This window comes from Phyllobates terribilis, unplaced genomic scaffold, assembly GCF_046119375.1.
Source record: "Phyllobates terribilis strain yellow unplaced genomic scaffold, ASM4611937v1 Scaffold_12__6_contigs__length_324123572, whole genome shotgun sequence".
Taxonomy (NCBI): Eukaryota; Metazoa; Chordata; class Amphibia; order Anura; family Dendrobatidae; genus Phyllobates; species Phyllobates terribilis.
In genome coordinates, this window is record NW_027362772.1 from 116,275,095 (window position 1) to 116,347,183 (window position 72,089).

Genomic DNA, 72,089 nt, shown 5'->3' on the forward strand with positions numbered 1-72,089 from the left:
TCCAGCCTGTCATCTCGATGTAGCAGAGCTGAAGCTGTCGTGGGAACCATGGAAAGGTAAGGATGAGGTTGCTTTATTATTTTTCTTTTATTGCAGGAGATCGTTGGCTTCAGCTGGAATGGGCGTGACGGTAAGTATGGTTTAATTTAGAACAATAAAGGATTGTGTCTTTATTTCAATTAAAGGACTTTATTCTGGGTGTTTGTGTTTTTTTTAACTTTGACTATGGGGTTAGTAATGGGGGTGTCTTATAGACGCCTCTCCATTACTAACCTGGGCTTGATGTCAGCTGGCATTATAAGCTGACATCAACCCCAACCCTATTACCCCCTGCCACCGCACCAGGGCAGCGTGGAAGAGCGAGGCTAAGTGCCAGAATTGGCGCATCCTATGAATGCGACATTTCTGGGGCGGCTCACGGCTGGTGTTTCTAGCCTGGGAGGGGGCCAATATTCATGGCTCCCTTCCTGGGCTATTAATATCAGCCCCCAGCTGTCTGCCTAGCCTTTGCTAGCTATTAAATTAGGGGGGACCCCACGTCATTTTTTTGGGGGGGGGTCCCCCATTTTAATAGCTAGTAAAGGCTATGTATTCAGCTGGGGGCTGATATTAGTAGCCTGGGAAGCTCCGTGGGTATTACCCCCTTCCCAGGCTTCAAACATCTGCCCCAGCCGTCTGCTTAACCTCCGCTAGAGCCTAAAATTAAGGGGAACCCCACGCCAATTTTTTTAATAATAAATCCTTTGTTTTAATACTAAATGACAAGTACAGTAACCAACACTATCACTGTACTTCATATATATGTGACTGACATGTTTCTATCTATCTAATCTATGTGTGAAGCTCTATTCTGTCTGTTATAAATTGTCGGGTACAGATGCTGAATTGCCGGCCGGCTTTTTTAAAGAGACGGTGCATGAAAACACTATTATTTTTTTTGATAAATCCTTTACGCTAAATGACAAGTACAGTAAGCAGCACTGTCACTGTACTTCATATATATGTGACTGACATGTTTCTATCTATCTAATCTATGTGTGATTCTCTATTCTTTCTATTCTAAATTGTCGGGTACCGCTGCTGAATTGCCGGCCGGCTTTTTTAAAGAGACGGTGCATGAAAACACTATTATTTTTTTTGATAAATCCTTTACACTAAATGACAAGTACAGTAAGCAGCACTTTCACTGTACTTCGTATATATGTGGCTGACATGTTTATATCTATCTAATCTATGTGTGAAGCTCTATTCTTTCGGTTCTAAATTGTCGGGTACAGGTGTATGCCGCTGCTGAATTGCCGGCTTTTCATGTTTCACTGTTGGCACTGTTCCCATCGATTTGGGCAATCACTGTAATGCCACAACCACCATGGCTGTGGCATTACAGTGAGTGGCAGACAATCCCTGCATGATTGGTGCTCTAAATAGCGCCAGACATGCAGGACACGCTTTTGGTGCACGAACAGTTATCGAACATAACCTCGAACAGCCGAATTTTTTGCAAATCGTTCGGGTTCGTCGAACAACTCGAACACCGCCCAAAACAGCTCGAATTTGAGATTGGCGAACAGTTCTAGTCAAATACCGCTCATCTCTAGCCACAACCAACAGCCACATCTTCTCTGTCCCAGTTCTTGACCGAATTACTTACCGAAGCACACAACAACACCACTATTCCGAACTGATCAGTGTGAACAGGTTATTAATTGGATAGCATATAATACTTCCTGTCACCTGGGCACCACCACCTCCAGTCTGTCTTGCACACGGTCAAGTCTTAGTAGCCGTGAGTCTCGACCGTATACTCCTCCTCACCCTGATGCACCTTCCTCCCACCATGCCGAGTGTCGTCAGACAGCAACTGATCCCACAGTTGGACACTCTGAAGAGCTGTTCACTGGTCCATTTCCATATATGGGCCCCTCGCCTGCTCTGCTTGAAGTGGTGGAAGAGGAGATCCCATGTAGCGATGGCCAAATATTTGAACAGCCACGGCCACAGGAAGGCGACGCTGTCAATTTGTCACAAGAAGTGGTCGATGACGAGACACAATTGCCACGAAGTGAGGAGGAGGACCGTGGTGCGGAAGTGGAAGAGGAGTAGGTGGTGGATGATCTAGTAACTGACCCAACGTGGCAGGAGGAAGCGCAGAGCAAAGCCAGCAGCACACAGGGGGAGGGAGGCAGAGTAGCCCAACAGGCAGGAAGAAGCAGTGTGGTGGCCGCAGACAGAAGGCGGGCAACCGTTCCCCGTAACACCAACACGAGGGACGTTGCCAGTACAACCGGTAGGTCTTCCAGAGTCTGGAATTTTTTAAAGACTCTGTTGATAACCCCAAAAATGCCATTTGTACCACCTGCCAGGCCAGCATCAGCAGGGGTGCCAAAATTACCAGCCTGACCACCACCAGCATGATCAGGCACATGTCAGTAAAGCACCTGACTTTGGGGGTCGAACCCCAGGGTCCACGACCAGTGTCAGCGGGTGTCACCACTGCTTCTTCCGCAGTTGTGCGTGTAAGAGAACCCCCTGTTGTGCGTGCAAGGCAATCCCCTGTCCATACTGCATGCAAAGATGCCCCTTCCTCTCAGTCTTCACTTGTTATGGCAGTTTCTCAAGAAACAGCATCAACGTCCACGTCCACATCCCACCGCAGCGGTCAATTGTCCACATCCCAGACCTTTGAACGAAAGCGCAAATTCGCAGCCAATGCCCCACAGGACACAGTCCTAAATTCGCACATTTCACGACTGCTTGCGTTGGAAATGCTGCCTTTTAGGCTGATGGAGACGGAATCCTGCCGCAACCTTATGGCGGTGGCCATCCCTCGGTACTCGGTCCCCAGCCGATACTATTTTGCCCAGTGTGCCATCCCCGCATTACACAGGCATGTGTCACAAAACATCTGCCGTGCCCTCAACAACGCAGTTACTGGGAGAGTCCACCTGACAACGGACACGTGGACAAGTGCTTGTGGCCAGGGTTGGTACATCTCCCTGATGGCACACTGGGTAAACATAGTGGAAGCCAGGACCCAGTCGGACCTTGAGACGGAACACATCCTCCCCACAATGAGGATTGCGGGCCCTAAGTCAGTCAGAGTTGCCCCCACAGTGTTTGCAGCTTCCGGCACACCGACTGGTGTGTGATGTCCCCGCACGTTGGAACTCTATCCTCCACATGTTGCAAAGGATTTGTGAGCAGAAGAGAGCAGTTGTGGAGTACCAGCATCAACAAGGCCGTCAGTATTCAGTTCAGACTCCACACATAAGACCTCAGGAGTGGACCTGGATGTCTGACATATGTACCATCCTGACAAACTTTGAGGAGTCCACTAAGATGGTGAATGGCGATGACGCCATCATTATCGTCAGCATCCCACTTGCCTGTCTTTTGCAATGCTCTCTGCAGAGAATTAAAGAGGAGGCATTGCAGCCTCATCTCATCCCAACGTGTATTGGGGGACAATGAGGGAGAGGAGGAGGAGGAGGAAGAACAGGAGCTGGTATCATGCGCTGTAGACGGTCGTACCTATACAACTGTCATACCGTTGGTTCAGCGTGGGTGGCCTGAGGACAGGGGGGAGGAGGAGGAGGAGAGCACGGTCAGTTGTCATCTTGGTGAGGACATGGAAGTCTTGCCCGTTACCAGTCTGGCACGCATGGCTGACTTTTTGTTATGCTGCCTTAACCGTGACCCTCGCGTTGTCAAAATGTTGGATGACAGTTATTACTGGTTGGTGACATGTTTAGACCCCCGCTACAAGGAGAACATTCACTCTCTTATTCCTGAGGTGGAGAGGTCTACAAAAATGGGGCAGTACCAGAAGGCCCTTGCTGCTGAATTGTTAAAAAAATTCCCATCTGAACACGCTAGCGGCAGAGGTCACAGTTTGTTGCCCAACCAAGGCGTACAGGCGAGAGAGACGCAACTACAATCCTGAAGAGGCAGGGGAACACTATCAACGTTCAGGGACAGTTTTCTGAGACCCGCCCAGCTTACAAGCCCTGAGGCGCGGAGTACTCTCACAAGGAGTGGAAAGTTTGAAAAGATGGTGAGGGAGCACCTTGCCATCCGTACCAGCGTCCTCCGTGATTCCTCTGTGCCTTTTAATTATTGGGTATCCAAGCTGGACGCTTGGAATGAACTCGCTCTGTACTCCTTGGAGGTCCTGGCCTGCCCTGCCGCTAGCGTGTTATCGGAGCGTGTTTTTAGTGCTGCTGGGGGAATTATAACTGATAAGAGCACTCGCCTGTCAACTGACAATGCTGACAAGCTGACACTTATCAAAATGAACAAGGGCTGGATTGGGCCAGACTTCTCATCACCACCAAATGACAGCAGAGAAACATAAAGTCAAATCCACTGTGTTATTTCGGGAGGTGTATTCCCATGCACCGCTTCACACCCACACATGGGTATATGCTTCCTCATTTTGGCTGTTTTTTGCTCTTCTCCTTATCCTCAGCCTCCACCATCACTATACCACCAGGGTGACCGTGGTCCGTGTTGCCAGCATTGCAAGTTCCTCCGCCCTAATTTTTTGGCAGCTTTTGCTCGGAAGGCATAGGCTTTCTGCATTGCTAGAATGTCCAGGGGGTGTGCTCTAGCTGACCATTTACCTCCCCCTCAGGTGACTGATCACGTGACTGTGACATCATCACAGGTCCTGTGTGCACAAAAGGATATATAAACCCTGGTAGTTTTGAAACAGGTAGAGAAAGAGTGGCCTGGTGAGGCCTAGAAAAAGAGGCCTGGTGAAGCCAGGAAGGCAGAGGTTGGATCTCCCTGTGTTTAGTATACCAGTAGCCTTGGAGTGCGAGAGGCCTGGTTCCTGTGTGGGACTCCACTAGCCTGGAAGGCAGAAGCTGGATCCCCCTGTGTGTGATATACCAGTAGCCTTTGAAGGTACATGGCACGGAGGCCCCATCTGGGAAGCCACAGCTGTGGAAGAACCGAGCTGACTGATGCAGCTATGACCCGGCAAAGGTAAAAACGCTGCTTGATGTGGACATTGATATTGTTACCTTGCTGAAGGCTGTGTCTGGAGCCAAGTGGGCATATCTGTCACTGGAAAGGCTCTTGGATGTTATATGTGTAGCATGTCGGCGAGCCACTGAGTTGGACTATGTTATGTGCGGTTTATGAGGTGTAATAAACTGCTGGACTTCATATTACCGGAAAACGTTGCATGTGTGCTTTATTTGAAACGGTGAAGCGAGTGCCCCCAGCGTGATGAATAGCGCTGCCTTACATGTGGTTTGAGAATGCGGGCAACTGCAGCCTGTTTGCAAGGGGCAACTGCTCAGGACAACGATTGTGGATGCAAGCTTCTTGCTGTGGCTCGGCAGGGTCACGAAGATTAAAGCATCTGGCTGTAACTCGGCGGGATTACGAAAATTGTCGTCGTACCCAAACCTGGTTTGCTGTGGCTCGAAGTAGTCACGAAGATTAAAAGTATCTTGCTGTAACTCGGCGGGCTAACAAAAATTGTCGTCGCACCCAAACCTGGTTTGTTGTGGCTCGGCGGGGCCACGAAAATTTTCCGGGGAGAGTGGTGTGAAGTGTCTAGTGTGAACAGTGTATCACGATGGCTATGAATGGAGCAGTATCCCCAGACAGAATGGAGAAGTGGTTAGATTACCGGCTGCAAACGCTCTTCTGCAAAATGGAGTTTTCTGAAGAAATGCAGGAGCAGATAAAGATGGCAGTGAAGGCAGCAGCAGATGAGACTGAAGCTGCTAAGCAGTTAAGGTACCTGTTAAAATTGCAGCAATAGGACATGGTGCAGGAATGGCAGGAGCTGTTGGCACTGTATAGAATGGCGGCAGTGGACCATTCTGTGAGTTCTCCGGGTGAGCCAGTATTGTCCCAGAGTGCATGGGGAGGTAGTAGGAGATGTTGTGAACTGGGTCCTAAGACTATCGCGTGTGTCTTTTTTAAAAACCCCTCTACAGGTGTGGATGTCCAAAAGGGGGCGGAGTCTCAAAAGGGGACGGATTTTTAAAAGAGCGTGGAGTATAGGAAATCAAAATTGGTTACTGGTTGTGGGTTGGTACTGCCTAAAAATGACAATTTGACCATTGGTAATGGGGTAGCTCCAGTAGAAGAGGTTGACGTCAAAGTGGTAGGTGACTTGTTGGTCCACAACACCATGGGGAGTGAGACAGACCCCATAGCTAATGGTGACACTACAAAAGTAGACAGAGAGTTCTACCCCTCTCGTCGTCGACAACGCAAGGGCCACAAAAAAGCTGCTCCTGCAGCCTTTGCTGAAAGCGCAAATAAAGAAAATGTAATGCTGTGTGCTTTTATTCCGAGTGTGGATCCTCCTTTAAAAGCAGAAGAGGAGGTGATGTTGCCAGTAGCAACCTCCAGTACAGTACTGAGACAGAAAGATCAGGATCCGAAAGCCCTGAAAGAGGAGGCGGCCAGTCATGACCAAGAGCTGGAGCCTATCAGGCAGCAGTATAAGAGTGACGTGCAACAACAAAGGAAAAACCTAGAGAACATGTCCTCAAACCAGCTGAGCCTGGAGTCTGAACGGCAGAAAATAAACCAGGTTGTGAGGAACTTACGAGAACTGGAGGAAAGCAACAATTGGAAGGAAAAGTTCCAGAAAAGAAAAGAGGAGGTTTTTCAGTTGGAGCTTGACAAAGCGGAGTTTGAAGATGAGTTGTACGAGTTGAAAGATCAGTTCTCCCTGGCACACTTAGAGCTGATGCAGGTGAAGCAAAAGCTGGATGAGGGACTACACCAGAGGGATAGGGAGCTGTCTGCCTTAAAAGAGGCGCTACAGGATGAAGTTTCTGGATGTGACCAAAACCTAGAACGACTGCGCAAACAGTTCAACCGGGAGCTGTGTGACTCCAAGAAGGAGTATGGTGAACTCATGAGGGAGCTGCAGCAATTACAGGACCAAGTAAAGCCTCTAATGCAGGAGAAGGAGTGGCTGGTGGACTCTCTATACCAGCAAGACCGGGTGCTATCCGCCCTGAAAGAGTCAATAAAAGATGAAGTGTCTGGTTACGACCGTGAGGCAGAAAAGAGGCATGAAAAGTTCAATAGGGTACTGCAACAAATCAAGAGAGACTATGAGGATCTCCTCAAGGTTAAGGAAAAACTAGAGGATGATAAAACTGAGTCAGAGCACATGCGCCAAGTGATTGAGACTACTCTACAGGACACCCATGCTGAGAATGATGATCTCTGTAGAAAGATCCCAGGTCTGGAAGCTCAGGTGAAGGAGCTGCAGATGTTCTGTGTTGATCTCCAGAGGGCAGAGACATGCCTTAAGGATAGAATCTGCAGTATGGAGGAGTCCATCGAAGAAGGGAGGTATGAAGCAAATGCCTCTTCGGATAATGCGAGCTTGGGTGATTCGGTGGATGTGAGAGGCGAGATCAAGGAACTCAAGGAGTCGCTACAAGCATATTGGAAGCAAGAGAAGCTTGAGAGACTGGCTGTCGAGAGCCGAGTGGGCGCATTGGAGACAGAGAGCTCTGAGAAAATTCTGCTGATAAAGGACCAGTTGAAGCCGGAAGAGCTTCAGAGATGGGCTGCTGAGAGGCGAATAGCTTAGCTAGAGAAAGAAGCTGTCGAGCTCAAATGTCGCCTGGCAAAGTATCAATCAGTGAACAAGGCCTCCTTGGAGAAGGAGAAAGGCAAACAAGTTGCGCTCAGTCCTTTGGGCCATGAAAGGATGGACCTGAGGAGAGCTGAGAAAGTGTTGAAAGAAAATAAGTATGAAATGGGGGTGGTCAAAACGAGAATTCTTGAGTTCATACCTGTGAGTCAACTCAGGGGAAGCATACACGGTGAAGAAGCTGAAAGTCAGTTGTCCCTGAAACCTGAGCCAGATGATCATTTGGAGACCACTGGTGAGACAGAAACGTCTCGGTACAAGTGTCTCATAGATGTACCCGAAGATTTGAGAGAAGAATGCACCAGAGAGTCAGTGCATGAAGAGTTCAAGAAGGCCGTGGGAGCCTGTAAGGTGTACTCAACCTCATAAGCTAAACAGCTGGTGGTCCTGTCCACAACCGAAGTCACAGTGAAGAGAGTGGCTATCCTAAGTGACATGCACTGGCGATGTATTCGCACGAAGCGGTTTGTCCGATTGAAGATGGAACAAGCCATTAGACAACTGGAGCTTATGAGAGAAGCTCAAAGTCTGCGGGAAGAAGTCATCTTGGTGCCTCATGCTCTGGTAAGAAAGCTCATTGGGAGAAATGGCCAAGCCATGCAAATGATGGTAAAGAAGTCTGGTGTGATGAAAGTAAGCAGTCCACGTGATCATCAGGACTGGATACCAGATGAAGACGGCATGGTGTCATTCTCCGCTGTAGGAAAGGAAGAAAATCTTGCATATGTACGCATGCTGATGGAGTACCGAGTGACCTACCTACGAGAGGTAGAACAGTTGAATCTCGCCAGACTGCGAATGGAAAGACAGTATCGTCTGAGCAGCAGAAGATGGCAGCCGTTTATAAATTGTGAGACCAGAAAGAGAAAGGGCCCTTCAAATAATAGGACGGCTACAGTAGAAGTTAGAGACCTTTCAAGATGTCCTGAGGATAGTGGGCGTGGGTTTAGAGGTAGTGAGACCTCCAGTAACTCAGGTCTGAGAGGCCCATACAAATGACCCAAAAGAGTACGGGACAGCACGAAGTCAGACCCGACCGTAGATACAAGGGCAAGTAAGTCACACTGCTGTATTGACCGCTGGGAGCGGGGAAGGTCTGACAAGGTTACGACTGACCGCTGGGAGCGGGGGAGGTCTGACAAGTTTACGACTGACCGCTGGGAGCGGGGGAGGTCTGACAAGGTTACTACTCGGAAATGTGACTTGACGAAGTTAGTGACAATGACAGATGGTAGGTCACTAAGGAATGGGATAATGTTGATGACTAATGTTCCAGGGGCTGAGCAGCGTCTTTGTGAAGTACGTGGTCTCTGTGTGAACCGTGGGTTATAATGTGATTGTGTATGCTATGTGTTCAACCCCACAAGTTTGAACAGAGGGGGGGGATATGTAATGTAGCGGCTTGCAGCATTGCTAGAATGTCCAGGGGGTGTGCTCTAGCTGACCATTTACCTCCCCCTCAGGTGACTGATCACGTGACTGTGACATCATCACAGGTCCTGTGTGCACAAAAGGATATATAAACCCTGGTAGTTTTGAAACAGGTAGAGAAAAAGTGGCCTGGTGAAGCCTGGAATGCAGAGGCTGGATCCCCCTGTGTTTAGTATACCAGTAGCCTTGGAGGACGAGAGGCCAGGTCCCTGTGTGGTACTCCACTAGGCTGGATCCCCCGGTATGTGAGATACCAGTAGCCTTTGAAGGTACGTGGTCCGGAGGCCCCATCTGGGAAGCCTTAAAGCCACAGCTGTGGCTGAACCAAGCTGACTGAAGCAGCTATGACCCGGCAAAGGTAAAAACGCTGCTTGACGTGGACATTGATATTGTTACCTTGCTGAAGGCTGTGTCTGGAGCCAAGTGGGCATATCTGTCACTGGAAAGGCTCTTGGATGTTATATGTGTAGCATGTCGGCGAGCCACTGAGATGGACTATGTTATGTGCGGTTTATGAGGTGTAATAAACTGCTGGACTTCATATAACCGGAAAACGTTGCATGTGTGCTTTATTTGACCCGGTGAAGCGAGTGCCCCCAGGGGGATGAATAGCGCTGCCTTACAAGACCCACTCCCCAATAATGGGAATAATATTTTTAATATGCTGTACTGCATGGCTCTTGTAAGGGGCATTGCAAGTTCCTCCGTCCTAATTGTTGGCAGCTTTTGCTTGGAAAGCATAGGCAAAGACTATGGGAGACCCACTCCCCAATAATGGGAATAATGTTTTTAATATGCTGTACTGCATGGCTCTTGTAAGGGGCATTGCAAGTTCCTCCATCCTAATTGTTGGCAGCTTTAGCTTCGAAGGCATAGGCAAAGACTATGGGAGACCCACTCCCCAATAATAGGAATAATGTTTTTAATATGCTGTACTGCATGGCTCTTGTAAGGGGCATTGCAAGTTCCTCCGTCCTAATTGTTGGCAGCTTTTGCTTGGAAGGCAAAGGCAAAGACTATGGGAGATCCACTCCCCAATAATGGGAATAATGTTTTTAATATGCTGTACTGCATGGCTCTTGTAAGGGGCATTAAAATCGTCTTGTTAAGCTACTGTGACCTCCACGTCTTTTCCAAGGGTCATTGAAATTGTCTTTTTATTCCACTGGGACCTCCACGTCTCTTCCAAGGAGCATTGATATTGTCTTTTCATTCCACTGTGACCTCCACGGCTCTTCCAAGGGGCATTAAAACTGTATTGTTAAGCTACTGTGACCTCCACGTCTCTTCCAAGGGTCATTGATATTGTCTTCTAATTCCACTGGGACCTCCACCACTCTTCCAAGGGGCATTGATATTGTCTTTTTATTGGACTGCGACCTCCACCACTCTTCCAAGGGGCATTTATATTGTCTTTTTATTCCACTGTAACCTCCACCACTCTTCCAAGGGGCATTGATATTGTCTTTTTATTCCACTGGGACCTCCACCACTCTTCCAAGGGGCATTGATATTGTCTTTTTATTCCACTGGGACCTCCACGTCTCTTCCAAGGGGCATTAAAACCGTCTTGTTAAATCCCTCTGAACTCCAAGTCTCTTCCAAGGGGCATTATAACCATCTTGTTAAGCTACTGTGACCTCCACGTCTCTTCCAAGCGGCATTAAAACTGTCTTGTTATACCACTCTGAGCTCCACAGCTCTGCCAAGGGGCATTGAAATGTTGTTTTTAATTACCTCTAACCTCCACGACTCTTCCAACGGGCATTGCATTTCCCCCTAATTTTAGTCAGCTTTTGCTTTTCAATGCATAGACGAATACTAAGGGAGACGCACTCCCCAATAATGGGTAGAAGGTTTTTAGTACGCTGTAATCCACGTCTGTTTCAAGGGGCATTGCAGTTCCTCACAATTTTTGGAAAGCCTTCCATTCACTGCTAAGGCCAACAGTGTACAGGAGACCCAGTTGCTATAAATGGAAAAAACGGTTTAGTTAAGGCCCTCTGACCTCCATGTCACTTCCAAGGGGCATTAGAGTGCCTCAAAATTTTTGGTAGGCATTGCACTCACTGTATGCCCTATAACTGTGTAGCCGAACCGCTCGCTCCTTTTGGTACAGAAACATATCCTACAAGACGTGTGTGGTTGACTGGCCTGATACTGATTTGAATGGTCCCTGTTCCTCCTGCTCTTTCTCCTTTGCCACCACCTCATCCATCATTCATCACCTGAAGCTTTGTTTTAACTGGAGTCATAGAACTGGGAAAGTAGCAGGAAAACATCCAGCAATCCTCGGAGGAGGTAGGATATGTGCCAAAACGCTGACCACCTCAGGCCTTGCCGCTACTACATACATGTGCTTGCATTCCAAGGAGCAGAAAGCTAAGGAGATAGATGGCCTCATGATCATGAATAATTTACTCGTTGTGTAGGAGTCTGACCACTGCTGTTGTCCACCTTCTGAACTTTATGTTGAAGCCTGATTGACCCATGATCCGCAATCCTCTATGTCTGGAGGACGTGTTGCATCCCAGTGTCCAATTGTGTCCCGGCTTCCACAATATTAACCCAGTGTGTAGGCATCAGTGAGATGGACCATCCCTGGCCACATTCACTTGTCCACGTGTTTGTGGTTAGGCTGTCCTTCCCACTAAATGGACTAGGGAGGGCACAGGTAATGTTTTGGTATGCGTGTTTGTGAATAAGGTGCACCGGGACAAATAGTGGCGGCTGGGGACCATTTATGGACACCCGGCCGCCCCCAAGCGACTGGGGACCGTGTATGGGCACCCGGCTGCGGGGTGGCTGGGAACCGATTATGTACACCTGGATGCCCCCTGGCGGCTGGGGACCAAGCGTGGATACCCGGCCGCCGGGCTGCTGGGGACTGAGCATGGACACCAGGCCGCTGATGCAGCCATGACGTGGTGGCCAGATTCCGCCTCCACATGCCTAAAAGGCCCAATTTCAAGTGCAAGCAAGCAAGAAGTATGATATTGCAGCCTGGGGGTGGGTGGTTGGCACTTGCACTTGCATTGCAAGGAGAGGGGGTGGTACAATTGAACACTGCGCTGGGACAAGGCCTTGCAACGACAGTTGCAGCGCGGGAGGCATCTTCGCATGTGAGAAGAACAGGGGGTTGGCGTGCACACACTACAGCCGAATAGGCTGTCCTTCCCATTAAATGCACTGGGGAGGGCACAGGTAATGTTTTGATATGAGCGCTTGTGTATAAGGTGCACCGGGACAAATAGGGGCAGCTGGGGACTGAGTATGGACACTGGCCGCCCCCTGGCGGCTGGGGACCGAGTGTGGACAACCAGCCGCTGGGCGGCTGGGGACTGAGTATGGATACCAGGCTGCCGACGCAGCCATGACATGGTGGCCGGCATCTGCCTCCACAAGCCTAAAAGGCCTCATTTCAAGTGCAAGCATGCAAGCAGTATGGTATTGCAGCCTGGGGGTGGGTGGGTGGCAGGCTGCACATTTATGTTTGCATTCCGAGAAAACAAAGCAGATGCTAACTTCTATCATCATCATCATGGAAGTTTGGAAGTGCATTGAGCTGTAGGGTGCATTGATGGAAAAGGGGGAAAAACAAACAAAAAAACTCTTTAAATCTCTTAGTTTGCGAGTGTGGATGATCTGAGTGTGACCGGAGCGCAAGTGCGAACGAAAGTAAGTGTGTGACTTGTTTTTCAGTGAAGAGGTATTTGCGAATCCTGCAGAAAATACCTGTGTGAATTGCGGTGAGTTGCTGCATTGTGACCTGCTGAGTGCTTTTCTACCTGTTTAGTTTTATTGGGCTTTTTAAAACCTATTTTCTCACTACAGTTTTACAGTTTTAGTTTACTACCTGTGTATTTAAGGGTTAACTACATTGCACTAAATTCCTGAGGAGTAGCTATACTCACAAGGGGTTAATTAAGGGGGAGGGATCATAATTAAGGATTTATAAGGGGCAGCTGGTTGGGCATCCAGTCCTTTGGAAGTGCATTGAGCTTTAGGGTGCATTGCTGGAAAAGGGGGAAAAAAAAAAAAAACCTCTTTAAATCTCTTAGTTTGTGAGTGTGAATGAGCTGAGTGTGACCGGAGCGTAAGTGCGAACGAAAGTAAGTGTGTGACTTGTTTTTCAGTGACTTTGGATTCAGGGAGTTTGGAAGGGAGGTCTTTGGACTGAATTGCTGTCTGTATCTTATTAATTCTTTACTTTTCTTTTTACTTAACATTCTGTCTATTGCAATCCCCATTAGGAAATGAGCTCCATTATTGACAATGATATCCATTGTACATCTTGCCACATGTATGCATTCCCTGAACAGCCGTTCGGGGTTGCTTACTGCTGCGCGAGATGTGTGCACGTTGTGCATTTGGAAGCCCAGGTACTGGATCTAAATGAGCAGCTGGCAACACTGAGATCCATTGACAATATGGAAAGGAGTCTGCTGCTCACTGAGCAGCAGCTCACTGGGGTAGATGTGGGGGAGGGTGGTAGTCGGGAGCTGCAGGACAGTGAGGTCTCTAGTTGGGTGACAGTTAGAAGGGGGGGTAGAGGGAAGAGTGCCAGGGAGGCTAGTCCTGATCTGGCACACCCCAATAAGTTTGCAAAGTTGGCAGATGAGGGGAGTGACGGTACAGGGGTAGCACTGCTGCAGCAAGGCATGTCCCCTGAAAGCCGGAGGAGTGTCAGCTCCAGTAAAGAGGGAAATAGGAGAGCAGGGCAGGCCAGGCAGGTGCTGGTAGTAGGGGACTCAATTATTAGGGGGACAGATAGGGCAATCTGTCACAAAGACAGGGATCATCGAACAGTGTGCTGCCTACCTGGCGCTCGATTCCGGCACATCGCTGATCGGGTTCACAGATTACTGGGAGGGGCTGGTGAGGACCCAGCGGTCATGGTGCACATAGGCACAAATGACAAAGTTAGAGGTAGGTGGAAGGTCCTTACAGATGATTTCAGGGAATTAGGCTGCAAGCTGAAAGCAAGGACCTCCAAGGTGGTATTCTCTGAAATACTACCGGTACCACGTGCCACGCCAGAGAGGCAACAGGAGATTAGGGAGATAAATAAGTGGCTCAAGAACTGGTGTAGGAAGGAGGGATTTGGGTTCCTGGAGAACTGGGCCGACTTCTCAGTTGGCTACAGACTCTATGCTAGGGACCGGCTGCACCTCAATGGGGAGGGTGCAGCTGTGCTGGGGGAGAAAATGGCTAGAAGGTTGGAGGAGTGTTTAAACTAGGGATTGGGGGGGAGGGTATTCATTTTATAGGTGGGGAAGATAGTGCAGATAGTGACCTGGGCACAAATAAAGAAATTGGGGGTGGGGTTAGAACAGTCAATAAAGTAAGAAGGAATAGAGGTACAGAGAGATACATAAAATGCATGTACACTAATGCCAGAAGCCTCACCAACAAAATGGAGGAATTGGAATTAATTTTGTTGGAAAATAATTATGACATGGTGGGGATATCTGAGACGTGGCTGGACAAGAGCCATGACTGGGCGGTTAAGTTACAGGGCTATAGTGTGCTCAGAAATGACCGTACAAACAAGCGAGGGGGGGGTGTGTGTTTATATGTAAAATCATCCTTAAAACCCGTCTTGCGGGAGGATATGTGTGAATCTAATGAAAATGTAGAGTCCCTGTGGGTGGAGATAAGGGGAGGGGGAAAAAATAATAAATTACCGATAGGGGTTTGTTATAAGTCTCCAAAAATAATGGAAGTAGCGGAGAATATCCTCGTAAAGCAAATAGATGAAGCAGCGACTCAAGGAGAAGTCATCATTATGGGAGATTTCAACTACCCTGAAATACATTGGGGGACAGAAACATGTAGTTGAAGCAAAGGTAATAGTTTTTTGACAACTGTGAGAGACAATTACCTTTCACAACTGGTTCAGGACCCAACAAGAAGGGGGGCACTGCTAGACCTAATATTAACCAATAGGCCAGACCGCATATCAAATATACGAGTTGGGGGTCACTTGGGTAATAGTGATCACAAAATAATACGTTTTCATGTAACCTTTAATAAGATGTGTAGTAGAGGGGTTACAAGGACACAAAACTTCAGGAAGGCAAATTTCCAACGGTTGGGAGATGATCTCAGTGCAATAAATTGGGACGATATTCTGAGACATAAATCTACACAAAGCAAATGGGAGACATTTATTAACATCCTGAATAGGACCTGTGCACAATATATACCCTTTGGAAATAAACATGCTAGAAATAGGAGGAAACCACTATGGCTAAATAGAACTGTAAGGGGTGCAATAAGTGACAAAAAGAAAGTATTTAGAGAACTAAAGCAAGTAGGTAGTGATGAGGCATTAAATAAATATAGAAAATTAAATAAATGATGTAAAAAACAAATCAAGGCAGCAAAGATTGAGACAGAGAGACTCATTGCTAGAGAAAGTAAAAATAACCCCAAAATATTCTTTAACTACATAAATAGTTAAAAACTAAAAAATGATAGTGTTGGCCCCCTTAAAAATAGTCTGAGTGAAATGGTGGATGAGGATGAGGAAAAAGCCAATATGCTAAATGATTTTTTTTCAACCGTATTTACACAAGAAAATTGCATGACAGAAAACATGATTAGTGATAACAAAAATTCTCCATTAAATGTCACTTGCTTAACCCAGCACGAAGTATGGTGGCGTATAAAAATCACTAAAGTTGACAAATCCCCGGGCCCGGATGGGATACGCTCGCGAGTACTGCAGGAATTAAGTAATGTCATAGATAGACCATTATTTTTAATCTTTAAAGATTCCATAATAACAGGGTCTGTACCACACGACTGGCGTATAGCAAATGTGGTGCTAATATTCAAAAAGGGGACAAAAACTGAACTTGGAAATTATAGGCCAGTAAGCTTAACCTTTACTGTGGGTAAAATCCTGGAGGGTTTCCTAAGAGATGCTATACTAGAGTATCTGAAGAAGAATAACCTCATGACCCAATATCAACATGGGTTTACGAGGGACCGTTCCAGTCAAACTAATCTGATCAGTTTTTATGAGGAGGCAAGTTCTGGACAGGACCAAGGAAATGTAGTGGATGTTGTGTATATGAACTTTTCAAAAGCTTTTGATGCGGTTCCACACAAAACGTTGATACATAAAATGAGAACAATGGGGATAGGGGAAATAATATGTATGTGGGTTAAGAATTGGCTCAGTGATAGGAAATAAAGGGTGGTTATTAACGTAAAACACTCAGACTGGGTCTTAGTTAACAGTGGGGTACCACAGGGGTCAGTATTGGGCCCCCTTCTTTTTGACATATTTATTAATGACCTTGTAGGGGGCATACAGAGTAATATTTCAATATTTGCAGATGACACTAAACTCTGCAGGGTAATCAATACAGAGGAGGACAATTTTATATTACAGGAGGATCTATGTAAACTAGAAGCTTGGGCTGATAAATGGCAAATGAGCTTTAATGGGGATAAATGTAAGGTAATGCACTTGGGCAGAGGAAATAAAATGTATAATCATATGCTTAATTGTAAAACACTGGGCAAAACTGTAACTGAAAAAGACCTGGGTATATTGGTGGACGACAAGCTCACGTTTAGTGGCCAGTGTCAAGCAGCTGCTGCAAAGGCAAATAAAATAATGGGATGCATTAAAAGAGGCATAGATGCTCATGAGGAGAACATAATTTTACCTCTATACAAGTCATTAGTGCGACCACACTTAGAATACTGTGTACAGTTTTGGTCTCCGGTGTATAAGAAAGACATAGCTGAACTAGAGCGGGTGCAGAGAAGAGCGACCAAGGTTATTAGAGGGCTGGGGGGTCTGCAATACCAAGACAGGTTATTACACTTGGGGTTATTTACTGTGGAAAAAAGAAGGCTTAGGGGTGATCTTATTACTATGTACAAGTATATGAGGGGACAGTACAGAGACCTTTCTACTGATCTTTTTACTCTGAGGCCTGAGACGGGGACAAGGGGGCATCTTCTACGTCTGGAGGAAAGAAGGTTTAATCATAATCATAGACGCGGATTCTTTACTGTAAGAGCAGTGAGACTATGGAACTCTCTGCCGCATGATGTTGTAATGAGTGATTCACTATTAAAATTTAAGAAGGGCATGGATGCCTTTCTTGAAAAGTATAATATTACAGGTTATATATACTAGATTCCTTGATAGGGCGTTGATCCAGGGAACTAGTCTGATTGTCATATGGAGTCGGGAAGGAATTTTTTTCCCCAATGTGGAGCTTAGTGTTTACCACATGTTTTTTTTTGCCTTCCTCTGGATCAACACGTTAGGATATGGGTTGAACTAGATGGACTAGTCTTCATTCAACCTTAAAAACTATGTTACTATATAACTATGTTAATATCATGCTCCTCACCTTGGCACTCTCAACTCCCTTGATTGAGAAGCCAGGGCCCAACGGAGGAGTCTGGTTGTCTGGTGGGTTCGTCCAATGCTGCCCTAAAGCAGGCCAGGCTAAGAAAAGTGAGGGGAAGGTTACCGGGACAAATAGTGGCGGCTGGGGACTGAGTATGGAGACATCGCTGCCGAAGCAGCCATGAGGTAGTGGCCAGCTTCGGCCTCCTCCAAACTAAAAGGCCCCATTTCAAGTGCAAGCTAGCAGTATGGTATTGCAGCCAGGGGGTGGGTGGGTGCCAGGCTGCACACTTACGCTTGAATTCCAAGAAAACAAAGCAGATGCTAACTTCTATCATCATCATCATGCTCCTCACCTTGGCACTCTCAACTCCCCAGATGGAGAAACCAGGGCCCACCGGAGGAGTCTCTGGTTGTCTGGTGGGTTCATCCAATGCTGCCCTAAAGCAGGCCAGGCTAAGAAAAGTGTGGTCAAGGTTACCGGGACAAATAGTGGCGGCTGGGGACTGAGTATGGAGACCTCGCCGCCGACGCAGCCATGAGGTAGTGGCCAGCTTCAGCCTCCTCCAAGCTAAAAGTCCCCATTTCATGTGCAAGCTAGCAGTATAGTATTGCAGCCTGCGAGTGGGTGGGTAGTTGGCTGCATATTTGCGCTTGCATTGCAAGGAATGGGGGAGGTACAATTGAACACTGCCCTGGGACAAGGCCTTGCACGGGGATAGTTGCAAGTCTGCATCTTCTGATGCGGCAGGAATCATTTCTGATGGGCACACTTTTAGGTAGTGACCTGGGTGTCAGAGATGCTTCCAGGGGTCTTCCCCATGCTGTTCCCATGTCTTTTCAGCACTGTATGCATGTGTCACACAGCACATGGCCAGATAAGGTTGTAAAATGTTAAAATGACATTTCCCAGTGAATGCATTTGTCACGGTTGAAAGCAATACAAAAGTGTAAAAACACATAAAAAGTGCTACTTGTGAACATAGCCGAAGGTGTGGAGGAGTATTTTTGTTTTTGGTTATTTAATTTACCTTATACACAAGTTTTTACCCAGGAAAGGATGTTCCTTAACAGTTTCAGTCTCATTTTTGAATGTTTTATTGTGAGCCCGTAAAAGTGACTCTGACCATGTTGTTGACAGCAGTGACCTGGGGGTCAGAAATGCTTCCTGGGGCAATCCCCACGTTGTCTCCATGTCATTTGAGCACTGTCACTATCGTTTTGGGCACTTTTTAGGCTTTCTGCACACTGCCGGGGGTGCCGCCGCAAAAATGCTCGGGTCTCCCATAGACTAACATTGGGCTCGTTGCTGGGAGGGGCTGAGAAAATTCTCCCAGAACTTTGACAGTGTTCCCCTGCCTCTGCTGGATTGGAGTTGTGTCTCTCTGACCTGTAGTCCTTGGTTGTCCAACGAACTGTCATCTCTGCCACCAGCGTTTTCAGGTGGGAATTTTTATAATAGTTCCGCAACAAGGGCCTTCTAATACTGCCCCATTTTTGTAGACCTGTCCGCCTCAGGAATAAGAGATATAAAGCTCTCCTTGTAATGTGCGCCTAGAAGTGTCACCAACCAGTAATGACTGTCACCCAAAATTTTCAGAGCTTTCATGGGAAAGGCAGCGTAACATTAACTCAGCCATGCGTGACAGACTGATAAAAGGGAAGACTTCCATCTCCTCACCAAGAGGACAACTGGCCATGCTCTCCTCCTCCTCCTCTCTGTCCTCAGACCATCCACGCTGAACAGACGGTATGACAGTTGTGCAGGCAATACCGTCTATAGTGCAGGAAACTAGCTCCTGTTCTTCATCATTCTCCTCCTCTTCCTCATTGTCACCCAATCCACATTGGGATGAGATGAGGCTGGGCTGTGTGTAATCACTCTTTATGGTTCCTGGCTCCATCTCATCGTGCTCTGCCTGCAATGCATCTTCTTTGATTGTGAGCAGAGAGAATTTCAGAAGACAGAGAAGTGGGATGGTGAAGCTAATTATGGCGTCATTGCCGATCACCACCTTGGTGGAGTACTCAAAGTTTTGGAGGATGTTACATATGCCTGACATCCTTGTCCACTCCTGAGGTCTTATGTGTGGAGTCTGTATTGAATACTGATGGCCTTGTTGATGCTGGTACTCAACAACTGCCCTCTTCTGCTCACAAATCCTTCCCAACATCTGCAGTGTAGAGTTCCAACACGTGGGGACATCACTCACCAGTCTCTGTGCCGGAAGCTGCAAAAGCTGCTGAAACACGGCAAGGGTGGCGGAAGCTGTAGGTGACTTTCTAAAATGGGCACAAAAGCGGCGAACTTGGACGAGCAGATCCGGCAGCTCCGGGTAGGATTTGAGAAACCGTTGAACCATGAGGTTAAGCACACTTGCCATGCATGGTATGTGTGTGAGCTTGCCTCGCCTCAGAGCCACCACCAGGTTCTGGCCATTGTCACACACGACCATGCCTGGCTGTAGGTTCAGCGGTGTGAGCCACACACCTGCCTGCTCTTTCAAAGCTGTCCACAACTCTTCAGCATTGTGCGGTTTGTCACCTAAGCATATTAGCTTCAGCACAGCCTGTTGCCGCTTGACCGAGGCAGTGCTGCAGTGGTTCCAGCTTGAGACTGATGTGGTAATTTCGGAGATGGAGGCTGAAGAGGAGGATGAGGCTGAGGAGAATGAGGTGCAGGAGCTTTAGACTGTGGGGGCAACCCTGATTGACCTAGGGCCCGCAATCCTTGTCATCGGGAGGACGTGTTCCGTCCCAAGGTCCGACTGGGTCCCGTCTTCCACTATGTTAACCCAGTGTGCCATCAGTGAGATGTACCATCCCTGCCCACAAGCACTTGTCCACGTGTCCGTGGTTAGGTGGACTTTCTCGGCAACTGCATTGTTGAGGGCACGGCTAATGTTTTGGGACACATGCTTGGGTAATGCGGGGACGGAACACCATGAGAAATATTGGTGGCTGGGGACCGAGTGCTGAGCTGCCATCAGGTTGTGGAATGCTTCCATCTCCACGAGCCAAAAAGGCGACATTTCGAGAGCAAGCAGTAGCCAAATATGGGAATTTAGTAGTGTGGCCTGTGGGGCGTTGGCTGCGTATTTGCACTTGCGTTCCAAGGACTGGGGTAAGGACAACTGAACGCTGCACTGGGACAAGGACGTGGACATGCTTCCTGATGCTGCTACTTGAGAGTGTGCAAGGGCAGGGCAGGAGGCATGTTCGCATGCACCATGGACAGGGGATTGGCTTGCATGCACAACAGCAGAAGAAGCAGTGGTGCCACCCGCAGACACTGTTCCTGGACCCTGGGGTTCGGCCCACAAAGTCAAGTGATTTGCTGCCATGTGCCTGATCATGCTGGTGGTGGTCAGGCTGATCTGTGTACATGAAAGACTGAATGGGGCCATGTATCGTGAGATTTTGAGTGCAAACCTCCTTCAATCAGCAAGGGCATTGAAGATAAAACGTTGCTGGGTCTTTCAGCATGACAATGATCCCAAGCACACCGCCAGGGCAACAAAGTAGTGGCTTCGTAAGAAGTATTTCAGGGTCCCGGAGTGGCCTAGCCAGTCTCCAGATCTAAACCTATAGAAAACCTTTGGAGGGAGTTGAAGGGAGTAGAGGAGATCTGCATGGAGGAATGGGCCAAGATACCAGCAACAGTGTGTGCCAACCTTGTGAAGACTTACAGAAAACATTTAACCTCTGTCTTTGCCAACAAAGGATATATAACAAAGTATTGAGATGAACTTTTGTAATTGACCAAATACTTATTTTCCACCAAAAATTGAAAAAAAAATTCTTTCCAAATCAGACAATGTGATTTTCAGGATTTGTTTTCTCATTTTGTCTCTCATAGTTGAGGTCTACCTATGATGTCAATTACAGGCCTCTCTCATCTTTTTAAGTGGGAGAACTTGCACAATTTGTGGCTGACTAAATACTTTTTTTCCCCACTGTTTATTTTGGTTTTATATTACAAATGTAATATACTTATGTAGTCAATATGTGACTTGAGGAATTGTGATTTATTCAAGCTTTGGAAATTAAAGTGACTATATAGTGATTGGATAATGTATGTACAGTATGTACATTATAATACACTCCTCAACATTGAAATTGCAACATAAGACGGAAAAGTCCTGGAATTATGGAAATTAAAGGAATGATAGACGCATAAATGTTTATGAAATTATGAAAAAAAGACACAAAATTTCCAAAACATCTCGATTTATTCAGTATCAAATGCATGCCACGTGCAAAAGTACATACACTTACATGCCTTGGCTGCTATCAGTGACATTATTAATAGCTGTCTTAGGAGAACTAAAATAAGAACTATGCTTTCTCAAAAATAATTACATTATCATATTGTTAATTAAGGTTCCAGTGAAGTCATCTGACATGGGAAAAAGCCAAAGGCAAAAAAAGCCAAAAGATTCTAAACCCAAGGTGAAGAAACTCAAGTATCATCAATACATTCCACCAGACCAAAAGGCAGACAGATCCCCGGTTGCAATGGATGCAGCCTATTCTCGGTTGCTGCAACAGCAACAGATATTCCTCCAGTTGCAGATCCTCAACCAGCAACAAAACCAAACCTTTTGTGTTCAAACAGTTCACCCTCTGACAACTAGGTATATCCTAATTGAAAAATAAGGACATTTCTGAATGGCTCAGAATGTGTGTTTACAATAATTTCCTATACACAATTTAATTCAAATATTTTTTTTTCTCAATTTGCTTTAGTATCTCAGCTGAACAGGTGATCAGCTTTACAGGCACTACGCAAGCTGGTGCACCCACCATAAATCTCTCATCTGCACCTAGCACGGCCATGACACCAGTGTCCAATTCATCCACAAACTCTACTTTGAAACCAGAGGTGTTGCCAGCAAACTTGGATGATCTCACAGTAAGTGTGAAGATAATTTTTCTTTCTGCTTTAAATTATCTATTATCTTATGTAATATTAAACAATTTACTCACTTGTACATTGATATCTAGTGGATAAATGGTCACAGATCCCAAACTGTGGTTATACAGTGTCTGCTAGTTTAAATTTTATTTTTGGCACCGGATGTTGTTGAATTTGTCTACTGACATATCCAACCATTGTAAGTTTATGTTAAGAAAGGAAACTGATATGAAATAAATACACCAACATTGTACAAAAAAGACAAATACCTTGCAATAATATGATGAATAGTAAATCTATTGCAGCTTAACTTTTTCTATAAAATGAAAATGGGGTTCATAGTATACATTATTAATATGATTAAACTGTATAACCTACTGCCACAGTATTGTGCCATCTATTAAAAAGGTCTCTAATGGTAATGAGTGAGCATGCTCGCTACTGCTTAGTGCTCGCCCGAGCATCTCACGGCTCAAGATGCTCGGCGCTTGCCGAGTATTTCCGGGGTTGCTCGGCGGGAGCTCGGGTCCCCTCGCTGCATGTCGGGTCCCCTCCCTGCTGGGATTGCATGCCACTCATTGTAATGCCGCAGCCATGGTGGTTGTGGCATTACAGTGATTGGCTGGCCGCACAGCGTCATCAGGTCTATATCAGACTTGGTGCCGCTGTGCTCGTCACAGTCACTCTGGAATCAGGCAGAGTAGGGAGAGGTGCTGCTGCGTCAGGGAGAGATTTGCTTGTGTATTAGGTAGTGTAAGGAGAAAAACCATACAATACACATATCCATCTTAACAAACAGTCCTTTTGAGGACTAACTAATCCATCTGAGATATCAGGCAGGCAGTGTATATAGGCATGCAGGCAGTGTATATAGCAGACCGCAGTGCATATAGTACAAGAGGCTCCATTCCAATTCTGCCTTCTGCTGCTGTTAGATATTTCTATACAAAGGCCCAGGTCTCAGGGGCCAGGAATACTCTTTTTTGGATCTTAATCCTCATTATTTGCTTAAAAAGCAATCCAGAGAACACTGTTTTTCTGCGCCATTTGTTTGTTGGCACTGCAGAATACAGCCAGGTCCTTTCCATATTACAGCGCTAGAAATCCAGCTATTTAAAACAGTGTTTTCTCCGTCAAACGGATCACATATACGTTTTCAGAAAATACTGCCATTTCTGGCCTCCATTAAAAATTTCCTTTAGTGTGTCAGTGAAGCAATTCACACCAGTTTGCTGTTCAAACTACTTACCTACAGGCCAGGTATTTAAAACTCTGTTTTCTCCGTCACATGGATCACATATGCGTTGTCAGAAAATACTGCCATTTCTGGCCTCCATTAAAAAATTCTTTCAGTGTGTCAGTGAAGCAATTCACACCAGTTTGCTGTTCAAACTACTTACCTACAGGCCAGGTATTTAAAACTCTGTTTTCTCCATCACACGGATCACATATATGTTTGCTCCAAACTCAGTCATTTGTAGTGAGTGTGGAAGATACTGTCCTCCATTTAAAATGGGCAAGGCACGTTGCAAGGGACGGGGAACTGCATGCAGATGGTGCATGCAGAGGCTGAGGACAAGGCCATGGGCAAGCTGAAATTGTGCCACAACAAACACCCACATCTTCTAGCTTCACCTTCCTGTCCCAATTCCTAGGGGACCGCAGCACACCACAATTGAACCCAGAGCAGTGTCAAAATGTTGTTGGTTGGATAGCGGATAATGCTTCCAGTCACTTAGCCACCACCACCACACTGTCTTCCACACTGTCAAGTCTCAGTAGCCATGAGTCTGGATCGCATATTCCTCACCCTGATCCTCTTTCCTCCCACCATGCCAAGTGCCCCGAGACAACTGATCCCACACTTGGACACTCTGAAGAGCTGTTCACTTTTCCATTTATAGATTTGGGCCTCTCGCCTGGTCCACTTGAAGCGGGGCAAGAGGAGATCGTGTGTAGTGATGCCCAAATATTTGAGCCGCCATGGTCACACGAAGGCGACGGTGGGAAAGCGTCAAAAGAGGTGGACGATGATGAGACACAATTGTCAGAAAGTCACGAGGAGGACCAGGGTGCGGAAGTGGAAGACGGGGTGGTGGATGATATAGTAACTGACCCAACCTGGCAGGAGGATATGCAGAGTGAGGACAGAAGCACACAGGGGAGGGAGGCAGAGGACCCCAACAGGCAGGAAGAAGCAATGTGGTGGCTGCAGACAGAAGGCAGGCAACCGTTCCCAGTAACACCAACACAAAGGAAGTTGCCAGTACAACTGTTAGGTCTTCCTGAGTCTGGTTGTTTTTTAAAGACTCTGCCGATAACCCCAAAATGGCCATTTGCACCACCTGCCAGGCCAGCATCAGCAGGGGTGGCAAAACGACCAGCCTGACAACCACCAGCATGATCAGGCACATGGCAGCAAATCATCCAACTTTGTGGGCCGAACCCCAGGGTCCAGGAACAGTGTCTGCAGGTGGCACCATTGCTTCTTCCGCTGTTGTGCATGCAAGCCAATCCCCTGTCCATGGTGCATGCGAAGAAGCCTCCTGTCCTGCACCTGTCTTTGTGCACTCTCAAGTAGCAGCATCAGGAAGCACATCCATGTCCTTGTCCCAGCACAGCATTCAGTTGTCCATACTCCAGTCCTTGGAACGCAAGCGCAAATATGCAGCCAACGCCCCACAAGCCACACTACTAAATTCTCACATTTCAAGACTGCTTGCTCTCAAAATGTTGCCTTTTGGGCTTGTGGAGACGGAAGCATTCTGCAACCTGATGGTGGCGGCCATCCCTCGGTTCTCGGTCCCCAGCTGCCACTATTTCTCCCGGTGTGCCGTCCCCACATTACACAAGCATGTGTCTCAAAGCATTAGCCATGCCCTCAAGAACGCAGTTACCGGGAAAGTCCACCTAACCACGAACATATGGACAAGTGCTTGTGGGCAGGGATGGTACATCTCACTGACGGCACACTGGGTTAACATAGTGGAAGCCGGGACCCAGTCGGACCTTGGGACGGAACACTTCCTCCCGACGCCAAGGATTGCAGGCCCTAGGTCAATCAGGGTTGCCCCCACGGTCTGCAGCTCCTGCACCTCATCCTCCTCAGCCTCCTCCTCCCCTTCAGCCTGCATCTCCAAAATGACCACATCAATCACAAGCTGGAAGCACTGCAGCACTTCCTCGGCTAAACGGCAACAGGCTGTGCTGAAGCTAATATGCTTAGGTAACAAACCACACAATGCTGAAGAGTTGTGGATAGCTCTGAAAGAGCAGGCAGATATGTGTCTCACACTGCTGAACCTAAAGCCAGGCATAGTCGCATGTGACAATGGCTGGAACCTGGTGGCGGCTCTGAGGGCTGTGTGGCGAGGTGAGTTCACACACGTACCATGCCTGGCCCATGTGCTTAACCTCATGGTTCAGCAGTTTCTCAAAGCCTACCCGGAGCTGCCGGATCTGCTTCTTAAAGTACACCACCTGTGCACCCATTTTAGAAAGTCAGCTAGAGCTTCCGCCACCCTTGTCTTGTTTCAACAGCATTTTCAGCTTCCGGCTCACAGACTGGTGTGTGATGTCCCCACACGTTGAAACTCTACACTGCAAATATTGGGAAGGATTTGTGAGCAGAAGAGGGCAGTTGTTGAGTACCAGCATCAACAAGGCCGTCGGTATTCAGTTTAGACTCCACACATAAGACATCAGGAGTGGACATGGATGTCAGACATATGTACCATCCTCCAAAACTTTGAGGACTCCACCAAGATGGTGAGCGGCGATGACGCCATAATTAGCGTCACCATTCCGCTTCTCTGTCTTTTGAAATGCTCTCTGTTCACAATCAAAGAGGATGCATTGCAGGCGGAGCAGGATGAGATGGAGCAAGGAACCATACAGGGTGATTACACACAGCCAAGCCTCATCTCAACCCAACTTGGATTGGGTGACAATGAGGAAGAGGAGGAGGAGGAAGGACAGGAGCTAGTTTCATGCACTATAGATGGTACGACCTGCACAGCTGTCATACCGTCTGTTCAGCGTGGATGGCAAGAGGAGAGAGAGGAGGAAGGAGGAGGAGAGCATGGTCAGCCATCCTCTTGGTGAGGACACGGAAATCTTGCCTGTTACCAGTCTGGCACGCATGGCTGAGTTTATGTTACGCTGCCTTTCCCATGACCCTCGCGTTCTCAAAATTTTGGGTGACAGTCATTACTGGTTGGTGACACTTCTAGACCCACGCTACAAGGAGAACTTTGTATCTCTTATTCCTGAGGCGGACAGGTCTACAAAAATGGGGCTGTACCAGAAGGCCCTTGTTGCAGAACTATTAAAAAAATTCCCATCTGAAAACGCTGGCGGCAGAGGGCACACTTTGTTGGACAACCAAGGAGTACAGGCAAGAGAAACACAACTTCAATCCAGCAGAGGCAGGGGAACACTGTCAAAGTTCTGGGAGAGTTTTCTCAGACCCTCCCATTTCACAGGCCGTGAGGCGCGGGGTACTCTCACAAGGAGTGCAAAGTTTGGGAAGATGCTGAGGGAGTACCTTGCTGACCGTACCAATGTCCTCTGTGATTCCGCTGTGCTTTATAATTATTGGAATGAAATGGCTGTCTATGCCTTGGAGGTCCTGGCCTGCCCTGCCACCAGAGTTTAATCAGAGCGGGTTTTTAGTGAAGCTAGTGGAATTATAACTGATAATCGCATCCGCCTGTCAACTGAAAATGCTGACAGGCTGACTTATAAAAATGAACAAGGGCTGGATTGGGACAGACTTTTCAACACCACCGAATGACAGCAGCGTAACATAAACTCAAATCCAGTGTCTTTTCTTGGGAGGTGTATTCCCATGCAACTTTTCACACCCACACATGGGTATACGCTTCCTGATTTTGGCTATTTGACCTTGTCTTCCTCCTTCTTCTCATCCTCCACCACCATATCACCAGGGTGACCGTGGTCCGTGATGCAACACCCACATAATTTTTTATAGGGTGTTTATGATGCCCGTAAAAAAATTTTTTATATAGTATATTCATGTATACCCCCCCATGGGTAAATGTTTGTCAGCCCATACACTTAGTGCATGGGTATTACAAGTATAGGAGGCCCGCTTTGTCATTACTGTGGCCATGCTCTATGTGTCTTCAATTTCTTAGTGCGGTTTTTCCTAAATTTGGTCAGCCGTTGGACTCACTGCATACCCTATAACTGTATAGCAGACTCTTTCCTTTCTAATGGGAATTTGTTGTTACTGTGGCCCTGCTCTATGTGTCTTTAATTTCTTAGTGGAGTTTCTCCTAAATTTGGTCAGCCGTTGGACTCACTGCATACCCTATAACTGTATAGCAGACTCTCGCCTTTCTAATGCGAACATGTCGTACTCGTTACTGTGGCCCTGCTCTATGTGTCTTTCAGAGTCCCTCTGACTCGCCCCCTGGGCCGCGGGGCACTCGGGACCGGGCTTCAGGGCAATGCTGGGAGTAGTAGTGGCGACCCGGTCCCGTGGCTCAGGGTGGTCAGACCAGTGGCAGTCTTTTATATGTTTTAGGTAATGTCCGACTACGTCACCTGTGGATTGCGGCTATTATGAACCGCTGCTGCAAGGCAGTCCCCTGAGGCTGATGGTGTGTGCAGCTGAGATCGGATAACTCCCCACGGGAAGAGTGTAGCCCCAGGGCAGTGAAGTAGATGGTGGGGGTGATGGTGCAGGGAGTCCTAGTACCGTTAGTGCTGGCGAAGTAAAAAGCACAAAGACAACATGTTGCAGTCCAGGGTCTTTTACTCACAGTTCGTATACTCCAAGCCACTTCTGTACAGGTAGTGACTGCCCAAGCTGTGCTGCGTCCACCAGGTGAGGGGCTCAGTAAACCCCCAGGCAATTCTGGAGTATGGCACAGGACTCCCTTCTATCCTTCCTCTGGCTCGTGCCCCACCAGTGACCAAGCTTTTGTCCAGCTGCCGCGGATCTATGCGGGTAAACGTGGGCCCCGTTTCCTGCTATCCTATATGGTGCCTTCCTAGCAAGGTTTAGCAGGGGGTCGCACCAAGTGATGATCACGACCTCCGGTTCTTGGCTGAGAATTATTTGCCTCCAACAATTTGGGATCTGGTACCCTTTTCTTGCCTGACCCGTCACCCGTAATTTCCTGGGTCCTTAGGGTCCCTTCTGCCTTCTTGTTTCTGAGCCCTTCTGTTTCTCTGTCACTCCTCCTCCTTTCCTGTTCCTTCTTCTCCTTCTTCCCTCGGACTCTTCTCCAGGCCTACTTCTCCTTCTCCTCCCAGGCTCCGGCCTTCACCCTAGGCCCGCCTTTGAGCAGAGCTCCTACAGAGCCTCCGCTCCCTGTCTTCTCCTCTCACTGTACTTCACCCCGGGAGTGGAATGCCACACCTCTGGCAGAGGTGCAATACCCCTGTAGCGGCCGAACCCTCGGGGCGCTACACCTCCATCATTAATGAAACAAGATGTGTCTGATGATGTGTCACACACCACATTGCCAGATAAGATTGTAAAATGTTAAAATGACATTTCCCGGTGAATGCAATTGCCTTAAAAAATAACGTAAAAAAAAAAAACAGTAGGATCTTTCTTTTGTATAAAAACAAAGTCGCCAATGTAACATCAAAGTAATCACATTGTTCAGCTCCTGCACCTCCTCCTCCATCTCCGAAATGACCACATCAGTCACAAGCTGAAAGCACTGCAGCACTGCGCTGGCCAAGCGGCAACTGGCTATGCTGAAGATAACATGCTTTATGCTTAGGTGACAAACCGCCCAGCTCTGCAGAGTTGTTGCAAGCTCTAACACAGCAGCTTGATTTGTGGCTCTCACCACTGAACATACAGCCAGGCATGGTCGTGTGTGACAATGGGCGGAACCTGGTGACGGAGAAATGACAGCACGAGTAGTTACGATTTCCCTCTATGCCTGTCCTTTCACCGAGCTGAAGAATATGGCTGTGGGGAAATACAAGTCCCACTGAGAAGCTGTTTCAGATTGAAAAACATTGGGCCCACCAGAGGAATTGATTCTGAGGGCTCACCTTTCTCCCCCGCTCAAGAGCCCCATAGTAGCTGCAAAGTTAGCGCTATCATGAACTCTCCTGATGTAGAAGCCAGGGCATTACGAGAGGATTCTCTGGTGGGACTGTCCAACCCTGCCGAGAAGCAGTCCTGGCTAAGAAAAGTGTGTGGGAAGGTTCCCCGACACTCTATGGCTGCTTTTTTACTGAGGTGGAAACCCACGCAAACACGGAGAGAACATACAAAATCCTTTCAGATGTTGTCCTTGCTGGGATTTGAACTCAGGATCCCAGCGCAGCAAGGCTTCAGTGCTAACCTCTGATCCAATGTGCTGCTGTTCACCCTCTGATATTTAACTGTCAGGAGAAACTTTCACCTACTGCCACTCTATCTTCAGCTCCTTTGTGAAAAACTAATGTATTTGGGCAGCCACTCAGTCTACCAAATAAAATTCCTGAGAAGGAAATTGGGGAAGGCTTCGCTACTGGTACTGGGGGCAGTGCTAATACCATGACGTCGTACCATAGTTTACTGGAAATATTCCAGGCTGGTAGGTGGCAAGCATATTCCCACAGAAAAGTACCAGCAGTAATGTTCAGGGACCCACGCTTGTAGAAGCCCGAGACAACACCGCGAGAAATAGTGGAGGCTGGGTACCGAGCATGGACACAAGGCATGAGGTTGTGAAAAGCTTCTGCCTCCACGAGCCTAAAAGGCCACATTTCAAGTGAAAGCAGCTTTAGAAGACTTCCTGGGAGAAATCACAGCTGAAGTAGATATTGTTTCCCAAGTCCTTTCACAAAGCTAAAGAATATGGCTGTGGTGAAATACAACTCAGCAAAAAAAGCTGTGGACTGGCTCCGTACCGTCCCTGGCCACATTTACTTGACCACGTGTTTGTGGGTAGGCGTTCCTTCCCAGTAAGTTCACTGGGGAGGGCACGGGTAATGTTGTGGGACCCGTGCTTGTGGAAGGCGGAGACGATACCGGGAGAAATAGTGGCAGCCGCCGGCATGAGGCTGTGAAAAGCTTCCGCCTCCATGAGCCTAAAAGGCCCCGTTTCAAGTGCAAGCTGCTGCCCATAAATCTGGCAGTTTAGTATTGCAGCCTTTGGGTGGGTGGGTGGCTGGCTGCATACTTGCGCTTGCATTCCAAGTAACAGAAAACTAAACAGATGGTGGCCTCTATCATCATCATGGCCCCACCACGGCACTGTGAACTCTCCAGAAGGAGAAGCCAGGGCCCACCGGAGGAGTCTCCGGTTTTCTGGTGGGTCCGTCCAACCCTGCCGAAAAGCAGCCCTGGCTAAGAAAAGTATGGAGGAAGGTTCCCGGACACTCTATGGCTGTTATTTTAATGTACATCGGACGTGCTTGTGTATGTTATTTCTCCAACCGGATTGCATATCAGGCCATTGCACAACTCTGTAGTCATGAAAATAAATGCGCAAAGAAAGATGTTTGTGGGGTCAAAGCACTACCGAAAAGTGCGAGCTGATGTTGGTCGGGCTGCCATTGCTTCTGCAAAAGCTGCTTTAGGGGACTTCCTGGAAGAAATGACACCCAGAGTAGATACGGTTTCCCTCTATGCCAGTCCTTTCACCGAGCTAAAGAATATGGTTGTGGTGAAATAGCAGTGGACTGGCTCCAAACCATCCCTGGCCACATTCACCTGTCCACGTGTTTGTGGTTAGGCGGTCCTTCCCAGTAAGTGCACTGAGGAGGGCACGGGTAATGTTGTGGGACCCGTGCTTGTGTAAGGCGGAGACAACAATGGGAGAAACAGTGGCGGCTGGGGACCAAGTATGGACACCCGACCGCCGCCAGCATGAGGTTATGAAAAGCTTCCGCCTCCACGAGCCTAAAAGGCCACATTTCAAAAGAAAGCAGCTTTAGAGGATTTACTGGGAGAAGTGACAGCTGGGTAGATATGGTTTCCCAAGTCCTTTCACCAAGCTAAAGAATATGGCTGTGGTGAAATACAACTCAGCAAATAAAGCTGTGGACTGGCTCCATACCATCCCTGGCCACATTCACCTATCCACGTGTTTGTGGTTAGGCGGTCATTCCCAGTAAGTGCACTGGAGAGGGCACGGGTAATGTTGTGGGACCCGTACTTGTGGAAGGCGGAGACGACACCGGGAGAAACAGTGGCGGCTTGGGACCAAGTATGGACACCCGGCCGCCACCGGCATGAGGCTATGAAAATCTTCCGCTTCCATGAGCCTAAAAGGCCACATTTCAAGTGCAAGCAGTTGTCAAAAATTTGGCAGTATAGTATTGCAGCCTGCGGGTTGGTGGGTGGCTGGCTGCATACTTGCGCTTGCATTCCAAGGAATGGGGTAGTGACAACTGAATGCTGCACTGGGACAAGGATGTGGACGGTGATTGTTGCAAGTCTGCAACAACATGTGCATGGCGGGAGGCATCTTCGCATGCGCCAAGGATAACTTATGATGTGCACACTTTTAGGCAGTGACCTGGGAGTCAGAGATGCTTCCAGAGGTCTTCCCTATGCTGTTCCCATGTCTTTTCAACACTGTTTGCATGTGTCTGATGATGTGTCACACACCACATGGCCAGATAAGGTTGTAAAATGTTAAAATGACATTTCCCAGTGAATGTATTTGTCTTGGTTGAAAGCAATGAAAAAGTGCAAAAACGCATCAAAAACACTATGTGTGAACATAGCCCGAGTTGTGGAGGAATATTTTTGTTTTTGGTTATTTATTTTGCCTTATATACAAGTCATTACCCTGGAAAGGATGTTCCTTAACATATTTCCCAGGAAAATCCATTTTGGTTTCATTTTTGTATGTTTTATTGTGAGTCCGTAAAAATGGCATAATACTCTGACAACGTTGTTGACAGCAGTGATCTAGGAGTCAGAGATGCTTCCAGAGGTCTTCCCCATGCTGTTCCCCTGTCATTTGAGCACTGTTCCCATCGATTTGGGCAATTTTTAGGCCCTCTGCAGACCGCCGGGGGGAGCCGCCTGAAAAATGCTCGAGTTTACCATAGACTTACATTGGGCTCGTTGCTCAGGTCGAGCACCCGAGTATTCCAATGTCCTCGACCCGAGCAAAAAGTACCTGAGCATTTTAGTGCTCGCTCATCACTAGTCTCTAATTTAACTGATTTAATATATAATTGCACTGAAACTGCCATCCCTATAACACTGCAAATACACTACAGACCAAAAGTTTGGACACACCTCATTTAAAGATTTTTCTGAATTTTAATGACTTTGAAAATTGTACATTCACACTGGAGGCATCAAAACTATGAATAAACACATGTGGAATTATATACTTAACAAAAAAGTGTGAAACAACTGAAAACATGTCTTATATTCTAGGTTCTTCAAAGCTGCCACCTTTTGCTTTGATGACTGCTTTGCACACTCTTGGCATTCTCTTGATGAGCTTCAAGAGGTAGTCACCGAAAATGGTCTTCCAATGATCTTGAAGGAGTTCCCAGAGATGCTTAGCGCTTGTTGGCCCTTTTGCCTTCACTCTGCGGTCCTGCTCACCCCAAACCAACTCGAATGGGTTTAGGTCTGGTGACTGTGGAGGCCAGGTCATCTGGGGGAGCACCCCATCACTCTCCTTCTTGGTCAAATAGCCCTTACACAGCCTGGAGGTGTGTTTGGGGTCATTTTCCTGTTGAAAAATAAATGATGGTCCAACTAAACGCAAACTGGATGGAATAGCATGCCGCTGCAATATGCTGTAGCAGTCATGCTGGTTCAGTATGCCTTCAATTTTGAATAAATCCCCAACAGCGTCACCAGCAAAGCACCCCCACACCATCACACCTCCTCCTCCTTGCTTCACAGTGGGAACCAGGCATGTAGAGTCCATCCGTTCACCTTTGTAGTGTCGCACAAAGACACGTGGTTGATACCAGAGATTTCAAATTTGGACTCGTCAGACCAAAGCACAGATTTCCATTGGTCTAATGTCCATTCCTTGTGTTCTTTAGCCCAAACAAGTCTCTTCTGCTTGTTGCCTGTCCCTAGCAGTGGTTTCCTAGCAGCTATTTTACCATGAAGGCCTGCTGCACAAAGTCTCCTCTTTACAGTTGTTGTAGAGATGTGTCTGCTGCTAGAACTCTGTGTGGCATTGACCTGGTCTCTAATCTGAGCTGCTGTTAACCTGCGATTTCTGAGGCTGGTGACTCGGATAAGCTTATCCTCAGAAGCAGAGGTGACTCTTGGTCTTCCTTTCCTGGGGCGGTCCTTATGTGAGCCAGTTTCTTTGTAGCGCTTGATGGTTTTTGCAACTGCACTTGGGGACACTTTCAAAGTTTTCCCAATTTTCCGCACTGACTGACCTTCATTTCTTAAAGTAATGATGGCCACTCGTTTTTCTTTACTTAGCTGCTTTTTTCTTGCCATAATACAAATTCTAACAGTCTATTCAGTAGGACTATCAGCTGTATATCCACCTGACTTCTGCACAACACAACTTATGGTCCCAACCCCATTTATAAGGCAAAAAAATCCCACTCATTAAACGTGACAGGGCACACCTGTGAAGTGAAAACCATTTCCGGTGACTACCTCTTGAAGCTCATCAAGAGAATGCCAAGAGTGTGCAAAGCAGTCATCAAAGCAAAAGGTGGCTACTTTGAAGAACCTAGAATATAAGACATATTTTCAGTTGTTTCACACTTTTTTGTTAAGTATATAATTCCACATGTGTTAATTCATAGTTTTGATGCCTTCAGTGTGAATGCACAATTTTCAAAGTCATGAAAATACAGAAAAATCTTTAAATGAGAAGGTGTGTCCAAACTTTTGGTCTGTACTGTAGATGGGCAACCCAGCAGCCCAAAATACCCTTACTTCCAGGCTAAGACCCCTTAACTCTAGTCTACATACCTCCACCAGAATGGCACCCACAGTGAACAGACAAGATAGTAGTCCCCTGCTAAATAAAAATGCCAGGGCCAAATGGGTACCAAGTTACAATCAAAAAGAGGGGACATGATATACAGTACACTAACATTGTAGAAAAAAACATATGGACTACTTCCTTATTATTTACATTGATCTATATATGCAAAGCAAAATGTATAAAAATTTACAGTTTGACTAGTTTTGATTAATCTGTATAAGTCCACTTGCAGTAAGCTTCCTTGATATGAATAAAAAAATATACTTTCAACAAATTTGACATAAATTAAACTTATAGTGCAAGCAAATATAAGAAGCTTTATCATATATTTTATCAGAGAAATTAACTTCTCTCTCCACTCATGAGCCCATTTTCCCCCTTTCCCTGCCTCCTGAACTCATTATTCACTCTAAAAAAAATAGATGAAATCTGTTTTTCTCAAGACAAGAAGACTGCCAGATTACTGATCATATTGATTGAAGTCAATGGAAAGGGCACAGGTGGTAAGAAGGAGAGAAGAGCCAGAACAGTCAGACACAGATCCTGCTGCAGTTTACCGTATCCCAGTGCTGGATTCACAGTTGATCAGTTACATTCCTGTGCTGCTTCTTTATGTGTGTGCTACCTAAGAAAAGAAGAGTAGCAATCTGGCAGTCATTCTGTGTGTGTTGTTTATGGGAGGAGACATTATAGCTGCTGGTCTCCACTCACTAGTAGAGATGAGCGGTGTTTGACTAGAACTGTTCGCCAATCTCAAATTCGAGCTGTTTTGGGCGATGTTCGAGTTGTTTGACGAACCCGAACGATTTGCAAAAAATTCGGCTGTTTGAGGTTATGTTCGATAACTGTTCGTGCACCAAAAGCGTGTCCTGCATGTCTGGCGCTATTTAGAGCACCAATCATGCAGGGATTGTCTGCCACTCACTGTAATGCCACAGCCATGGTGGTTGTGGCATTAGAGTGATTGCCCAAATCGATGGGAACTGTGCTCACAGTGAAACATGAAAAGCCGGCAATTCAGCAGCGGCTTACACCGGTACCCGACAAATTAGAACCGAAAGAATAGAGCTTTACACATAGATTAGATAGATAGAAACATGTCAGTCACATATATAAGAAGTACAGTGACAGTGTTGCTTACTGTACTTGTCATTTAGTGTAAAGGATTTATTAAAAAAATATATTAGTGTTTTCATGCACCGTCTCTTTAAAAAAGCCGGCCGGCAATTCAGCAGCGGTACCCGACAATTTAGAATGGAAGGAATAGAGAATCACACATAGATTAGATAGATAGAAACATGTCAGTCACATATATAAGAAGGACAGTGACAGTGTTGATTACTGTACTTGCCATTTAGTGTAAAGGATTTATTAAAAAAAATATTAGTGTTTTCATGCACCGTCTCTTTAAAAAAGCCGGCCGGCAATTCAGCAGCGGTACCCGACAATTTAGAACAGAAAGAATAGAGAATCACACATAGATTAGATAGATAGAAACATGTCAGTCACATATATATGAAGTACAGTGACAGTGTTGATTACTGTACTTGTCATTTAATGTTAAAATAAAGGATTTATTTAAAAAAAATTGGCGTGGGGTTCCCCGTAATTTTAGGCTCTAGCGGAGGTTAAGCAGACAGCTGGGGCAGATGTTTGAAGCCTGGGAAGGGATAATACCCACGGAGCTTCCCAGGTTACTAATATCAGCCCCCAGCTGAATGCCTAGCCTTTACTAGCTATTAAAATGGGGGACCCCAAAAAAATTGACGTGGGGTCCCCCCTATTTTAATAGCTAGCAAAGGCCAGGCAGACAGCTGGGGGCTGATATTAATAGCCCCGGAAGGGTGCCATGAATATTGGCCCCCTCCCAGGCTAGAAACACCAGCCGTCCCAGAAATGGCACATCCATAGGATGCGCCAATTCTGGCACTTAGCCTCGCTCTTCCCACTGCCCTGTAGCGGTGGCAGTGGGGTAATAGGGCTGGGGTTGATGTCAGCTTATAATGCCAGCTGACATCAAGCCCAGGTTAGTAATGGAGAGGCGTCTATAAGACACCCCCATTACTAACCCCATAGTCAAAGTTAAAAAAAAACACAAAAACCCAGAATAAAGTCCTTTAATTGAAATAAAGACACAATTCTTTATTGTTCTAAATTAAACCATAGTTACAATCCCGCCCATTCCAGCTGAAGCCAACAATCTCCTGCAATAAAAGAAAAATAATAAAGCAGCATAATCCTTACCTTTCCATGGTTCCCACGACAGCTTCAGCTCTGCTACATCGAGATGACAGGCTGGAACGCAGCAGAAAGCTGCCATCCAGCCTGTCATCCCACAGACACTGAGAAGCGCAGGCTTGCTTGCGCTCCTCAGCGTCTCTCTGTGACGGCATCCAGATGAGCCGAGCTCATGTCCAATGAACTCAGGAGAATTCTCCCACGCTGTCAGTGACGTGCATGAGGTGAGCTCATGTCCAATGAACTCAGCTCACCTCATGCACGTCACTGACAGCGTGGGAAAATTCTCCTGCACTCAGCGCTTCAGCGTGAGAATTCTCCCACGCTGAAGCGCTGAGTGCAGGAGAATTTTCCCACGCTGTCAGTGACGTGCATGAGGTGAGCCGAGTTCATTGGACATTAACTCGGCTCATCTGGATGTCCTCACAGAGAGACACTGTGGAGCGCAAGCAAGCCTGCGCTTCTCAGTGTCTGCGGGATGACAGGCTGGATGGCAGCGTTCTGCTGCGGTCCAGCCTGTCATCTCGATGTAGCAGAGCTGAAGCTGTCATGGGAACCATGGAAAGGTAAGGATGATGTTGCTTTATTATTTTTCTTTTATTTCAGGAGATCGTTGGCTTCAGCTGGATTGGGCGTGACGGTAAGCATGGTTTAATTTAGAACAATAAAGAATTGTGTGTTTATTTCAATTAAAGGACTTTTTTCTGGGCGTTGTGTTTTTTTTAAATACTTTACTAGAAATTCATGGTGGTCATGTCTAATATTGGCGTGACCCCATGAATTTCGGGCTTAGGGCCAGCTGATAATGCCAAGCTGGCCCTAACCCCTTTATTACCCAGTGAGCCACCGCACCAGGGCCCTGGATGAGTTGGGTACAGCGCCAGAAGATGGCGCTTCAATGAACGCGCCATTTTCCGGGGTGGCTGCGGACTGCAATTTGCAGCGGGGGTGGCCCAGAAAGCTTGGGCCTCCCTGCGCTGCGGATTCCAGCCCCCAGCAGCCTAGTTGTACCTGGCTGGACACAAAAACAGGGCGAAGCCCCACGTCAATTTTCTTTAAATTATTTCATGAAATAATTAAGAAAAAAAGGGCTTCCCTACATTGTTGTGTCCGGCCAGATACAAATAGGCAGCTGTTGGTTGGGGGCAGCCCGTTCCTGCCTGCTGTACCTGGCTTCACACAAATATAGTGCGAAGCCCGACGTCAATTTTTTTTTAATTATTTCATGAAATAATTTTAAAAAAAAGGGCTTCCCTATATTGTTGTGTCCGGTCAGGTACAAATAGGCAGCTGGTGGTTGGGGGCAGCCCGTTCCTGCCTGCTGTACCTGACTGGACACAAATATAGTGCGAAGCCCCACGTCAATTTTTTTTTAATTATTTCATGAATTTCCTGAAATAATTTAAAAAAATTGAAGTGGGGCTTCGCACTATATTTGTGTCCAGCCAGGTACAGCAGGCAGGAACGGGCTGCCCCCAACCACCAGCTGCCTATTTGTACCTGGCCGGACACAACAATATAGGGAAGGCCTTTTTTTCTCACGCTGAAGCGCTAAGTGCAGGAGAATTCTCCCACGCTGTCAGTGACGTGCATGAGGTGAGCTCATGTCCAATGAACTCAGCTCACCTCATGCACGTCACTGACAGCGTGGGAAAATTCTCCTGCACTCAGCGCTTCAGCGTGAGAATTCTCCCACGCTGTCAGTGACGTGCATGAGGTGAGCTGAGATCATTGGACATGAACTCAGCTCATGCACGTCACTGACAGCGTGGGAAAATTCTCACGCTGAAGCGCTGAGTGCAGGAGAATTTTCCCACGCTGTTAGTGACGTGCATGAGTTGAGCTGAGTTCATTGGACATGAGCTCACCTCATGCACGTCACTGACAGCGTGGGAGAATTCTCCAGCACTCAGCGCTTCAGCGTGAGAATTTTCCCACGCTGTCAGTGACGTGCATGAGGTGAGTTCATGTCCAATGATCTCAGCTCACCTCATGCACGTCACTGACAGCGTGGGAAAATTCTCACGCTGAAGCGCTGAGTGCATGAGAATTTTCCCACGCTGTCAGTGACGTGCATGAGGTGAGCCGAGTTCATTGGACATGACCTCGGCTCATCTGGATGCCGTCACAGCGAGACACTGAGGAGCGCAAGCAAGCTTGCTCTTCTCAGTGTCTGCGGGTTGACAGGCTGGATGGCAGCGTTCTGCTGCGGTCCAGCCTGTCATCTCGATGTAGCAGAGCTGGAGCTGTCCTCGGAACCATCGAAAGGTAAGGATGATGTTGGTTTATTATTTTATTTTTATTGCAAGAGATCGTTGGCTTCAGCTGGAATGGGCTTGACGGTAAGTATGGTTTAATTTAGAACAATAAAGAATTGTGTGTTTATTTCAATTAAAGGACTTTTTTCTGGGTGTTTGTGTTTTTTTTAACTTTCACTATGGGGTTAGTAATGGGGATGTCTTATAGACGCCTCTCCATTACTAACCTGGGCTTGATGTCAGCTGGCATTATAAGCTGACATCAACCCCAGCCCTATTACCCCACTGCCACCTCTACAGGGCAGTGGGAAGAGCGAGGCTAAGTGCCAGAATTGGCGCATCCTATGGATGCGCCATTTCTGGGGCGGCTGACGGCTGGTGTTTCTAGCCTGGGAGGGGGCCAATATTCATGGCACCCTTCCTGAGCTATTAATATCAGCCCCCAGCTGTCTGCCTAGCCTTTGCTAGCTATTAAAATAGGGGGGACCGCATGTCATTTTTTTGGGGGGTCCCCCATTTTAATAGCTAGTAAAGGCTAGGTATTCAGCTGGGGGTTGATATGGGTAGCTCCATGGGTATTACCCCCTTCCCAGGCTTCAAACATCTGCCCCAGCCGTCTGCTTAACCTCCGTTAGAGACTAAAATTACGGGGAACCCCACGCTAATTTTTTTTTTAATAAATCCTTTATTTTAACACTAAATGACAAGTACAGTAATCAACACTATCACTGTACTTATTATAAATCTGACTGACATGTTTCTATCTATCTAATCTATGTGTGATGCTCTATCTTTCTGTTCTAAATTGTCGGGTACAGATGCTGAATTGCCGGCCGGCTTTTTTAAAGAGACGGTGCATGAAAACACTATTATTTTTTTAAATAAATCCTTTACACTAAATGACAAGTACAGTAAGCAACACTGTCACTGTACTTATTATATATGTTACTGACATGTTTCTATCTATCTAATCTATGTGTGAAGCTCTATTCTTTCTGTTCTAAATTGTCGGGTACCGCTGCTGAATTGCCGGCCGGCTTTTTTAAAGAGACGGTGCATGAAAACACTAATATTTTTTTTAATAAATCCTTTACACTAAATGACAAGTGCAGTAACCAACACTGTCACTGTGCTTCTTATATGTGTGACTGACATGTTTCTATCTATCTAATCTATGTATGATGCTCTATTCCTTCTTGTCTAAATTGTCGGGTAGCGGTGTATGCCGCTGCTGAATTTGCCGGCCGGCTTTTTTAAAGAGAGTGTCTTCTGAGCAGTTTGTCAGCTTTTGGACACCTTTGAAGTTGTTTTCTATGTGTTTTTGTTTGCCTGCCATTGGTTTTAACGGTGTTCGACGGTGTTCTAAGGTGTTCCACGAACAGTTCGACGAACAGTTCCTCGAACATCCTGGTGTTCGACGAACCGAACCGAACCCGAACACTACGGAGGTGGCTCAACACTACTCACTAGCTCAGAGTCTATTTCAAATGGTAGAGCATGCAGAGAGTAACACTAGTTAAATATGTAGGATGCATGTCATGACCAGAAATAGTGTGATTTCTCACAAACACATATGACATTGTATTCTGATAAGCTATATGAAAGCATAGATACCCTAAAAGATAATAAATATTTATCACCTAATTACTAAATTAACAAATAAGAGAGACAAGATTAATGTTTAAAATTTGTTTGTATAATTAACTTTGAAAGGTTTCCGAATTACGCCAACATCTAAGAAAGAGAGGACTACCTGTGTCAGGAACAAAGCCAGCTTTACTGGAACGCCTTAGGCCGTACCAGATCCCCCGAACAAAGACCATTCCAGCCCCCATTCAAAGTGCGGGCTTGTTAACTCCAGTAATTGAAATACCTTCACTACAAAATCAATCAATACGAGAGACTAGCTCCACCGCCCTTTGCACATTTCAAAACTCCCCATCATCATCTTATACTGAGAATCTGACATCTGAAACAATTTGCACTGTTGTGGAGAGTTCTGATACACAGACAATAATTCAAGACAAAGAAATGGCAATGCAGGGAATTGATGATGACCAAGTTCTTCTTGAGAAGCAGAAAGTGATTGAAAATCTGACGTGGAAATTACTCCAAGAACAAAAGCAGGCAGAAGACCTTCGAGTAGAATTAGAAATGCACAAACGATTAAAAATCAGAAGAAAGAATGACAAGTTGAATGCCAGGATATCTATTAAAACAGAAATAGATGAATCTGTGACACTTTGTTGTGCTAAAGCAAAAACCGAAGACTCACAATATCTATATGGTCTCAACAGTGACAGCCCTGAATTAGGGCCCCCTGTGCAGGAGCAACTGATGAGTGCGGATGTTAATGAAAGCTATATGGTAAGTACAGTTTTAATAGTCCTGTAGAAAATCATTTACATACAGTAATTATATATATGTAATATTGAGTAGTAGAAAAGCATGAAATGAATAAAAATAGACGACATCGTTTTTTTTTCTCAGTGCAGTCAAGTTTTTTATGACGTTAAATGGCATCAAATTTTATCTCAAAAAATTTTCAGTAAAATTTTTTTAAAGGGAACTTGTCATCAGGAAATTAGATCCCTTATTAAAGCCATGTAGAGGCTCTTTAATACTTATTAATTGCATACCTTTCTTTTAGTATGTAGTTTTGAAATAGTAGAGCAATCCACCTCTGAAATTGTAATCGCAGGTGCAGTGGGTGGACAGTGAAATTCCAGCTCTCATACCTGTCTCCTATTTCCCTGCCCATTGTCAGCCTTCAATCCTTGACTGATAGGTCACTCTTCCTTATTCCAAGATTCTCCGTAGGCCCTAAATCACTGTCCTTTATCATCTCATCAGGCGAGGCGGCACACCCACAGTAAGCTCCTGATGACATTGAGGCAGCCGGTCTAACAATCTGCACATGCACCACCTTCCCTATTGATAAAGGCCAGGGCTACAGTGTCCATTTTAGGACATGATCAGATATCAAAATCAAACATCAGAATGCTGTCAGTTTGAGGCTAAATACCCTGTCTGAGAACTGATTTTGATAAGTGATTCAGACAAGTGATTTTGATGAGTGATTCTGACAAGTGATTTTGACGAGTGATTCTGACGAGTGATTCTGACAAGTGATTTTGAAGAGTGATTTTAATGAGTGATTCTGACAAGTGATTCAGACAAGTGATTTTGATGAGAGATTTTGACGAGTGATTTTGATAAGTGATTCTGACAAGAGATTTTGATGAGTGATTTTGATGAGTGATTCTGACAAGTGATTTTGATGAGTGATTTTGATGAGTGATTTTGATTATTGATTCTGACAAGTGATTTTGTTGAGTGATTTTGTTGAGTGATTTTGTTGAGCGATTCTGACAAGTGATTTTGACGAGTTTTAATGAGTGATTCTGACAGTGATTTTGACGAGTGATTCTGACGAATGACTTTAACAAGTGACTTTTACAACTGTAATAAAAAAAAAAAGTAACTGTTCGCTGATATGATTTGAGCCCAAAATTCTGCGTCCCATAGCCAGTGCCCTAACCACTAAGCTATAAACTCAGTTATTAAAACCTAGGAGTTCTATTTGGTTATATGATTTTCAGTGCAAACTTGTCTAAAACTCGTTGGGACTTATGAACAGACTGCAAGCAAGCCAAATTCAAATAATGTTTGATTTTGATGTGTGAGTCTGATGTGTGACTTTCTTCAAACATCAGAATCAGAATCACAATTACTTTTAGTCACCCTGAGTATTTTCATGGTTGATCTCATAAGACAAGAAATGCTATTAGTTAGTATGACTTGACTGGGTAGCGCAACGGTAAGGCATCAGTCTCTAAAACTACGTTGTTAAGAGTTCAAATCCTGATAGGAGTAAGATTATTATTTTTTTTATTATGGCTATTTAGCACACAAACTACAGGGGTGTTTTACTTTTAATATCTGACACTCTGATTGTCATCCTGATGTGTTAAGAGTTTCAGACACGCTGTCTATTTGCATGGTAAATTACATAGCAAAAGTAAATTGGGAGTTTGCTGCCAGTACTAGGGTGCATGGAAATAAAAGTTTACAATAAAGACATTTTATCATTAGACCCCTTTAAGAAATCATGCAAATATAAAGTCACTTGGAAATAGATATGTAGTAAATTATTGCCTCCCAATTTACTTTGGCTATGTAATTTACCATGCAAATAGACAGCATGTCTGAAACTCTTAACACATCAGGATGACAATCAGAGTGTCAGATATTAAAAGTAAAACACCCCTATAGCTTGTGTGCTAAATAGTCATAATTAAAAAAAAAAAAAAATCTTATTCCTATCAGGATTTGAACTCTTAACACTGCAGTTTCAGAGGCTGCTGCCTTACCATTGTGCTATCCAATCAAGTGTTGCTTATAGCTTTTCTTGTCTTATGAGATCAACCATGAAAATACTCCGGGTGACTAAAAGTCATTGTGATTCTGATTCTGATGTTTGAAGAAAGTCACACATCAGACTCACACATCAAATCAAACATCATTTGAATTTGGCTTGCTTGCAGTCTGTGCATACCTTCCAATGAGTTTTAGATGAGTTTGCACTGAAAATCATATAACCAAATAGAGCTCCTAGGCTTTCACATCTCAGTTTATAGCTCAGTGGTTAGTGCACGTCCCAATGAGTTTTAGACGAGTTTGCACTGAAAATCATATAACCAAATAGAGCTCCTAGGCTTTCAGTGGTTAGTGCACTGGTTTTGGGGCACAGAATTTTGGGTTCAAGTCCCATCAGTGAACAGTTACTTTTTTTTTATTATTACAGTTGTAAAAGTCACTTGTCAGAATCACTTGTCAGAATCACTTGTCAAAATCACTCGTCAAAATCATTTGTCAGAATCACTCACCAAAATCACTCGCCAGAATCACTCGTCAAAATCACTCGTCAGAATCACTTGTCAGAATCGCTCATCAGAATCGCTCATCAAATCATTTGTCAAAATCACTTGTCAGAATCACTTATCAAAATCAGTTCTCAAACAGGGTATTTAGCCTCATCATTCTGATGTTTGATTTTGATATCTGATCATGTCCTAAAATCGACACTGTACAGGGCAATGATTCAGGGCCTGTGCAGCTGCCTGGCTCATTAGAGGGGTTGCACATGTGCAAATCAAAAGGCTGACTCTCGCTAGCAATCTACATGTGCATCGCCCCATCTGATGAGACAAACCTGCTCAATAATTCGGAGACAGACATGAGAGCTGGGAATACAGTGCCAGCCCACTGCACTTGCAAATTATAATTTCAGATATGGATTACTCTATAATTTCCAAACAGAATACTACATGATAGTTATGCATTTAGTAAGCATTAAAGGGGTTTTACAAACATATGTTTATTTTGGAGTCTAATTTACTGATGACAGATTCCCTTTAACTGTAAGAATGACCTCTTTAAACAGCAAAGAAGCATGTCCCCTGTAACCAAAGGTAAGGGGGTTCAATCAATAGATAGGTAACTAGCAAGGAGTAGATATATAAGGTAGGACAAAACCTAACTTTTCTTGATAATATTAATAAAATGGTGGTTATGCCTTAGAGTACGAACAGGTCTAGAAAAAATATAGCACTATCAATCATCACGCATAAATAAAAGGTGCGCAATATACCAATGCAAATAATAAAAATGGTTCAGTCTCACCCTTTTTTGTATCTGGAAGGAGCCATCCATGAATTTAGGAAATTACAATAATGACACAGGTATTAATAAACTCCCTCTTGTGCCCCATGTGAGGTCTCCCAATCTGACAAGAACAGTACCCAAGTTTGATCCTGTCCCACTAAATATGTCACAAATTTTTCCCACCCAACGCATTTTGCCCCACAGTACCAGGGGACTTTTCAGGGGAGTAAAATAGTAGTGATGGAAACAATGGAATAGGGGTCCTCTAAGAATAGTCCACCCTATAATTTATAAAAATGAGGACAATAATTAGAAAGTACCTACCATCAAAATTCACCCCTTCTTTTTATGTGATCAAAATATTTTTCTAAATATAATTAACTAAAAAATTATTTGTTTATGTGATTTACGTACATAGCACATGGTATGCAAATTGCCAACTTTCTGCTAAAAATCTCCATTAGAGACAGCCGAAACAGAAGCTCCCAGCATGCATAATGGCACCGTCACTCTACAGTACTCAAGTGACTTATCTGCCCAGTTTACAGCAAAGAGAACATATTGAGTACTGTGGCATGATTATCGCATTGTTTTACTTTACTAGAAAAGTTTAGTATAGTTACTATACTATAAGTTACTATAAGTAAAACTATAGTCCTGACAGCAGTATGCATGTTATCATTCACTCCATATGGGTGAACTGGATATCCATTAAAAAGTAGTTATACACATCAAAGCAGACAGTATATATTTAAAGCAAGTAAACAAATATACATAATTATGTACATATTTTATATTTTACTAAAAGTAGATTTTTTCTAATAGGTCTTCTGTAAACTTCCCATGCAGATCACAGAAAGCTTAGCAATTCTAAAGCGTCTGCATGCAACAAATTATTATTTTTTTCTTAATGAAAACATGTTATTAATATAATAATATCCCAGGTTTTGCATCTTCCCACTTGTGAGGTAATTGGCCAAGACTTTGAGCTTCCAATGCAGATCACACAAAGTCCAGAAAGTCCTGTTCAGAAGCCTCGGTCCTTTGAGGAAGAACTTCAAGAGGCCATACAGAAAGCACAGGTATGTTAATTAATATTAATTTATATGACACAGTGTTAATTAACATGATAATTGATGTAACACAATATCAATTAGCATAATATTTATTTATGTAACCCAATTACCGGTAATGCATAATCCAATGGTATGCTCTAAATGTTAAATATATTCTTTTTCTATAGATGGCCATTTCTCAGTCAATTGATGACATATTAGAAGATGAGCCATTATTATGTACAGGTTGGTATCTATAATAATTACATATGCAAAATAAAAGCCACAAAACACTTATGCCCTGATTCATCAAGACTGGTGGTATTCACGTCATTACTGACGAGGAGGCGTGTTGGAGTCAGAGGCACCTGATTCTTTAAAATTTGCATGCCTCTTAATGAGTCAGGTGTATCTAAAAAGTGTCAAGTCAGAGACTGGAGTAAGATTTCTGACAGTAAACATGAATTAGAAGAGCTATGGTTTCACTTCCTATCCCGCCCAAGCTCTGCTCATTTTAGCGGAGCTGGCCATAATTGGTGAGAAAACCAAACTTTTTGTGCAATCTCAATTTGCATAAAAATATATATAAGTATATGTAAGAAGGAAAAGTTGTGAAAGTATGAAAATCACAGGAACGATAAACATGTTAATAGTATTCAAATGCTGAAAAAATGGAAGCTAAATTTTCAAAACATCTCATCTCGTGCAACAATTCATGCAGTATCAAGTATCCCCGCACTTATATGCATTGGAATGCTATTAATGAGGTTATTAATGCTTGTCTGAGGAATGTTCTGCCACATTGAGTGCACTTGGTCATGCAAATCATTTAGATCTGCAGCTGTCAGCTTCTTTTGCAATTTCCGACCAATTATGTCCCAGATGGGCACGATGGGAGACAAGTCCAGATACATACACAAGCAACGCCATGACTTTTCCTTCTTCATGTTGCAATTTCAATGTTGAGGAGTGTACACACATACAGTAGTATCATCATTTTTGGGATCACCATCTTTTTGGTACTATGGTTAGCACAGAAAGACCTTTCACTCCAAGACTATACATTATTGCTTAATCCAGCCTCAACCAGCTTTATTATCTTCATGCATAGAATGAAGCAATACATCACAAAGTAAACATCGCATCCCTCTCTGTGTCCAGTTTCTAAGACTATTGAACAGTAACATTATATGTGAATTGGAAGTGTAAGTAAATAAATAATGCAAAAAAAATTGACAATAGAAAACCCTTCCATCAATAGAACATTTAAAAAACATCCTTGGGAGTTTAGGAAGTAGGCAGTAGGGATTTCCATCTGCTTGTAGGCTTGTAGATAGATTCTCATGACTGCCCAATAGAGGGCTTGATAAAAGCTCAAAATGACAATACACTGCAATACAGAAGTATTGCAGTGTAATGTCCCTGTAATCCAGTGATTTCAATAAAAGTAAATAAAATTATTTCTATTCACCCCCTCATTTTATATTTTTTACCCAAAATAACAAGAGCACTTTTTGAAAAAATGCCATCCCATGTGTGAATGCATTTATGGCATAAAAATCTTCAATATATCTACCAAATATGAAGAGCTATCAAAGTAATACAGAGGAGCAAGGCTTTCAAGGTTGAGCTGTCCAAATAACATCTTTAAATGTATCTATGTTTTGCAGTCTTTAATGATGGATATCTTTTGACAAATTTAAATGTTTTTCCTTTTCATTTTGCAGATGAATTAATGCATGTTGATGGTATCTCAATGGAAAACATACATACTGATATCAATCATCAAAATACATCACCTGCAGCCCAAAATGGTAATTTTGTGAAGCAGATTCAGTGTTGCATGGAGCCACCTTCAATTATGCCCAGTTCTGGAATCCTAGAATTTCCTGTGTCTGGGAATTATGATTTTCTTTCTGGTCAAGATAGTCTTTCATCTGTCTTTTCTCCAGATCAAATTGAAATGCCATCTTCACCAGATCATCAGGAAAACAATATGTCACCATCATCATCTTCATCTTCTTCATCTAGTACTGCTTTTGATCCAGCTGACTGGCTAGAAGCATTAACATCAGGATCTGCTTCCAATTTCGGTCCTAATAGTCCTATTGGTTCTAGTATTTTCTCCACTGAGATTTTCGACTCACCAGACTTAAGTATCAACAGAATGATTGATTTAATGGTTGAGCAATGGTAATATGAAAATAAAAACGAAACCAGACACTAAATATCACTCTGTTACACCTAATAAAAGAAAAACAATCTTTCTTTTACCCGTAGCTTTTGCTAGCCTCGGTAAGAAGGTGCAGTGTGTAGTCAAATGTAAGGACACGTGATGATGAGAATGGGATGGCCATGGTCAAAGCTGCTTTCTTTAGACAGTATCTTGGCTGCACTAACACTAAACAAAAATGTTTAGCATCTGTGGTTACCTTACTTGATGCCCAAAATGGTAATTTTTTGTGAAACAGATTCAGTGTTGCATTGATTCTCATTCACCCTCAGTTATTCCAAGTTCTGGAATTCAGAATTTTTTATGCCTGGAAACTATGATTTACTTTCAAGCCAGGATAGTTTTTTGCCTGTCTTTTCTCCAGATCAAATTGAAATGCCATCTTTTCCAGATCATCAGGAAAACAATATGTCACCATCATCATCATCTTCTTCATCCAGTGCTGCTTTTGCTCCACTAGACTGGCTAGAAGCACTACATCAGGATCTGCTTCCAATTTTGGTCCTAGGAGTCCCAATGGTTCTAGTATTTTATCTACCAACATTTTTGACTCATCAGACTTAAATATTAACAGATTGATTAACTTAATGGTTGAGCAGTGGTAATATAAACAATAAAAAGAACACCAGACACCAAATTTGACTCTGTCACATCTAATAAAAGATCGATCATCTTTCTTTTTCCATTAGCTTTGGTTAGTAGGTACAATGAGTAGTCAAATCTAAAGATGTGATAATGAGAATGGGATGGCCTTGGTCACAGCTGCTTCCTCTAGACAGTATTTTGGCTGCACTAACACCAAACAGAAATGTTTAGCAATTAAGAATCCACTGTTATTATAGGTTTATCTACAAACCATGGCTGATTGTTTCATGCATTTTAATTCAAACAGGAAAAAAATAACTAAACATTTTAAGAACATCATTTAATTTTGAAAAAGTTCTACCTACAATTGAACCTGAATGAAAACATGACTGCCTAACAAACTGAAAATTTTTCATACCATCTACTTTCTAAAGGGTCTGAAATTACATTACTATTTGTTCCTCTATGAGAGATTGTGCAATACCCTTTTATATATGTTTTTGTTTTATATGAAGGTTCTAAGTATGACTTCTTAATTAGAATGATAAAACACAAAAGATGTCAGATCATCAGTAAACTGATGGCATGTAGCTTCAGTTCCAAATCTGATTGATAAATCCCATAGGTGTATCTTCACGACAAGTGTTTAGAGATGAAACATGAAAAACGTGAAAATGTATGTGTTTCAAAATCATATAGGGGGATAACTCCTTAAAGGGAAATGCTTCAAGAAAGCACTGTACTTTTGCTGCCAAAGGTGGCAAACATATCTTTTAGAGTACCTGAATAACTTTTGATAAAACAAGTACCTTTTTTGTTGACTTACTCTTAGGCTGTGTGCCCAAAATGCGCTTTTTATGTTTTTCCGCAGAGGTAAAAACGCTGCAGAAACGCTTAAAAAATGCATGGTAGAAGGCCTGCCATGTTCCCCAATGATAATCCGCATGTGCTGTGCACATGCTGCGGAAATTTCCGCTGCGTATTATCATTGCGGAAAAAAACGCAGCACTACCAATTATTTTGCGGAAGTGCTGCGTTTTCGCCGCCATTGACTTGCATTAGAAAGCGCTAATTCCACAAGACTGCATCTGTACTTGCGTAATTGGCCCGTTCTAATCTGCGGATGGTACCCGGGTGTAGAGGAGAGGAGATTCTCATTCACACCCAGGTACCATTAAAAGCTGTAAAAAAAAGAATAAAATAAAAAATAAATATATACTTACCTTCTGGCGGCCCATGGTGCGCTCCTCCTTGCTTGGCAGCAGTTCGCAATGGAATGAAGGACCTGCGCTGCCGTCAGAGTCATGTGACGGGTCACGCGACGCTGACGTCGGCAGGTCCTTCACTCTACCGCTGCCGGCAGCCGGGACGGAGGAAATTAAGACAGCGCGGGCCATCGGAGGGTAAGTATATATTTATTTTTTTATTTTTTGACATTCTCTCGGGTCACAGTATATAAATCCATGCCGTTTGCATGGATTTATATAGTGTGACCAAGTTGACAAGCACTTTCCAAGTGATTCTAAAAACGCTTATCAACCCGCATTCGGAAATGCATGTGAAGAACGCTTCACATCCGCAAGTCCCTGGCAGGAAAACGCATGTACAGTCCGCATGTACAATCCGCATGTACAATCCGCATGCGTTTTTTTCTGCCAGGGAGATGCAGAAACGCTCAGGAAAAAATCCTGAGCATTTCTGCATCGTGGGCACATAGCCTTAGTCAGCAAGCTATATAATATAGCTTTACTGGACTTTAGAAAAAACATCAACATCAAAAGTGTGCATGTATGTAACAAGAACATTTTGAGGCAGTCTGGTAATTTTTAATTCCACTAATCTGGGCACATGTAGGTCTAAAATTGTCTCAGAAGTCTGCACAATTTTAATCATACAGGTGACTTATTTTTTGAGACTCCTAACAACACCTGGGATATATCTGGACTTTAAATTACAAATATTTTATATTTCAAAAAAGTTACATGGGAGTGGCAGGGACTTGGCCTGTCAGTCAAATTCGTGAGAATTATTTATCAACAAATAATTTGCCTTACAAAGTAAAGAATGCACCCAACATGGTAGACATGGTCTAGAGCTTTTGTTTGTCTAAGAACAGCATTTACTATTTAGGTATATTTATAGCAGATAGATTATTTTCAGCTACAAAATGTCTACATTTTTTTCCATTGTGTGCTGTACAGATATTGATGGGATAAAACAAAACAATGACTTAGTTTAAAATAAGCATGTAGGAAAATCAGGCACATAGCCAAATTGTTCTATTAGAATATTAAGCCTTAATTTTCTTATAATTGCGTTTCAAATCTTCACCACCTATTGAATAAGCGAATACATTTTGATTAAGGTTAAATCATCACTATATTCATTAATAATAATAATTATATGTATTTATATAGCACCATTTTATTCCATTAAGGTTTTCAAAAAGGAGAAATGATAAATATGGTAGCATGATTAAAAAAATGACCATAACACTGGCACAGTAATGTGCTCACAAAGTGGCAAGTGTTAGAACAAGCAGAAAAGTTAACATTGTGGGAAACAAAACATTTTTATAATATTATTTATAAAACAACCGTCTTTCCATGTGGTAAGGTAAAAGCCTACAACTGCAAATGAAAGAAATGCTCATAATAATCAGGCAACATTAGAAGCTTCTTATTTCATAAAAAGTAAATAAAATAGTCAAATGATGTAGTCAAAATGTTAAACGAAGAATATTTGTCAAAAATTGTATAAAAAGAACAAATCAGATACACAAAATTTCACTTATCTATGGAGCTTAACAATTGTGAATTTATACAGCAAATCTAGTTTTTAAATGACTAAAAAACAGAACTCACTTCTTCAATCCCTCACTGATCTGTTGTAGATGATCAGACCAGTATGGAATCAATTCAGCCAATCAATGGCATCAGTTGTTATGTTCCAAACTTATTGGTTTTACTCATCAACTACCAAATACTTAGCAACTTTGGAATGAATGGAAAATTAATCTGCAAACAATTTTGGATTTGTGCAAGAGAAAAGAAAATAGAATTTAAGGGCTGAAATTAAAGTAATGTATACAATTTTTAGTGGAGCATCATAAGATCATATCATCTAACTGATGAGAAAAATACAATGAATTTCCATACATAAAGGAACATCTAAATACTTCAGGTTTTGTTTTAATGCAACTTGTCACTTATTCCCCAATATATATAATTCAGTTAGTATTACATTGTTTTGGTGTCCCTTGCTATCTTGAAATTCTTCTTTTTGATTAGCTAATATGATCTTATGGAGACCCCATGAGAATTATATACCTTCATGCTCTCTAAAAAGGTTCACTATCTCATTCACCAGACCTTCTTGAATGAAGATATTGCTAAGGCCATATCACTAAAGTTCTTCACTGGGGTTGGTTTGAAGCTCAAAACAAGCAGAAAAAAGAACCTAAAATGTAACTTTTAATATATAGGTTAAAACCAATCCTATTATAAAAACCACACATATCCATCAAAAATGGACAAAAAGGTAAATAGACACCAGGTTACACCTGAACTAGCAACCAGCAAGCAACAATTGTATTGAAATGACAGCTTATTGATAGCAGTTACTTAATAAATTAGACAGAAAAAAGGAACAACCTCACCCAGTGGTCCCACATATGGATGAGTAGACCTGGCATTCAGCAGTAGGATATATCCAATCCGTATGGGTCAGCATGGGGTAGAGGTGGGGTGTCTTACACCCACTACTACCTTCTTGCCACCGCTAGGGAACTGGGGTGGTCTAGTAATACATAATGCACTTTAGCTCCCCTGAGTAACCTGGAGGAGAAACGCATTGGGAGATGCATGCTGGGTGACTGTAGGATTTACCACTGATTAGGGATGGTTGTGGACTGCCCTTGTTAGGGCGGGAGCTTGGCGTTGAGGGATAGATACCCCTATAGGGCACAACAGGCTCCCTCCTTCTGCTCTACCCCATGCTGACCCATATGGATTGGATATATCCTACTGCTGAATGCCGGGACTACTCATCCATATGTGGGACGACTGGGTGAGATTGTTCCTTTTTTTTGTCTAATTTATTAAGTAACTGGTATCAATAAGCGGTCGTTTCAATACGATTGTTGCTTGCTTGTTGCTAGTTCAGGTGTAATCTGGTGGCTATTTACCTTTTTGTCCATTTTTGATGGATATGTGTGGTTTTTATAATATGGTTGGTTTTAATCTATATATTAAAAGCTAAATTTTAGGTTCTTTTTTCTGCTTGTTTTGATTTATATGAGAATATGGAGTGACTCGTTGGTATTTAACATTGAGTTTATTTTTTTGCTGTATCTTGGCTAGAAGCTCCTATCACATATAATGATGATGACTTCACAACTCTTGTCACACAATTACAAAAAAAGGAGATCATAGCATAACCTTCTGACTGCATACTTATATTCGCTCACTCAGGAAAATATAGAAGGAAAAATAATCGCAGTGTCATTCCAGCAGACATATATGTTACTGGCTCCAGCTGGTTATGTGATGCTGTACTGATGCTTTATGAGATTTATAGCACAGCAGAGAAGAAAATGCAAGATGAGATGTTGGAATCAAGATGGTGCCTGAAGGAAGGAAAACTAGAGTCTGAAGAACATGGAAGTAAGCTGATCGTGTATAAGAGAAGTGCATAGTGTGATAAACAATCAAGTAGAGGTAGCAAAAACAGAAAAAATCTGTGAGTGCTTATTTTTTTTTGTTATTGCTTCCCACAACTATTGATAATGTAGTCTCAGGATAGGTAATCAATATCAGATCAATGGGGGCATGATACCTGGCACCCCCACAGATCAGCTGTTTTCTGTCTTGGCAGTGGCTGGATGTAAACAGTGAAGGAAGCAGAACAGCACAGCTCTGTTCATTTTCTAGTGGCTGTTCTCAGGTATTGCAGCCCAGCTCATATTGAAGTGAATGTTTTTCATTTTACAGTAAAGATTAGCTGATACAATGCAGTGGCAGTTTAAATATGGCATAAACGCCCAATATTACATAACCTGAAAATGCTGAATGAACAGCTTCTCATAGCAAAAATTCAAATATTATTAAATACCCTGGAAATATCCAGAAAAGATAGCCTATTAGAATTTACATGGCATTTTGTTTGGGTTTCTGCTGTGGATTTGTCTCCAAGAGAACAAAGTAACAACATTGACAACATGAGCACATATGAAGGCAACCTTATCTAGACAAGTGACATCAATTTAACAAATATAACAATGTAATAAAATAAAGTATAACCACGGAAAGTGCCACTGATCTTTGATTTTTAAAGTTTCTTAAAATACTATACATATCATTATCATGATTATGGCTAACATTTTTTTTGTTATGTACTGAACCAATGTTGGTATATAAAGCTGCTGTTAGTCATAATATGTACACTGATATATACCGGCCAAATCTCATATAATATATAACAGAAATAGAGGGAACCACTAATGGGGACTCATGGTCCACCAATTGATAGTAATTTATGCCTAAGGCATGATCATCATGTATTTTTGTGAAGCTAAATGCTAATTAATAAAGTGCTGTGAATTTCTGAACATTGGTATGTTCTTGTAAAACTATGAATAAATGTATGGCTGTATTTTGTCTCCTAAAAGAAATGATGAATATTGCTACATGTACTCAGACTAGCTTGTGGTTTTCATAGGTCACATAAATTTAAAAAATGAAATTAAAATAATGATTATGCAAATACTACTGAAATATAATGTTAACAAGGGGGTGCTAAAAAGCAAGAAAAAATGATCAAATGGTCCATCATAGTGAAAAAAGATGAAAAAACGTTATTATAAATACTGCACAGGGTGTATGGGGAGGAGGGGAAAAAATACATACATATACATAAAAAAAAATTTAAAAGCAGATACACAACATGTCAAAGGTACGTATAGGGCCCCTCTATATTAATACTAAGCCATAGCTATAGATAGAATGGAATAAAGTGGTGCTGGAACATAGAGGAGGGAGACACATCACATGATAAATAGCGTACTGGTGTACATATACATCAATGTCCCTCACATCATATATGGTCACCATAGGCCATAATTACCTTAGTAGGAATGGAAAAACACCACATCAACCTGCATCAGCACGTGTTTCCCCGACGCGCGTTTTGACGCTTTTGTCTTTCTCAATGGGACTACTCTGGATGAAAGCTGATGCCTTAAATACATTTATACATGTGCCGCCTCCAACAGAAGTGACACCATGTGTGTCATCGTTGCCATGGTAGCAACAGGTGCTACCCAGTACACTACCGCGACTGCCCGGAAATGACGCAAGGCGCATCACCGTAACTAGGATACCCGATAGCGTCGGTATTGCGGCGGCAACACCACCCAGGGATGCCGAAAGGAACCGGGTATGTAAGGACGGTGACACCCCTGCGTACTGAATCATGGGGTGGTATATGCAGGAATATCTAGATCTTAACACCAATCTCTAGGGCACAATATGTAAAGTGAATGGAAATAACCATCATGCAAAATATAAAAGGATCAGGGAATAGCGTATTCAGAACATAGGAAGCACTGATGTTACTTTTACTGATGGACAACTGTATCTGAGCAAAACTATGAAGAGAAAAAAACAAGTACTACATAGGTCACCCCGGATATACATATATATATGGAATAATATATGGGACAGTATAAATACAACTGTTCATAAAACGCGGTCAACATACAAAATATCATTAAATAGGCATATAATTACCAGATCACAGAGATTAATAGAACATTGCCACCAATATTAATCCCATAACACTGTGTTACATGTACATTCAGGGGTGATCCCAGAAGGGCCCCTAGCTGAAATATGGACATGTATCACCAAAATACTCCCCATGATCCCTAGAACAAACACAATAGATACATATAAACAGTCGCTGCATAAAAAACCATCACAGATTAGTCATATATTATGTGAGGTATTACCAAAAAAGGGGGGGGCCAAGAAGTATATCTCCACGATGAAGAATGGTAGACATCCCACTGGATATACATTTTCCGAATGGCAGCCGGCAAAGATGAATCCGTTCAGATGACACAAAGATGACCTTATATTCAGCCAGAGTATAGAAGTCATTAAACTTGCTAAGATGAATGCAATTAAAATCACAAAAACACATAATACTTAAAAAATAATATGTATATTACCCCAATAGCACAAAACACGCACCCACAGGGCTAGATCATAGAAATGGGGCAAAACTGTTGTTCTCATTTAAACCACTCGGATGTAATGTTTTCAAGGTCCATATCCACCTTGTTTCAATCTGAGCAAGTCTCTGGGATATAGGGCCACCATATATCCCTGTTACAACCATGTCTATCCCTTTTACCCTCAACAACTTTGCATTATAATTATGGTATAATTTAAAGTGCTTCGGGATGGTTTTTAACATGGATATATCACTTTGGTCCACAGCTGCCAAAATCCCTGACACATGTTCTCTAATGTGTGTTTTGAGACATTGGGTGGTCATTCAAACGTAAATAAGTCCACACGGGCACATTGCGTGATGTACATGTAATGTGTTTTTTAATATCAAAAGTTCTCATGCCCGTAGAGTCAATAAATGTGGTGCTTCTCGCCACGTTGGGACAGGCCACGCACCATCCACACGGCGTGCATCCATGTCTGGCCTTAGCCTTATCCATAAATGTGTGTGTCAAACCTCCCTCATAGTGGCCACGGACCAGATGGTCACGAAGGTTCTTAGCACAGCGAAATACAATTGTAGGTTTATCCGAGATGTATTTAGCCAATATCGGGTCTGCTCTCAAGGTGGGCCAAGCTTTTGTAAGGGCCTTTCTTACTGCTGGAATTTGGGTATGGAATGTCATGATAAATCTCACCGCATCATTCTGCTTCTTTTCCTGTGATTTATAAAGTAAAACCTGAATTATAAAGTTAAGAAGTACATTTTTGTAGCAAAAAAATCATTGTAAAACACAAATCAGATAAAGCAAGATTTTTATAAAACTTTTGGGACCCAAAATATGTGAGATGAGCCATAGCATGTCCCACTGTCCTCAATCAGTTCTCTACGCAAATAGTGATCTTAAATGTGATTATTGACTCAGATAACCTTTAGTGGTAGCTAAGTCAATAAGGGACCACATACACAAGTGCATATTTTTGAAAACATGTTATATATTTTGTTTAGTTAAGATCAGCATGAATTAATCATCAAAGGACTCATACTGAGTTTGTTCTTCATTACTGTTAAGTAATGCTCTAACCCTTCTTACCATACATATTGTCAGTACTGCTGCACGCTTGAAAGATTACCTTTTTGGGGTTTCTGAAGGTAGTCAATAGAGTTGAGATGCCCACGGCAGCATATTAACCTGCCTAACCACTTCTTCTTCAAGCCAGTTTCCTCCTTCTTGACAAGGTCAAATTTTTCAAATTCGACATATTAAATTTTAGCTGGTAATAACTATGAAATGCTTCTGCATGTCCAAATAATTTGTGTTCTTGTGTTACATTGTACCTTACATTTACTTTAAATTTAGGTTGATATGATTTGAGTTTATTTACTGTATGAAAATAATATTAGAAAAAGTCTTAATTTTCAAAATCTTTATTTTTATGCCCTTACAACCGTTATATCACACAAAATAGTTAATAAATAACATTTACCTTTAGAGATGAATGAGTTTTCTGAAATTCAAATTTGCTGGCTTCACCGAATATAATAATAAAAATTTTGATTTAGAAGGAGAAAAACCGGCACACTCTCCTTTTGAAAGAATTGTTTGCTTGAGGAAAGGACTCGTGGTCCAGATTATTGAGGTTGAAACCTCAGGACCACAAAATAAAATGAAATGAGACTGGGTCTGTCACAGGCGTGTCAGATGTGACAGACAGTCATCCTGCAGTTGGTTCCAGAAGATCTCTTTGTTTGCCATTACAGACACCTTCTTAGCTGTTTCACTCTAGGACCCAGCGGCTACCTCCCTCCTGCTTTAATTGACACCCTTGCCTGGGTGTTTAAATAGTTTCACTTTGCTATAGGGTGGTGTCGGTGATATTCACATGTTTCCTTATGAAAGGTTGGAGCGAGTGCAGTCTGTTCAATTACACTCTGGTCCTAAGAGGAAGTGTGAGTTATCTCTCTGAAGTCGGCTCAAGCTCAGTTATCTTTCCCCCATGTCTGTCTACCTTGTTGTCTTTACTTGTTAGTGGGGATCGACTAGTGCTCATCCCTCTCTTCCTTATCAGGGCCAAGCGCTAGGAAAATACAGGGATAGGCTCCTGTGTGGCGATTGGTGAAGAACCAATATAGGGATGGTAGGGGAGACAGGGTGATATCACATCAGCCTAAGAGGTCTCCACTCCCCCCATTCCCTAGAATCTGCGCTCCTTTCCCCTCTTCCCTTTGTGTTGCACTTAGTCTTTCCCAAACTTATATTTAGGTTTACTCACCTGATTTTGAGACACATCGGCGGCATGTTAAACAGGTGCTCCAGATATTAAGGGATAACAAACTACATGCCAAACTAGAAAAATGTGTTTTCGCTGTTCAGGAGGTGCAGTTCTTGGGGCACTTGCTGTCATCTTCTGGTTTTCGGATGGATTTGAAGAAGATCCATGCAGTCCTTGATTGGTACCGTCCCGAGAACCTGAAGGCTCTACAACGTTTTCTGGCATTTACTAATTTTTACCGGAAATTCATCCAAAATTACTCAGTAATTGTGAAACCCCTTACTGACATGACTAAGAAGGGGTCTGATTTTTCCAAATGGTCGGATGCCTTCCTCCAGGCTTTTTCTTCCTTAAATAATTATTTTGCCACTGCTCTTATACTCAGTCAACCTCTATGTTTCAAACCCTTTATTGTGGAAGTTGATGCATCGAATGTGGGGTTGGGGCTTAGTTGTCTCAGGGTCCATCCATGGTAAATGGCGTCCATGCGCCTTCTTTTCTAAAAAATTGTCTTCGGCTGAGAGAAATTATGACGTGGGTGATAGGGAACTTTTGGCAATCAAATTGTCGTTCGAAGAATGGCAACATTGGTTGGTTGGGGCTGTCCATCCTATTACTGTTATTACTGACCATAAGAACCTGTCATATCTTCAGTCAGCTTAACGTCTCAAGCCTAGGCAAGCCAGATGGTCCCTGTTTTTTACTAGGTTCAATTTTGTTGTCACTTTTCATCCAGGGGTTAAAAATGTAAAGGCTGATGCACTGTTCCAAAGCTTCCCTGTTGGTGGTGACCATGAGAACCCTGCCACGATATTACAGAAAGGGGTAGTCATTTCGGCATTATATCCTGAACTGGAGGGTGAGGTGTTTGAGGCTCAGGGGGACACTCCTGCTTCCTGCCCCCCAGGAAGGTTATTTTCACCATCCAATCTGTGCCACAAAGTAATTAAGGAACATCATAACTCTGTGCTTGCTGGGCAACTGTGGACCTCCTCTCTTGTCGCTTTTGGTGGCCGGGGATGCATCGGGATTTGATTGCACGTTCTAAGGTTACGTATACCTGTCTGTCTGGTACTCTTCTTCTGCTACCTATCCCTAGTAGGCCATGGACATACTTGTCCATGGATTTTATTACTGACCTATTGGTTTCTGCAGGCAAAATAGTGATTTTGGTGGTTGTTGATAGGTACAGTAAAATGGTTCTCTTCGTCGCATTACTTGCACTTCCAAATGCCAAAACACTTGCTCAGGTGTTTATAAATAAGATTGTGAAGCTTCATGGGGTTCCCTCTGATGTGGTGTCAGATCCAGGCATTCTGTTCTCGACGGGGGGTGCAGTTGTCCTTTTCCTCTGCCTTCCACCCTCAGTCAAATGGACAGACCGAACGTGTCAATCAGAATTTGGAGACCTACCTCAGGTGTTTCGTCTCCGAAACCAGGAGAATTGGGCATCCTACGTACCGCTGGCAGAATTTGCCATTAATAATCATCATCAAGAATCCACTGGAAGGTCATCGTTCTTTGGTGCATTCAGTTAGCATCCACAGTTTGGTACCTTTAGTGAGGGAGGAGCTTCGGGAGTTCCTGATGAGGAACTTTTTGCTTTGTCGCTCTCCTCAGTGTGTTGGAGAGTACTGAGTAATTTAAAGATCATGGGAGACAGGTATAAACGCATGGCTGACAGAAAACGCTTGGCAAGTCCGGAACTGAATGTGAATGACTTTGTGTGGTTGTCTACCATGAATATTAAGTTGAAAGGCCCTTACTGGAAGCTGGAACCTAGGTTTATTGGTCCTTATTAGTGATGAGCAAGCACTAAAATGCTCGGGTGCTCGAAGCTCGGGTCGAGCACATTGGAATACTCGGGTGCTCGACCCGAGCAATGAGCCCAATGTAAGTCTATGGGAAACTAGAGCATTTTTCTGGCGGTTCCCCCCCGGCGGTCTGCAGAAGGTCAAAAATTGCCCAAATCGATGGGAACAGTGCTCAATTAAACGTCAGGCAGGCAGAATATATAGGCAGACAGGCAGGCAGGGTATATAGGCAGGTGCATGAAAAACATAGCAGGGCACTTGGAACACACTAGTGCCCTCCGATTTTCATGCACCCTTCTCTTTAAAAAAGCCGTCAATTTAGCAGCGGCATACACCGGTACCCGACAATTTAGAACAGAAAGAATAGAGCATCACACATAGATTAGATAGATAGAAACATGTCAGTCACATATATAATAAGTACAGTGACAGTGTTGGTTACTGTACTTGTCATTTAGTGTTAAAATAAAGGATTTATAAAAAAAAATAGTGTTTTCATGCACCCGTCTCTTTAAAAAAGCCGGCTGGCAATTCATCATCGGTACCCGACAATTTAGAACAGAAAGAATAGAGCATCACACATAGGTTAAATAGAAAGAAACATGACAGTCACATATATAATAAGTATAGTGACAGTGTTGGTTACTGTACTTGTCATTTAGTGTTAAAATAAAGGATTTATTAAAAAAAAAATTGGCGTAGGGTTCCCCGTAATTTTAGTCTCTAGCGGAGGTTAAGCAGATGGCTGGGGCAGATGTTTGAAGCCTGGGATGGGGATAATACCCACGGAGCTTCCCAGGCTACTAATATCAGCCCCCAGCTGAATACCTAGCCTTTACTAACTACTAAAATGGGGGACCCAAAAAAAAATTACGTGGGGTCCCCCCTACTTTACTAGCTAGCAAAGGCTAGGCAGACAGCTGGGGGCTGATATTAATAGCCCAGGAAGGGTGCCATGAATATTGGCCCCCTCCCAGGCTAGAAACACCAGCCGTCAGCCGCCCCAGAAATAACGCATCCATAGAATGTGCCAATTCTGGCACTTAGCCTCGCTCTTCCAACTGCCCTGTAGCGGTGGCAGTGGGGTAATAGGGTTGGGGTTGATGTCAGCTTATAATGCCAGCTGACATCAAGCCCAGGTTAGTAATGGAGAGGCGTCTATAAGACACCGCCATTACTAACCCCATAGTCAAAGTTAAAAAAAAAAACACCCAGAATAAAGTCCTTTAATTGAAATAAAGACACATTCCTTTAATGTTCTAAATTAAACCCTACTTACCGTATCGTCCATTGCAGCTGAAGCCAACGATCTCCTGCAATAAAAATAAAATAATAAACCAACCTCATCCTTACCTTTCCATGGTTCCCAGGACAGCTTCAGCTCTGCTACCTTGACTTGACAGGCTGGAGCGCAGCAGTACGCTGCCATCCAGCTTGCCATACCGCAGACACTGAGAAGCTCCTCGGTGAAGCTCCTCAGTGTCTGGCTGTGATGGCATCCAGATGAGCCGAGTTCATGTCCAATGAACTCAGCTCACCTCATGCACATCGCTGACAGCGTGGGAGAATTCTCCTGCGCATGCGGTGCCGGCAAATGACATCACCGCTTGAGCAGGAGAATTCTCCCACGCTGGGATGGCATTGAGATGACAGGCTGGATCGCAGCAGAGCACTACAATCCAGCTTGTCATCCTTCAGAGACACTGCAGAGCGAAAGCATGCCTGCGCTCTGCAGTGTCTCTGAAGGATGAGGAGGTGCACCTTTGGTCAAAATCAGAGGCTTCGTGTCCCGTTTGCAACAGGCTTGACCTGAAATGTTGCCGAAAGGCAACAAAAGATGACCTTTTGTTGCAAACGAGACACAAGATGGCCGACTTTTGTTGCCGGAGTGCAACATTTGTTGCATTTGTGCAACAGGCTTGACCTTGATACATTGGAACTGGATTAAAGAGTCAATATGGTAGTATGACCTTCTGTACTATAGTAATATATAGGGACTGATGGGGGAAATTTGTTTTTTGGCATTTGGGACGCTTACGCACGCGGTGGGATGCGCTAAATTTTTTTCAGGGTTAAGGCAAAATTTTTGCTCGAAACTGCGCGCTCTGCGGCCTGAAATATCGCTCCTGAGGGGGTCTACGCAATAAAAATGCAAAAAAATGTAACAGAGCTGGCTAAATCACTTACCTGATTGACCAATAGGAAGCCCTCATTGACTTTTTTCTTGACATTGTGTGTTCTGAGGAAACTCCACCGGGTGGCAATGTTGTCCAATTTTTTAATTTTTTATTGTAGGATTGTAAAAACACCAGATGGCAATGTTTCTCTTTCTAATGTGCACGCAAGCATGAGAGCTTGCTGCTGGTTGTCCTGGATTACCTGCAGCCAGCCCTCATATTGGGCATATAATGTCTATAGCCAACTCTCAAATTTTTTTTGCTTTAATAACACTAAGGCTATGTAACCACGATGCAGAAATGAAGCATTGTGTTCACGGCTGCCTCTAGCCAGCCCCCCAATTTTTTTTTTCTTTAATAACACAAACACCATGAGGGCTGGCTATCGTGTGTCCACGGCTGCCTCTAGCGAGCCCTCCAATTTTTTTTTCTTTAATAACACAAACAGCATGAGGGCTGGCTATCGTGTGTTCACGGCTGCCTCTAGCCAGCCCCCCAATTTTTTTTTTCTTTAATAACACAAACACCATGAGGGCTGGCTATCGTGTGTCCACGGCTGCCTCTAGCCAGCCCCCCAATTTTTTTTTCTTTAATAACACAAACACCATGAGGGCTGGCTATCGTGTGTTCACGGCTGCCTCTAGCCAGCCCCCCAATTTTTTTTTTCTTTAATAACACAAACAGCATGAGGGCTGGCTATCGTGTGTCCACGGCTGCCTCTAGCCAGCCCCCAAATTTTTTTTTTCTTTAATAACACAAACAGCATGAGGGCTGGCTATCGTGTGTCCACGGCTGCCTCTAGCCAGCCCCCCAATTTTTTTTTTTCTTTAATAACACAAACACCATGAGGGCTGGCTATCGTGTGTCCACGGCTGCTTCTAGCCAGTCCCCCAATTTTTTTTCTTTAATAACACAAACACCATGAGGGCTGGCTATCGTGTGTCCACGGCTGCCTCTAGCCAGCCCCCCAATTTTGTTTTTTCTTTAATAACACAAACAGCATGAGGGCTGGCTATCGTGTGTCCACGGCTGCCTCTAGCCAGCCCCCCAATTTTTTTTTCTTTAATAACACAAACACCATGAGGGCTGGCTATCGTGCGTTCACGGCTGCCTCTAGCCAGCCCCCCAATTTTTTTTTTCTTTAATAACACAAACACCATGAGGGCTGGCTATCGTGTGTCCACGGCTGCCTCTAGCCAGCCCCCCAATTTTTTTTTTTCTTTAATAACACAAACACCATGAGGGCTGGCTATCGTGTGTTCACGGCTGGCTCTAGCCAGCCCCCCAATTTTTTTTTTCTTTAATAACACAAACACCATGAGGGCTGGCTATCGTGTATCCACGGCTACTTCTAGCCAGCCCCCCAATTTTTTGTTTTTCTTTAATAACACAAACACCATGAGGGCTGGCTATCATGTGTCCACGGCTGCCTCTAGCCAGCCCCCCAATTTTTTTTTTCTTTAATAACACAAACACCATGAGGGCTGGCTATCGTGTATCCACGGCTGCCTCTAGCCAGCCCCCCAATTTTTTTTTTCTTTAATAACACAAACACCATGAGGGCTGGCTATCATGTGTCCACGGCTGCCTCTAGCCAGCCCCCCAATTTTTTTTTTCTTTAATAACACAAACACCATGAGGGCTGGCCACCGTGTGTTCACAGCTGCCTCTAGCCAGCCCCCCAATTTTTTTTTTCTTTAATAACACAAACACCATGAGGGCTGGCTATCCTGTGTCCACGGCTGCCTCTAGCCAGCCCCCTAATTTTTTTTTTTCTTTAATAACACAAACACCATGAGGGCTGGCTATCGTGTGTTCACGGCTGCCTCTAGCCAGCCCCCCAATTTTTTTTTTCTTTAATAACACAAACACCATGAGGGCTGGCCACCGTGTGTTCACAGCTGCCTCTAGCCAGCCCCCCAATTTTTTTTTTCTTTAATAACACAAACACCATGAGGGCTGGCTATCCTGTGTCCACGGCTGCCTCTAGCCAGCCCCCTAATTTTTTTTTTTCTTTAATAACACAAACACCATGAGGGCTGGCTATCGTGTGTTCACGGCTGCCTCTAGCCAGCCCCCCAATTTTTTTTTTCTTTAATAACACAAACACCATGAGGGCTGGCTATCGTGTGTCCACGGCTGCCTCTAGCCAACCCCCCAATTTTTTTTTCTTTAATAACACAAACACCATGAGGGCTGGCTATCGTGTGTCCACGGCTGCCTCTAGCCAGCCCTCAAATTTTTTTTTTCTTTAATAACACAAACACCATGAGGGCTGGCTATCATGTGTCCATGGATGCCTCTAGCCAGCCCTCAAATTTTTTTTTTCTTTAATAACACAAACACCATGATGGCTGGCTATGAGGAAGAGAGCTATGTCCCTGTAAAGTTAGCTTGTTGTCATGTGAAGAGTTTGAGGGGATTGTAGCCCTGTGGAAATGCTTGTGGCCCGGCAGAAGGAGCCAGTGGTCCTGTGGAGAGAGCTGAAGGGGTTGAGGCCCTGTGGAAAGGCCTGTGACCCTGTATAGGGGTCCGTTGCCCTGTGGAGAGAGCTGGAGGGGCTCGTGCCCTATGGAAATGACTATGGCCATGTAGACAGGCCTTCTGGCCTTGAAGAGGGGGCTTGTGCCCTGCAGACGGGCCTTGTGTCTCTGTGGAGAGAGCTAAAGGGGGCTGTGGCGGTGCAGAAAGTGCATTTCGCCCTGTTGATGGGAGCTATGGCCCGGTAAAGAGAGCTTGTTGTCCTGTGGAGAAGAGTTGGAGGGGATTGTGGCCCTGTGGAAAGGTTTGTGGCCCGGCAGAAGTAGGCAGTGATCCTGTGGAGAGAGCTGAAGGGGTTGAGGCCCTGTGGAAAGGCCTGTGACCCTGTATAGGGGTCTGTGGCCCCGCAGAGGGGCATGTGGCGATGTAAAGAGAGCTGGAGGGAGTTGTGGCCTGAGGTAAAGGCCATGTGGAGCGGGCTGGAGAGGCCTGTGGAAGGCTCTGGAGTAAGATTTGGGCCTATGAAGTCCTTTGCAGTAAACAACATGCAACATGATTGCCTGTGGAGAGAGCTGGAGGGGCTTGTGGCACTGTGGAAAGGCCTGTGGCCCAGTAGGAGCCTGTGGTCCTGTGGAGAGAGCTGAAGGTGTTGTGGCCCTGTGGAAAGGCCTGTGACCCTGTATAGGGGTCCGTTGCCCTGTGGAGAGAGCTGGAGGGGCTCGTGCCCTATGGAAATGACTATGGCCATGTAGAAAGGCCTTTTGGCCTTGAAGAGGGGGCTTGTGCCCTGCAGACGTGCCCTGTGACTCTGTGGAGGGAGCTGTTGGGAGTTGTGGCCGTGTGGAAAGTGCATTTGGCCTTGTGGAGGTGAGCTATGGCCCGGTAAAGAGAGCTTCTTGTCCTGTGGAGAGAGCTGGAAGGTGTTGTGGCCCTGTGGAAAGGTCTGTGGCCCTATGGATAGGCCCTTAAGCCTTGTGGAAAGGGCTGTGGCCCTGTGGTGAGAGCTGGAAGGAGTTGTGGGCTGTGGAAAAGCCTGTGGTCCTGTGGAGACAGCTGAAGGGGTTGAGGCCCTGTGGAAAGGCCTGTGACCCTGTATAGGGGTCTGTGGCCCCGCAGAGGGGCATGTGGCGATGTAAAGAGAGCTGGAGGGAGTTGTGGCCTGAGGAAAAGGCCATGTGGAGCGGGCTGGAGAGGCCTGTGGAAGGCTCTGGAGTAAGATTTGAGCCTATGAAGTCCTTTGCAGTAAACAACATGCAACATGATTGCCTGTGGAGAGAGCTGGAGGGGCTTGTGGCACTGTGGAAAGGCCTGTGGCCCAGTAGGAGCCTGTGGTCCTGTGGAGAGAGCTGAAGGTGTTGTGGCCCTGTGGAAAGGCCTGTGATCCTGCATAGGGGTCCGTTGCTCTGTGGAGAGAGCTGGAGGGGCTCGTGCCCTATGGAAATGACTATGGCCATGTAGAAAGGCCTTTTGGCCTTGAAGAGGGGGCTTGTGCCCTGCAGACGGGCCCTGTGACTCTGTGGAGAGAGCTGTTGGGAGTTGTGGCCATGTGGAAAGTGCATTTGGCCCTGTGGAGGTGAGCTATGGCCCTGTAAAGAGAGCTTCTTGTCCTGTGGAGAGAGCTGGAGGGTGTTGTGGCCCTGTGGAAAGGTCTGTGGCCCTATGGATAGGCCCTTTAGCCTTGTGGAAAGGGCTGTGGCCCTGTGGTGAGAGCTGGAAGGAGTTGTGGGCTGTGGAAAAGCCTGTGGTCCTGTGGAGACAGCTGAAGGGGTTGAGGCCCTGTGGAAAGGCCTGTGACCCTGTATAGGGGTCTGTGGCCCCGCAGAGGGGCATGTGGCGATGTAAAGAGAGCTGGAGGGAGTTGTGGCCTGAGGAAAAGGCCATGTGGAGCGGGCTTGAGAGGCCTGTGGAAGGCTCTGGAGTAAGATTTGAGCCTATGAAGTCCTTTGCAGTAAACAACATGCAACATGATTGCCTGTGGAGAGAGCTGGAGGGGCTTGTGGCACTGTGGAAAGGCTTGTGGCCCAGTAGGAGCCTGTGGTCCTGTAGAGAGAGCTGAAGGTGTTGTGGCCCTGTGGAAAGGCCTGTGATCCTGCATAGGGGTCCGTTGCTCTGTGGAGAGAGCTGGAGGGGCTCGTGCCCTATGGAAATGACTATGGCCATGTAGAAAGGCCTTTTGGCCTTGAAGAGGGGGCTTGTGCCCTGCAGACGGGCCCTGTGACTCTGTGGAGAGAGCTGTTGGGAGTTGTGGCCGTGTGGAAAGTGCATTTGGCCCTGTGGAGGTGAGCTATGGCCCTGTAAAGAGAGCTTCTTGTCCTGTGGAGAGAGCTGGAGGGTGTTGTGGCCATGTGGAAAGGTCTGTGGCCCTATGGATAGGCCCTTTAGCCTTGTGGAAAGGGCTGTGGCCCTGTGGTGAGAGCTGGAAGGAGTTGTGGGCTGTGGAAAAGCCTGTGGTCCTGTGGAGACAGCTGAAGGGGTTGAGGCCCTGTGAAAAGGCCTGTGACCCTGTATAGGGGTCTGTGGCCCCGCAGAGGGGCATGTGGCGATGCAGAGAGAGCTGGAGGGAGTTGTGGCCTGAGGAAAAGGCCATGTGGAGCGGGCTAGAGAGGCCTGTGGAAGGCTCTGGAGTAAGATTTGAGCCTATGAAGTCCTTTGCAGTAAACAACATGCAACATGATTGCCTGTGGAGAGAGCTGGAGGGGCTTGTGGCACTGTGGAAAGGCCTGTGGCCCAGTAGGAGCCTGTGGTCCTGTGGAGAGAGCTGAAGGTGTTGTGGCCCTGTGGAAAGGCCTGTGATCCTGTATAGGGGTCTGTTGCCCTGTGGAGAGAGCTGGAGGGGCTCGTGCCCTATGGAAATGACTATGGCCATGTAGAAAGGCCTTTTGGCCTTGAAGAAAGGGCTTGTGCTCTGCAGACGGGTCCTGTGACTCTGTGGAGAGAGCTGTTGGGAGTTGTGGCCGTGTGGAAAGTGCATTTGGCCCTGTGGAGGTGAGCTATGGCCCTGTAAAGAGAGCTTCTTGTCCTGTGGAGAGAGCTGGAGGGTGTTGTGGCCCTGTGGAAAGGTCTGTGGCCCTATGGATAGGCCCTTTAGCCTTGTGGAAGGGGCTGTGGCCCTGTGGTGAGAGCTGGAAAGAGTTGTGGGCTGTGGAAAAGCCTGTGGTCCTGTGGAGACAGCTGAAGGGGTTGAGGCCCTGTGGAAAGGCCTGTGACCTTGTATAGGGGTCTGTGGCCCCGCAGAGGGGCATGTGGCGATGTAAAGAGAGCTGGAGGGAGTTGTGGCCTGAGGAAAAGGCCATGTGGAGCGGGCTGGAGAGGCCTGTGGAAGGCTCTGGAGTAAGATTTGGGCCTATGAAGTCCTTTGCAGTAAACAACATGCACCATGATTGCCTGTGGAGAGAGCTGGAGGGGCTTGTGGCACTGTGGAAAGGCCTGTGGTCCGGTAGGAGCCTGTGGTCCTATGGAGAGAGCTGAAGGTGTTGTGGCCCTGTGGAAAGGCCTGTGACCCTGTATAGGGGTCCGTTGCCCTGTGGAGAGAGCTGGAGGGGCTTGTGCCCTATGGAAATGACTATGGCCATGTAGAAAGGCCATTTGGCCTTGAAGAGGGCGCTTGTGCCCTGCAGACGGGCCCTGTGACTATGTGGAGAGAGCTGTTGGGAGTTGTGGCCGTGTGGAAAGTGCATTTGGCCCTGTGGAGGTGAGCTATGGCCCTGTAAAGAGAGCTTCTTGTCATGTGGAGAGAGCTGGAGGGTGTTGTGGCCCTGTTGTAGGTCTGTGGCCCTATGGATAGGAACTTTAGCCCTGTGGAAGGGGCTGTGGCCCTGTGGTGAGAGCTGAAAGGAGTTGTGGGCTGTGGAAAAGCCTGTGGTCCTGTGGAGACAGCTGAAGGGGTTGAGGCCCTGTGGATAGGCCTGTGACCCTGTATAGGGGTCTGTGGCCCCGCAGAGCGGCATGTGGCGATGTAAAGAGAGCTGGAGGGAGTTGTGGCTTGCGGAAAAGGCCATGTGGAGCGGGCTGGAGGTGCCTGTAGAAGGCTCTGGAGTAAGATTTGGGCCTATGAAGTCCTTTGCAGTAAACAACATGCACCATGATTGCCTGTGGAGAGAGCTGGAGGGGCTTGTGGCACTGTGGAAAGGCCTGTGGCCCGGTAGGAGCCTGTGGTCCTGTGGAGAGAGCTGAAGGTGTTGTGGTCACGCAAATGAGCCCTTTTAACTGATTAAAGGGGGGTGGAGGAGGCTGTGGCCCTCATGAAAGAGCTGAAAGGGGTTGTAGCCTTGTAGAAGGAGCCTGTGGTCCTCTGGAGAGAGCTGGAGGGGGTTATTGCCTTGGGGAAATGCCTATGGCCCTGCGGAGGGGACCTATGACCCTTTGAAAAAGGCCTTTGGCCTTTTGGAGGGGGCTGTTGCCTTGTAAAGGGAGCCTCTGTCCTTTTTAAGAGAGACAGAGGGGGTTGTGGCCTTATGGAAAGGCCTATGACACTGTGAAAGGGCCCTGTGGAGAGAGGTGAAGGCGGTTGTGGCCCTGTGTAAATGCCTGTAAACCTGTAGAAGGAGCCTGTGGTTCTGTGGAGAGAGCTTGAGGGGGGTTATGGCCCTATGGAAATGACTATGGCCCTGTGGAATGGACCTATAGCCCTTTCCAAAGGGCCTTTGGCCTTGTGGAGGGGGCTGTTGCCATGCAGAAGGAGCCTGTGGCCCTGTTGAGAGAGCCAGAGGGGGTTGTGGCCCTATTTAAAGGCCAGTGGCCCTGTAGACTGGCCCCTTGGCCTTGATGAAGGGGCTTGTGCCCAGCAGACGGGCCCAGTGACTCTGTGGAGAGAGCTGGAGGGGATTGTGGCCATGTGGAAAGTGCATTTGGCCCTGTGGAGGGGAGCTATGGCTCTGTAAAGAGCATGAGGGCTGGCTATCGTGTGCCCACGGCTGTCTCCAGCCGGCCCTCAAGGTTTATATTTTTTATCATCATCTTATTTTTATTTTTATATAGCGCTTACATATTCCACAGCGCTTTACATACATTATTGTCGCTGTCCCCATTGGGGCTCACAATCTAGATTCCCTATCAGTGTGTCTTTGGAGTGTGGGAGGAAACCGGAGAACCCGGAGGAAACCCATGCAAACACGGGGAGAACATACAAACTCGTTTCAGATGTTGTCCTTGGTGGGATATAAATATAACACCCCCATGAAGGCTGGCTATCCGCGTGCACACGGCTCTCGCCAGCCAGCCCTAAAGGTTTATATTTTTATTTATAAGAAATGCAACCATGAAGGCTGGCTATCGTGTGCCCATGGCTGTCACCAGCCAGCCCTCAAATTTTTTTATTTTTTTTAATAACATTAAAACCATGAGGGCTGGCTCTCGTGTGCCCATGGCTGTCTCCAGCCAGCCCTGAGGAAGCATTTGAAAAAAGAGAAAAAAAAGCTAAGGTTTGTATGTTATTTCATTTGAGATAAGGCTGCAGAAGGACTTGTGTATTTGGCCAATTGTCAGCAAAACATCTTGTAGTACAGAAAAGATAAGAGACTCCGTCTGCAGACGTCTGAAAAGTTGAGAGTGAACTCAATTGTAGAAGTGTGAAAAATCTGTCCATGTCACAAACTCAAAGTTATGGAGGGCACCATCTAATCACTATGGGATCAACATGCAGCATACCAAATATATATAAACATCGGCAAGAAGAAAAGGGGTATGCTCTTGTGCAGTGATCACCCAATCTAGACAATACTTCAATAAATTACAATGAATTATATTTTTTATAAATACATACAAACAATGTCACAATCCAATTCATGAAAACACAAGTAAAAGTTAATATAGTGGAATTACCCACTAATGGAAAGCCCACCTACTCCAAAATCCATCCCAGAAAAACACATGATTGTAATATATCAAGTAAAGATCAAATATACACTTAGGCTGTCCCTGGTGATCAATTTTGCACATTAATATACTGACTGGCAAATCCGCCACCAGTATTAGAGGTAATGCACTATAGCACAAAATATATACTATAGCAGACAATATAATAAAATGTAAGAATCCAAGGCAAAAACCACACAAATACAGGGCATTAAACTGGTCAGTGCCATATATTCACACACCAGAAGAAACAATATCCAAAACACAAATAAATAAACACCCCATTCATGCTGTTAGTGCCCCTGCTATTCCTATTAGTACTGGAATCAATAATCACCACACATGGGCAGGGCCAGCTCCAGGTTTTTGTGGGCCCTAGGCGAAAGTCTCAGTGGGCCCCTTTAACACATATCACGATTCATAATGCACAGATACTGCAGAAATATATATATATATATATAATATATATATATATATATATATATATATATAGTGTGTCCACGGCTGCCTCTAGCCAGCCATCAAATTTATATTTTTTCTTTAATAACACAAACACCATGAGGGCTGGCTATCGTGTGTCCACGGCTGCCTCTAGCCAGCCCTCAAATTTATTTATTTTCTTTAATAACACAAACACCATGTGGGCTGGCTATCGTGTGTCCACGGCTGCCTCTAGCCAGCCCTCAAATTTATTTTTTTTCTTTAATAACACAAACACCATGTGGGCTGGCTATCGTGTGTCCACGGCTGCCTCTAGCCAGCCCTCAAATTTATTTATTTTCTTTAATAACACAAACACCATCAGGGCTGGCTATCGTGTGTCCACGGTTGCCTCTAGCCAGCCCTCAAATTTATTTTTTTTCTTTAATAACACAAACACCATGTGGGCTGGCTATCGTGTGTCCACGGCTGCCTCTAGCCAGCCCTCAAATTTATTTTTTTTCTTTAATAACACAAACACCATGTGGGCTGGCTATCGTGTGTCCACTGCTGCCTCTAGCCAGCCCTCAAATTTATTTTTTTTCTTTAATAACACAAACACCATGAGGGCTGGCTATCGTGTGTCCACGGCTGCCTCTAGCCAGCCCTCAAATTTATTTTTTTTCTTTAATAACACAAACACCATGTGGGCTGGCTATCGTGTGTCCACGGCTGCCTCTAGCCAGCCCTCAAATTTATTTTTTTTCTTTAATAACACAAACACCATGAGGGCTGGTTATCGTTTGTCCACGGCTGCCTCTAGCCAGCCCTCAAATTTTTTTTTTCTTTAATAACACAAACACCATGAGGGCTGGTTATCGTGTGTTCATGCCTGCCTCTAGCCAGCCCTCAAATTTATTTTTTTTTCTTTAATAACACAAACACCATGTGGGCTGGCTATCGTGTGTCCACGGCTGCCTCTAGCCAGCCCTCAAATTTATTTTTTTTCTTTAATAACACAAACACCATGTGGGCTGGCTATCGTGTGTCCACTGCTGCCTCTAACCAGCCCTCACATTTATTTTTTTTCTTTAATAACACAAACACCATGAGGGCTGGCTATCGTGTGTCCACGGCTGCCTCTAGCCAGCCCTCAATTTTTTTTTTCTTTAATAACACAAACACCATGAGGGCTGGCTATCGTGTGTCCATGGCTGCCTCTAGCCAGCCCTCAAATTTATTTTTTTTCTTTAATAACACAAACACCATGTGGGCTGGCTATCGTGTGTCCACGGCTGCCTCTAGCCAGCCCTCAAATTTATTTTTTTTCTTTAATAACACAAACACCATGAGGGCTGGCTATCGTGTGTCCACGGCTGCCTCTAGCCAGCCCTTAAATTTTTTTTTTCTTTAATAACACAAACACCATGAGGGCTGGCTATCGTGTGTCCACGGCTGCCTCTAGCCAGCCCTTAAATTTTTTTTTTCTTTAATAACA

The 72,089-nt window shown here is 44.8% G+C and overlaps 1 protein-coding gene across 2 annotated transcripts; it reads left to right on the top strand.

The window, feature by feature from the left end:
- Nucleotides 1–21,844: 21,844 nt before the first annotated feature.
- LOC141173121 (myocardin-like) lies at nt 21,845–50,555 on the top strand. Of its 2 annotated transcripts, XM_073657761.1 has the most exons (7): nt 21,845–22,096; nt 22,209–22,374; nt 40,511–41,164; nt 45,409–45,546; nt 45,708–45,765; nt 47,247–47,333; nt 47,472–50,555. In XM_073657761.1, the coding sequence occupies exons 1-7, from the start codon at nt 21,864–21,866 to the stop codon at nt 47,714–47,716; spliced, it is 1,581 nt and encodes a 526-aa protein (XP_073513862.1). In that variant the 5' UTR covers nt 21,845–21,863; the 3' UTR covers nt 47,717–50,555. The 2 variants fall into 2 exon arrangements, with proteins under 2 accessions (XP_073513862.1, XP_073513861.1); XM_073657760.1 differs by having other exon boundaries at nt 45,433–45,546; nt 47,247–50,555.
- Nucleotides 50,556–72,089: the final 21,534 nt, after the last annotated feature.

Bases quoted from the DNA above. Each gene is read 5' to 3' on its own strand.
- LOC141173121 (XM_073657760.1), top strand. From the start codon at position 21,864: ATGGGAAAAAGCCAAAGGCAAAAAAAGCCAAAAGATTCTAAACCCAAG. The intron at 22,375-40,510 runs GTAAGTGTGAAG...TAACTTTGAAAG, and splicing joins CAAACTTGGATGATCTCACA to GTTTCCGAATTACGCCAACA. The intron at 45,547-45,707 runs GTATGTTAATTA...CTTTTTCTATAG, and splicing joins AGGCCATACAGAAAGCACAG to ATGGCCATTTCTCAGTCAAT.